The 63,859-nt window shown below is 35.8% G+C and overlaps 2 protein-coding genes and 2 long non-coding RNA genes across 4 annotated transcripts; 2 read left to right on the top strand and 2 right to left on the bottom strand.

The window, feature by feature from the left end:
- Window positions 1-3,628: 3,628 nt before the first annotated feature.
- Window positions 3,629-5,800, top strand: LOC121725826. The gene is made up of 3 exons (XR_006035444.1): window positions 3,629-3,728; window positions 5,255-5,436; window positions 5,681-5,800. It is a non-coding gene; the product is annotated as an uncharacterized LOC121725826 (long non-coding RNA).
- A 15-nt stretch (window positions 5,801-5,815) lies between these two features.
- Window positions 5,816-43,460, top strand: LOC121725810. Its single transcript, XM_042112917.1, has 7 exons — window positions 5,816-5,821; window positions 6,163-6,273; window positions 6,882-6,995; window positions 31,445-31,591; window positions 32,510-32,620; window positions 33,626-33,835; window positions 42,877-43,460. The coding sequence occupies exons 3-7, from the start codon at window positions 6,938-6,940 to the stop codon at window positions 43,191-43,193; spliced, it is 843 nt and encodes a 280-aa protein (XP_041968851.1). The 5' UTR covers window positions 5,816-5,821; window positions 6,163-6,273; window positions 6,882-6,937; the 3' UTR covers window positions 43,194-43,460.
- On the bottom strand, window positions 11,720-15,548 carry LOC121725833. The gene is made up of 3 exons (XR_006035447.1): window positions 15,243-15,548; window positions 13,831-14,005; window positions 11,720-13,521 (listed from the first exon to the last, which is right to left on the bottom strand). It is a non-coding gene; the product is annotated as an uncharacterized LOC121725833 (long non-coding RNA).
- LOC121725818 lies at window positions 26,475-28,561 on the bottom strand. Its single transcript, XM_042112929.1, has 3 exons — window positions 27,444-28,561; window positions 27,183-27,361; window positions 26,475-27,026 (listed from the first exon to the last, which is right to left on the bottom strand). Exons 1-3 carry the CDS (start codon window positions 27,975-27,977, stop codon window positions 26,939-26,941), a joined length of 801 nt encoding a protein of 266 aa, XP_041968863.1. The 5' UTR covers window positions 27,978-28,561; the 3' UTR covers window positions 26,475-26,938.
- Window positions 43,461-63,859: the final 20,399 nt, after the last annotated feature.

Below are 63,859 nucleotides of genomic sequence, written 5' to 3'. Positions count from 1 at the left end.
CGAAATGACTGGGAGAATTTATGCTATCATTATGAAAAAAAAACACTGAAAATAAATACAAGGAGTGGGAATTAACCCTTTATTAGGATATTGAAGAGTTGCTTATTGAAGATGAAAGTGCCTCTTCACTGCTGTAACTACATGGACCTAGAAAGTGGCGATGATTCTGTTTCCAGCTGCATTGTAGAATATTTGGATGATCATATTTTATTAAAATAACAAAACCGTGTTTTTAATTTATTTATTTTTTGTATTTTCTTAAATAAGTAGTTCCTTAATAAAAAAGGAGTGAGCTTTTCTCAGCGTTCACTGGCAGTCATCAAAGTAGCTCTGCAGCTCTCAGGGAGAGTGTACTTAAATAACAGGTGCTATAAATTCATATTATTATGTCTCACTAGTGACTGGATGTCCCGGTGAACTTCGTGTCACTTATAAACCTTCCTTGGACTTCCAGGAATATTTTAAGACTAAAATTAGCCACATCGGTTCGACCGTTTAATCGAGTTATTGCATTTTTATATAGTCCATCAAGAAAGTGAAGAATTTAAAAAGTGGAAACATCGTAATGTCATCCCTTTTTTCTTAGATTGATTTGAAAGGGATGACACTACGATGTTGCTACTTTTTAATTTCTTCACTTTCTTGACAGATACAGACTATGACATATACAAAGATTATAATACTTTACATAGATTAGATTGCTTCTTGTAATGTCGTAAATTAAACACACACTATAACTACTGTATCATAATTATTTCAAATTTTCTTAACTACTTATTACATATATCACCGTAAGATTGTAAAAACCGCGAGATTGTAATATGACGAAGTGATGGATTGTAAACAAACAGTTTTCCGGTGATTTTAAATTAATTATTTCGTATTTAAAATAATTTCAGTTGCCTGAATATTTGATGCATAACATTGAATTAAATTTAGATATATTTAAAGTGCAGTTTGAATTATAAATTAGGTTAATTTCAATAACCGAACATTCAAACAGCACTTAAAATATTGGCATTGAAATTATTTTAAATACGAAATAATTAATTTAAAATCACCGAAAAACTGTTTGTTTACAATCCATCACTTCGTCATATTACAATCTCGCGGTTTTTACAATCTTACGGTGACATATATAAATCATAATAATATTTACGTGTTTTTTACACTGTACTTAATATAAAGTATCAAAATCTTTTATAGTAACTGGAAACAAGTGGCGACTCTATTAATGTCGTGACTTTTTTGACGGGCTATACCAATGAATAAGGAAACAGATGGAAGCGACATAACTACAAAAAAGTGTGGCCGGCGCCATATTGCCAAGAACTAAACATGGCGGTCTATAGTGATGGGACACTCGGTTGATATTTGTCGAGGATATCGATAAGTAAGATGATATAAGTCAAATAAGTGAGCTATTCAGGTTAAATTTTTTTAAATAAATGATTAGATTCTTCACCTTCAATTTTTTAAATTCGATAAAAAAGTACATCACTAAAAGTCAAATCTACTAATTTCTATGTCGATTAAATATCGGAAATCAAGCCATGTTATTTATTGTCTAATTATTAACTAAATTAGCACATACGAAGCCAAGCCATCAGTAAAATATCAAAAATTTTAGTAAAAATATAAACGTACCGATCCAAGGACAAACTTTTTTAAATTTCTTCACTTTTTTGACGGACTATAAATTAATTTAAAAAAAGCAAATTGGTCGCAAAATTTGACCGATATATCGATATTTTTTTCGCGATATATCGAGACCGATATTGATATTTTTTCAAATATCGATGTATCGATATATCGATATTTTCTTTCAATTTCGACATCCCTATAATACGACACTTTGACAGTTTATGTACCTCGGAGAACCGGAAAATAAAATGGCGGACCGGCCACATTATTTTGATTTGGTAGAGACCATTATGCCGCGTCCACTTAACACGTTGCTGGACAGTACGGTCATAGCCATGCATAATGTACTTCGTTTTGTGACATACCGGCTATAGCCGTACAAATTAAACAAGTTATATTTTGACCTACGGCCTTAGCAGTCGGTTACGTACTGAATGACCATAGAATATATTTATACTGTCATATGACAATTACTTTTCTAGGTCCTACTGTCATTCTACATCACTGTTTTTGACGAATTAAGTTTTATGTGTGTGTTGCCATAGTTAGGTACAAACACATCGACACAACGGCTATAACCGTTGACGCTTCATACAAAATCCGTTGGGATTTGGACTAGTGACGCGCTGACCGCGCAGGTGATATTGCGTGTGTGAAGTTGTCTTGTCACTTTGTAATTGGGGTTATATTTTTGTTGTAAGTACCTACATTATACATTTACTTATTTTGAATATGATAACAAGTCTATATAATTACAATATATAGTAAACATGTTTTATTATTATCTTCATAAAGGTATATTTGTAACTTTTATATTTACGAGTTATTTTATTTATTTAGATGAGCAATCCGAGAAACATTCGTGAAATTGAGCGCCTTTTTAAGATGTTTCTACCCCGGAATCATCTCAAAATGAAGACGATCCCTACCAAGACGACGGAGAATATGATTCTGATGAAAACTATCAGCCAGACTTCGAAAATCAGTCCAGTTCGAGCGATGAAGATTTTGTTAACATGAGCAGGCGACGAGTTGTTTGACCAACGGCTAGATTATCGTCTTCATCATCTTCTAACTCAAACGAGGTGAACGATATAATTTCTGGTAATAATATTGATTTACACGAAGTTCTTGAACCACATTTTTCTTCTGTCACACAACCGTCAGTAGCTATACAATCAATTCCCGATCCGATATCTGGTGAAACGTTTATTGAACCGACTGAAGTTGTACAGCAGACTGATGCGGAATGTTCCCATACATGGACAATAATATAATTTTATTTTTATCCTTATAAAGGCTGATTTCTTACTAAAGTTCCTATAATATAAAAATTGTAATTGTAAGATGTCTCTGTAGTTGATTTTATTCCACAAAGAGTATGTTTTGTTTATCTTTAGACATATAGAGGTTAATATGACGTCATGTTTGTTTATTTTTGAAATAAATATTTGTGTTATTTTGGTAAATCATTGTTTTATTTATCTTATTCAAAAACGGCCTTAACCGTACTGTCAAAATATGAAGTAATCAAACTATATTACACGACGCTACGATTATAACCGTAATACGGTTAGAGCCGTAATGACATAGTACATCGATTTTTAAATTCTTATCGTGACGCAACTGCTATAGCCGTAAGAAATAAATGTATGAAAAAAAGTACTGTCATCTAGACAAAAAAATTTAACAATGTACTGTCCAGCAACGTGTTAAAAAAGTCAATGGGCTATACTTAGCATTTTAGCTTGATTTTAGCAATCTAGTGATATAGTGTCTGTGGCAATTTGCATTTTGCTCTTTGTCTACATTCTAAAGACTTGGCTTAAAGGTCTCCTTACCAGGCCATTAAATCTTAATAAAAAAAAAAAACATAATCTGTCATCTGTCATCTGTGTGTTGTTTGCAAATGGCCGCTTAATCGCTTGAATTGTGTCCGTATTTTACGCGATTTAGTTTGTTTGTTGTGGCGTATAAATATAGTTTATATATAAATAAGTGCTGGTAGTTTATAGGTAAACTATGAAAGAGTGTGTGCTATGTAAAACTCGTTACCAAAAGGGAAGTGGGGTTACATTTCACAAGTAAGCTAATTTCTACAATAACTGATAATATAGGCACCTAAAATTGTGTCTCTAATCTTATTATCATCACGTTTGCCTTTGTTTTACCGATTTTTGATTTACAATTCAATATTGCTGGAAGTTTTCTGTCGAACCTAAAAGAGGGGAGGGTGCTTAGTGCTATTCGTGTTGTCACTCGAGCGTCATGGAGACCTAGTACCGTAGGTTTTTTATATTAGGCAAACCATATCTACATTCTGCGAAGCTTAGTTAGGAAAACAGCTTTATTTTTTACATTTTAAAATGTACTTACAGGCTTACCTTTACCTATGAATTGTTAGTGCTATAAATGGAAGCATCTTTGGGGTATACTTCGGACCATTGGGTTGGGGCATATCACAAGTACTACTGTGATTCGGCCTATTACACCAATATCACGGAGTTGTGATAATATTGATGCGTGTAAGGCTGCCTTCACAATAAGCAGCACGGCAGTCGCGCGGCTGCCGCACTACTCATGACTTTATGTGAAGGCAGCCTTATATGCTCCATATGTCCCGCTTTCAGGCAGTCTGTCCCGCTGTCCACCGCGAGGCCGAAACTGTTCCGCTTTTGCAAACAGACCAAATGACAACAATTTAAAAATATTATTAAGTTTGAAATGCCTGTGCAACGCCTGGAAGTAACTCACACGTACTACTTACGTGATTATTCTGCCATATTGTGGCAAATAACATCGAAATTTCTGTAGTAGTTCATGAGAAAAGCCCTTTCAAATAATTTTTACCTTTTTTTTACATTTTCCTTTGTTTCTTCGCTCCTATTTGTCTTGGCTTGATAAATATAGCCTAAAGCCTTTCTCAATAAATGAGCTATCTAGAACTGAAAGAATGTTCAAATCTCACCAGTAGTTCCTGAGATTAGTGCGTTCATAGAAACAAACAAACTCTTCCTCTTTATAATATTAATATATTATAATAATAACAGTAATTAATATATATATATATATATATATATATATATATATATATATATATATATATATATATATAATAATAATAACAGGTATAATAATAACAGTAATATAACTTATAAGATATTAATGTAAGATAGGCACTTAGGAAAAATTTTCGTCAAAATTTTAACCTCTTATAACCACCCTTTTTGAATATACCAATCGATAGAGGGCGCCAAGGGAAGCAAAAAAGCTCAGATAAACTATTCTCAAAAATCAACCCCCGGCTAGATAGAGGCCGATATATGAAGCTTGTTAGGGCTAAGGTTCACAAACCAAACCTACCCTGGTTTTGGTGATCACATGTGTTGAGGAAGGATGTTTTGAGTCAGAAAAACCTCCTCTGATTTCTATACCATAATAACTATACACATGTCGGAAGCCTATAAAGCTTAATCTGATACGCTCAAGCTCGTCCCAAAATCCCCTCTTCATCTCCCTAACTATTATCGATATCTATAAATAATTGTATTGAAATCTCTGATAACCGATTTTTATTATCAAATACATATACTCTTAAAATAATTTACAGGTTTCCGTCAGACACACAAAAACTGGAATTATGGTTGCAAAATATTAAAAAGCCTGGTTGGCATCCAAAAAAATATGATTACGTCTGTTCAAAACACTTTTCTGATGACTGTTTTATTAAACATACCTCATACACTACTTTGAAAAAGTGCAGTAAACCTACAATGTTCTGTAGCAGTGCCAGTAAGTATCAAGAATACCATAATATTATTTCTTAAGTTAAATAGATATTATTAATTATGCAATTTCTGTAGATTTTGATTTTGAATGTTGGGCTTATAAAATACCCTTCCAGTATTTGGTAATCTAACCCTCACACCATGTAATAAAATAGTTTATTAACGCTTCACACCATGTAATCAAATAGCTTATTAAGATTACGATATAAGCTGCTTTATTTCAAATTAAAATATTTATGATTTTACAGCAAACGTATCTTCAACACATGAAAGTATAGTTTTTCCAACACCTGAAACAGGGAAGGTTACCTCCACACTCCCTGTGCCTGAAACAATAGCTGTTTATGTTAAAAGAGAAATTATTACAGATGAGGATGACAGCTCAAGATGTGAGTACCTAATCAATAAAATTATGAGGACATGTCGCCTTTTTATGAAATAAGGGGGCAAATGGGTCACCTGTCTATTACCTGCTCCTTATACATGCTGTATAAGAAAAGTGATCAGAATCAGAAAATATTTATTTTAACCCGTCAATCCCCAAGCGGCACCCGGCTGCCGCATAACAATTGAAAATCTATTGTCTGTGATTCCCACGATCGAGGTATTAATATTCAAAACATAAGTTATACTATGAAATGAACACATAACACAAGTTATATTTAGGGCAGTTAAACATAAACATATCATTCTCCTCAATGGGTTCACATGAAATATCATTTACTTACAGGTTATATTCATAATTCTGGCAACAATGTCACCTCCGCACTGTCTGTGCCTGAAACAATAGCTGTTGATGTTAAAAGGGAAGTTACGGATGAGAATGAAAACAGCTCAAGATGTGAGTACCTAATCAATAAAATTATTAGGACAATATGTCGCCTTTTTTTATGAAATAAGGGGGCAAACGAGAAAACGGGTCACCTGATGGAAAGCAACTTCCGTCGCCCATGGACACTCGCATCATCAGAAGAGCTGCAGGTGCGTTGCTGGCCATATGGTAGGGGAGGGTAAGGGAGGTTGGGGAAGGGAATAAGGGAGGGTAGGGAAGGGAATGGGGTAGGGGATTGAATCCGACCAAATGTTGTTGGTCTATCAACTGCCTAGAAAATCTATTGTGTCTGCGATTCCCACGATCGAGGTATTAATATTCAAAACATAAGTTATACTATGAAATGAACACATTACACAAGCAGGGACACCGCTACCATATGTGCAATGTGTGCAATGCACACGGGCGCCATCCTCTAGGGGCGCCAAATCGCCATCTTTAGGGGCGCCAAAATCAAGGACCCGAAAAATTTGCCTAAAAGGGGCGCCAAAATCCTTTTTTTGCACACAGGCGCCAGCAGCCCTTACGGGGGCCCTGTACACAAGTTATAATTAAGGCAGTTAAACATATCTATCGTTCTCCTCAATGGGTTCACATGAAATATCATTTTCTTGCAGGTTATATTCATAATTCTGGCAACAACGTCACCTCCGCACTGTCTGTGCCTGAAACAATGGCTGTTGAATATGTTAAAAGAGAAATTACTGATCAGGATGAAAACAGCTCAAGATGTGAGTACCTAATCAATAAAATTATTAGGACACTAGATGTCCCGCGCAGCTTCACCCGTGTAAATTAGGAATTTTACAGAAACTGTACATTTTCCCATAAAAAATACTGACTACTAAAAACTACAATGGCGGTTATTCGAGAAGTAATATAATAATAAATGTGCTACCACAGTGAAACATCTATGCAGTTTTGATTATTTTTTACTTTTCGAAGTACCACCTCTGGCAAAACAGAATTTTTATAAAATGATGCCAATTTAGGTAACATGTCCAAAATAAAATTTTAGTCACGATCGATTTCTAGTACTGTAATATCATGAGCTGGAGAAATATATCCCACAAAATAACATTTCTTCATTTGAGAAACTCGCAGTTGTCCCTGAATCTGTAACAAGAAAAGGTAGGTGTAAAAATATGTTCAAACAGTAAAATAAAGCACAGCAGGTGATCACTATTTACTGCATGCAACAACAGCATGTAATTGGTACTAACCTGATAGTAATAGTTGTGTTTTTTATTTATTTGTAAACTCCCATTGTTGTCAATATACAATGGGAAGTTTTTTCTATCTTTAGCAGCAGCATTCATGTCTTGATTGTTGCGAGCCAATGGGAAACATTTAATTTCCAAAAAAGAATTTTCTTCTTCTATAACCTCTGAAATTCAGTGATTGCAGTAAATAATAATATATTCACAAATGGACAGAAAAACAATAATTTGAAATGAATTATGCCACATACCATCCGGACTAGCACCCAAAAAGCCAAATTCTTTGTCAATGAAGAGGCCTGCTGGTCGCACGTTTTTTGTTTCTTTTTTTCTGTAAATAATGTCCTTGCCACAGACTCATTGCGTTGACCATACGACATGTCATTGGTCAGAATATTATTTTTATATAAAATTGTTTTGACATGGTTGTGGCAGGGTGTCGTTGATTTTCGCTTACAGATCTGTAACAGAGGGCAAATTGAGCATAATGTGCTAATTTGTGGTATATTACAAAACTGGAGTATTGCTATTTATCATTCCAAACTGGCTGGCAGTGAGCCTGTTACATCATTCTATGTGTATTATACACATCATTTTCATGTTGCCCAATGGTCAGGTGTTCAATATCTTCAATTTCCTGATCTGTTTTTTGAAACTCTTTAATTTTTAGAAGACATGCTTCTTTCAGATCTGTCTCTGCAATTGGTTCATTTGCCTCTTGTGCCTTTGGACCATAATTCTGGTCAGGTTTACATTTGGGGACGAAAAGCCGCCTGCGGATGTAGTTTTTTCGTCTTTCTTGACATTTTCCTTTTTGAGCAATGTATTTTTTTACTGTTTTCCCCATAAATATAGAATGTACAAGATACACAAAGGCAAGTTGGAGGCATGACAAAAAAAAATATGTACTTACTTGTGTTAGTAAATGTCTATGTGTGAGTTCGAAATAGTGTTGTTCTCGATAAAACTTCTCATTATCGATAATTTATCAGTGGACGGGCTTTTTTGTAAGATCAATCGTGATGAAACTAGGGAATGTTATCGATTTTTTTTATATAACACTATACTTACTTTTTAACCGACTTCAAAAAAAGGAAGTTATCAATTTGACCCGTATGTATGTAATATTTTTAGAACTGCCCTGTTGTCGTATATGTTAGTCTATATCAGCGTCTGAATAAATGTGCCAAATTTCAAAAGTGTATACCTATTGTATGTACTTATGTATGTATGTGTCGTAGGATGATTTGATAAATCCGTGTTTTCGCGAAATCCCTAGAATTTTCGCGAAAATTCTAGGGATTTCGCGAAAACACGGATTTATCAAATCATCCTACGACATATGTATGTTTTTTATGTTAACTTCTAGTATTATAAATGTTAATATATAGTATTATAAATGAGAAAAATTGTGTGAAGGTGAAGCCTTTGGTGACTGGGACAATTATGAAATCTTGGTACGGCTGGGCTCGGGTATAGGAGATAGAGATGGTACAATACAATAGGACGTTCAATAGGAGATGGGCAATGGGTGATATGCGACAGGCGACGGGCAACAGGTATACAGGTAACAGGTGACGGCGACGGCCGACGAATGTCAAAGGGTGACTGACAATGACGACGACTATGGACGACGACGGGTGACGACTGACGACAGCATATTATATGGTCGCTGTTAAGCATTTGTGTAATAATCCACAATTTTTTTGTTTAACTCAATTGTGGGTCAGTACACGAATGCCTAACAGCGTCCATATATATTTTAAATTATACATATTACTTTTTGCTGTCGTGACAAACGTTGAATTAAAACACTGTTACTGTTAAATAAAACAAAATAAATAAAAATAAAATAAAAAATGTTTTATTTCTGAGTATTTTTGAATCAAATTTTTTCAGAATGTCTACCTGATGCCTACCACCGGTTCGGGAACTACCCCGGCGAGAAGAACCGGCGTAAGAAACTCGCACGGGTTCCACTTTTTACCAAAAAAGTGAGAGAAAAATTATTCTTTTAAAATAAAGTTTACAATTTTGTAACTTAATATTATATACAATGTGAACATACATAATTGTAAGTCATAATATAATAATGTAGAAGTAGCCTTGCAAGAAGCCATCCTACTCCCAAGATGTGCCATCTTCTATGAAATCATTGACCTTATAGCTTTGGCACACAAACGCTCTTTGACTACTTTTTTAAATTTATTAATGGAAAGATTTTGAACGTTTTCTGGGATTTTATTGTAAAGGCGTATACATTGACCTTTAAAAGATTTACTGACTTTACTAAGTCTGATCACTGGCATGTCCAGCTTGTGCTTATTTCTAGTATTTCTACAGTGAATGTCACTTTTAACTTTAAATTTATTTATATTTTTTCTAACATATATTACATTATCCAAAATGTATTGAGAAGCAACAGTTAGAATACTAATTTCTTTAAATTTATCTCTCAGAGATTCTAAAGCAGACATTTTATAAATAGAACGTATGGCTCGCTTCTGCAGCACAAATATTGTATTAATGTCGGCAGCGTTTCCCCATAAAAGGATTCCATATGACATCCTACTATAAAATAACTAAAATATACTAATCGTGCCGTGTCTTCGTCAGAAATTTCTCTAATTTTTCTGACTGCATATGCTGCAGAACTGAGCCTACCTGCTAGATTAGCAATGTGAGGACCCCACTGTAATTTACTATCAAGTGTAATACCTAGGAATACAGTGTTATCTACCAAATTCATCTTCTCATCATTTAATAGCACATTGGTTTGGACTTGCCTAACATTGGGCAAAGTAAACTTTATACATTTAGTTTTACTAGAATTTAAAAGTAAGTTATTAACATTAAACCAATGTACTATTTTTGAGAGAGCACTGTTTACCTCGTCGTAGTTCGACTGTTGTCGCTTCACTTTAAAAATAAGTGAAGTGTCATCAGCAAAAAGCACTATCTCATTATTATTATCCTTTACTAGATAAGGTAAGTCATTTATATAGATGAGAAAAAGAAATGGGCCTAAGATGGGCCCTGTGGGACACCTAATTCTATTTTGGTTCCTATTTATAGGAACTAAAATAGAATTAGCCTAGATATACACATAATATCAATGCTAAATTCCTTTAAAAATAACTCAATTTCAAGTTCTTTACCTACCATACCTTGTAAATTCTGATGCACCAGATTAATCAAATTACATTTATTTTTCCTCAGTTTAATTGAGTCTAAAGTTATTGGTAGGATTTTCAACATTTAGACTTGAGCTTAATTCATTTGTGCAAGAGATGTCCTCCATTGTCTTATTATCTAATTTAAATAAATATTTGGAACATATTCCAAATCGTTAACACTATGACTTTATAATACTTTTAATTTTTTGACACTTTATAATACTTTTAATTTTTTTATTTATTGTCCTCTAAATATAACAGTTTTGTTAAGATGTGTTCGTATTGTTTCTCTGCTTAATTTTAACAATTTGCTTTCATGTTTAAATCTAAGATTAAAATATATTTCAATAATGGATTTCATGAGAAAATATCTATGGTTCTCTAAAGGACCTTGATCAAAAATATGATTTTGCAAAGTATTAAAAAGTGATTGAACATTTCGCAGAACTTTCAAAACACATTTGGCAAAAGTTAGTTCTGTCATAGCTTTTCTTTTCATATTTTCTCTGAAAAATTTTTCAGCATAACCACATAACATAACGACGTCGTTAGATGGATATGTGAGATATAGGTTGTCTGTTTGTGAATCAATGATATTCTATGTTACTAACGTAACTAGATTGGAAGTTTACGGTAGCAACGCGTTGCCACTTCGAAGATGCCTGCAGGCATATCTCACATACATAATGACATAAAGAATATATGACTTGACATTGTCTTTTGAACAAAAAAGTGGTTACGCATTTCTGAGAATCTTTTGTAAGACATTGCTACTCTAGTATTTTAGAAACTCATTGTTGTGAATAGTCTTTTTTTACAATCAGTGAATTGAAAAATATTTCAGACGATGTTGACACTAAACTTTGTACACAAACGTCACATCTGATTTTCTTCGTTAATTTTTTTACTACAAATCCTGATACGTATGACACAATCATCATAGATATTTGAGACAATGATGCAGTATTGTCCATTAGCACTATTTGCTCATCGAAATCAGGTTCTTCATTTTGATCATTACGATCATTACGGTCTTGCAACAATTCTTTAAAAATTTTATTATAATTTGATGAACTATTAATTTTATCAATTGTGGAAATGGCGCTAGTAGACAATACTGTGATTTTTTCTAATTCTAAGCAGTTGCCACTCTCGCTTATTTTTATTTCTGTATGGCATAATAATTTTTTATACGCAGAAATGAAGTTTTTTACAGTGGGGTTATTATTGAATCCCCCTTTCGATCTGATGGCGCTGAAAAATGTTCCCAGGTGGTCTTGCGACAATTTATATACAGGAAGGAATTTTAAGTGGTCTTTTTTTTCAATATAACTTACATACATCCATTTCAGTGAAATAATGTTCAATATAAACGCTAAAAAACCGAGACGTCTCTACGTATCTATTACATATCTAACATCTTCATATTTAAGGGATTGAAAATACTCGTAAACTTCATCTATTTTGCTAAAGACATCCACTTTGTTACCCGGACAAAGAGGCTTTTTGAACCCGTAGTTGTTTAAATTTTTTGAATTGAATATATCAAAAATATCATTTACATGGAGAAGAAACTGCACTGTTGCCTCAGAATTCCTAAATTTATCAATACAAAGATCCTTGTTACAAACATCAATGGCGACACCCACTGATCTGCTTAGCAATTGGGAAGCTAGCCTTACCTTCATCTTCTGAGTTCGAAAATCAATGTATCGCGCTGAAAGTTTGTTCGCGAGATGTAAACCTTCACTTTTTTGTAAATAATGCAAATTTTCCACAAATGTAAAGTCAATTTTACGTCCCATACTATCGTAAAATATTTTATGGTCGGCGAAACAATTTCTTATAAGTTTGATTAAGTGACATGGATCAAACAAAATATTGTACTTTCTACCATTGTACATAAAGTATGGTTTATAAGGTGGTTTAAGTATAGACGCACCAAGTGTTTGAGCCATAGTAAGATTAGATGCGATGCCGTCAAATGTTATTCCAACCACGACACAATTTGTTTCTTTTAATAAATCAAGACATATTTTAATAGTCTTGATTTTTCAGTAGCTGCAAAGCTTTTAGCCGGAAAAAAACCGACAGGCAATTTCCAGTAGCCATTTACTGCGACTACCATAAAAACCAGTACTTCCTTGGCAATCTCTATCTCGTCGCCTCCCAAATCGTTTCCTACATTTACGTATCATAGTGTTTTTTACCTAAAAATTCTGTTTCTTCTCTTATTTTGATTTCGTCAAAAGTTAAGTTTACATAAATCGGTTTCTTTTTAGCAATTTCCGTAATCGTGTTGAACGATTCTTGAGTAAAACCTGGCTCGCAATTTAAACGAGAATACCACTTTTGCAAGGTATTAACATGTGGTAAACATAGATCGAATTTATCTCTAATATAAACGTAGCTCCTAGGACTGTAAAAATGTATAGTTAAAGCCAATTTCTTAAGTTCTTCGTCATACTCAGACGTGCGACTGATTTTTCCGGTGGCTCTTCCATTTACCCTATTTACCAATTTTTGCAATAAATTGTTGCGGCACGCGACTTCCACATCATTACGATGATTTTCAAGCCCTGGTCTGTTATTCAATTCTTTAACAACCTCTTGTAAAGTAAGAATTCTTTTTGTCATTCTTTTATTTTTTTCCTTTAAATTTCTTAATACCCTATTTTTTTCTAAAATTTTTCGTTTAGCCGTGTATTACGGTCCATCAATTTCTTTTTCCTTGGAGTGAGGACTAGGTTTGAGGGTCCAGGCGTTGATTCAGCAAGCTGGGATGAAGTGACTTGCTTCGGCGAAAGAGTAATGTCTCTGTTGACATACGAAGATACCGGTCTCCTTCGTGGCAGTTTAACCTATAAACAAATTATATAAATTGTATTCTATATCTAGTTACACGCTAGATTAGGTAGCCGACCCGCAAGATACAGGATACAAGTTATAATAATATAATCATAATACTAATTTATTTATTTTTAAATCATATACATATTCAAAAGCTTATAAATAAGGCATATTTAAGATAATTTCAATGCAAATTCAGTAGTTAGCGTTGGGAGCTGTACTAGTTAAAACTGTGACACAGCTCCCAAGTTACACACCCTTATAATATAGGTACTAATGTAGCTAACATTAGCGGTGCAGGTTGCAAGAATTATACTTACAGGAACAAATAATGTAGGTATCGAGTCTTTCATTAATACACGGCGATGTTTTCTTTGTATAAAACATTTGCTGTCGAAATGTTTGCTACAGATAGTGGAGTTCGTACTAGGAGTCCAATCTGGTCTATTTATAGTACGCATCCATTTTTCCATTAAAGCAGAATTGCGAGGAAACCTTAAAAAATATAAATTTTTTGTAAGATACGCTGGTATTATTCATTTACTAACTATTGAATACTTTTAGTATTTAAATGGTCGCTGTTAACGTGGCTTTCGGGTTTTGGCCCCAAGCGACCACGACCGACAAAAATTCAAACAAAATGCCACTTTATGACAGAGGCTATAGGTTTCATTTTACTCTACGCCACTAGCTTTTACGCCGCCGCCGGCAGCAGCATGGGTCGCCACACAAATGTCAAAGAAAATGATACCTATAGTGTATGTCATAAAGTAGCATTTTATTTTAATTAGGGTTCCGTACCCAAAGGGTGAAAACGGGACCCTATTCATGAGACTTCGATGTCTGTCTGTCCATCTGTCTGTCTCCAGGCTGTATCTCAAGAACCGCTAAAGCTAGAGTTCTGAAATTTTCACAGATTGTGTATATCTGTTGCCGCTATAACAACAAATACTAAAAACAAAATAATATTAATATTTAAGGGGGGCTCCCATACAACAAACGTGATTTTTTGGCCCTTTTTGCTAGTAATCAATAATGATAAGAGTTAGGCACTTGAAATTTTCACAAAGGCCTTAGATATATTTTTACTTTAATAATTAATAATAATATTAAAATAAAATAAATAATAAACGGGGGGTCCCATTCAAAAAACACAATTTTTGGCTTATCTTTTCTCTATAACGGTACGGAACCCTTCGTGCGCGAGTCCGACTCGCACTTGGCCGATTTTTATCGGACGCGGTCGCTCGCGGCAAAGATCCGAAATCCTTTAGGCATTTGTGTACTAGCCCACAATTTTTTTGTGAAATTTTGAACGCAGTTTTGTTCTAAAGGATCTAAAGAACATAACTGTATTCATAACTCAATACGTATATTTTGCGGATTAGTACACGAATGCTAAACAGCGTCCAAATAAAAAGTACCTAGTTAACAAAATGTTATCGATACAAAACTTGATGAAATAATTCGTATTGGTGTCTTAATGACACTAAAAAGAAATATAAATTTTTATCGATACTTCTGACGTCACCGTTTTGTCAGGCACTAGCGTAATCAAACAATTTACTTTCTTACACATTTTCTTCGCGAATTTAGCTTAAAATCACAAAATATACTGAAATACATACATGGGAAATAAAATTATACCGATACAATCTTTTTCTGATCCGATTAGTAGACGAAATTAAGCAGAATGTGGTTCGAAAAATTCCATTGACAAAATCGGATTTACCTGTGAAAAGTGTGTTGATTCGGATTATTTCGTCTTGTAACGTTACATCCAGGTACAGAGCACGATACCATAATTGTATAACGTAATATTAGCTTGTTTTAATTAAGAATCACCATAAAAATGCACAAATCTCACTACCGCGTGCAACTCACCGGGACGCTATGGCCTCTTACTCGCGAAAACAATGACGTATTGGTACTTCATTCGCTGTCTCTTTTTCTCTCGCACGGTTTGTACTTGATTATAGTTTCTCGCTCCCACGCTTCATGTATCTTGTGAGCGCAGAGCGCGAACCTTGCTAGATCTGTGGTTTTCCCAGGGCTACATGCTGTGTGGCTTTTCCAAGCGCTTGCATGCCAGTTTTTAGCAGTGTGTGAAAGGCCTGAAATAAAAAAGTGTAATATTGATAAGTGATAAGAATATGAAGTAAAACTAAGAACTAACTAAGCTTTTCGCGTCTGTTTGTCTCTATATAACATAAATGCTTAGATCTTTAAAACTACACAACAGATTTTGATGCAGTTTTTTTTTAATAGATAGTAGTGATTGAAGAGGAAGGTTTTTATGTATACTTTTACGCATGCGATGCCGCGGGCAAAAGCTAGTTATGTTTATGTTATACATCATTCAATTCTTACCTGCAACATACATATAATCTGCGTTGATATGAGCCACCTTTGTGCAAATTCAATATTTTTCCTCAAATGAATTTGCTCAAGACACTCATAAAGTTTTCCACCACATTTGTTGTGTCATTTGATAGTCGATGACATTTTGACATGACTGCCTCTTTTGCTGCACAAATGAGAGCCCAAACTGTGGGTGCCTTTGTGTTTTCAATTCTTGTGAAAGATCTGTGTCCTTTTCATCGCTGTTGATGAATCTGCAGTAATACTCTTTGCAATCTTTGTGGCATCCAAATACATGAGAAGGGCCATTGTTTAAATCTTCTCTGAAAGTGTTACGATCGCCATGTATTATTATTTTTCGTGCTACAGCAGTAAGCTTTTGCACTTTCGGCTTCAATATTCTTCTGCCAAGTAATGGCAATTTTGTATTTGCCAGAATCTGAAATTGAATACAAATTAATGAAAACATGGAACACAGACTAGAATACACTACATTACATAGTTATTTTATTATAATGTAAAAAAAATTACAAAAAATTATGTTATTTAGCCAAAAAATTTGGCCAGTAGTCTGAATAATTTGCAGGCAATGTCTGTAAAATAATGTTTTTACTTTGTACAATGCACCAGTGTAGTTTTTGATTAAGTACATGATTTTTACACTCAATCTTCTTTATTTGTTGCCCATATGAGATTTTCTCTAAGTTGTGCAAAAACTGAAGAGTCTCCATCACTAACAAATTGCAAATATTCTATCATCATCTATTTTGATAGAAATGCATGGAATTCCATGCATTTCTATCAAAATAGATGACTCCATTCCTGTCGATGGCCCTTCATAATTTTTGAAGCAGGTATGTTCAGGCACTGTCTCATTTTTTTTCTCATAAATCTGACAGTGGTAACAGTATTTATTTTTTATGCCTATGAAGAGACATTTTTTCGTTTCTTTACCAATAATGCAGGCCTGTAATATAACAAAAGTTATAAAAAACAATCACAAAAAAAAAAGAAATACAGGTTATCAACTAAACCAACCAACCATTCCTGATGCAGAACTAGAGTCATGGCCATATGATCGCTTAGGCCAGCCACCATCCACATACACAGTTACAAATGGCACACCATCTTCATTAATACGTTGTTTTTCCAAGGCAAGAGCTTTCTCTAATTCACCATTTCTTTGAATTTCTTTGGTTAGGTGGTCCTGCCAGACATCACCTAATATTTTCTCTATCGTCCGAAACTTGTTTGGTGACATGGTAGGGATGTCCATCAAGTTGGTTATGTGAGCAGATTGGGAGTAACTGCCAGCTGTTAATGTTCCCCAAACAAAAGCTTTGTTGTGTTTGGCTACTATTTCATTGCTGTTCCGGAATTCTTTTAAACAAATGCTTCACTTGAATATAAATATGCTGTTAAAGCCATCTCTCAATTCATTTATAAATAAAATACTGCTTCCTTTACATTGTGATCGGTGTCTCTCCAGTCTGAAAGCCCACTGAAGGATGTGCGCTAGGTCCACAATTCTGTTTCCAGAAAGACCAGCCAAATTATCTGGAGAAACATATTCGACAGTCAACTCGTGACTGTTAACAGTGGGATTAATAAATGGCCAATTTATGCCCAATGGCTTTGCTGCTGGTGTTTTCATTTTCAGTTTTCTCCAATTGTTCATATTGAGTATAATTTACTTCTACATTAAACTTCTTTGATTTGGTGATGTACATCAGCGTCAGTCAGCGTTCAAAAGTCCAGTAGCACCGTAACGACCATATTCGTTTGCCGGTATAGTGCGTATTTATGTGTGCGTCGTGTTACCGTGCACACACTTAAATGTCGTACAGTATCAATACAACAAAGTTTAAGCGTGTAGTGGATGAGAGACAAAGATAACATATATTTTTGTCTTCTTCATTCATTCTTCTTCATTTATGCACTGCACTGTGTTAATAAAGGGTTTTCCAATAAGAGGTGTTATTTTGATATTCAAAGAAAAATGCCATTTTTTATTATAAATCATCAGATGTTTATTTCATTACAAAGAGGAAGGTATGCCGTTAATAGTGGAAAATAACATCAGGCAAATGACCACCACGGCCACGCTTACAGGACAAAATCATTAACCTTATAATAAGCTTTGGCACACAAACGCTCTTTGACTACTTTTTTAAATTTATTAATGGAAAGATTTTGAACGTTTTCTGGGATTTTATTGTAAAGGCGTATACATTGACCTTTAAAAGATTTACTGACTTTACTAAGTCTGATCACTGGCATGTCCAGCTTGTGCTTATTTCTAGTATTTCTACAGTGAATGTCACTTTTAACTTTAAATTTATTTATATTTTTTCTAACATATATTACATTATCCAAAATGTATGTATTGTCTTTGGATATCGCAGGGGCTTTTGATAATGCCTGGTGGCCGATGATACTACTAAAGCTACGGAACAGAGGTTGCTACCGCAATATTTATTACTTACCACAATCGTATTTTCGTTACGGCATAATTAAACTACGATTTGGTCACTACAGCTATGTCAAAGATCTAACCCGCGGCTGCCCACAGGGGTCGGTGCTATCGTCATACCTGTGGAACATAAGTTTTGACGATTTGCTGTGTATTCCTTTACCGCCTCTCTGTTATCTGGTAGGCTATGCTGACGACGGGTTCCTCCTTGTAGGCAATACGCGAACTGAAATAGAGAATAAGGCTAACAAGTGCCTAAGCGTAATTGCGAGTTGGGGTCATAGAAATCGTCTGGAATTTGCGGCGCACAAAACTTATCAAATTCTTTTAAAAGGCTCTCTTATATCAACTCCTCGCATTAAACTTAACGAAACAAACATCAAACGTACACAATCACTCTGTTATCTTGGACTGATTTTAGAAAATAAATTCACATTCTTAGAACATATTATACAAACGGGTGATAAAGCAAAAAGAAATTTCTATAGTTTTACTAAAATGTCGACGTCTACATGGGGCCTCTCGTTCAAAACGTTAAAAATTATATATACAGCCACGTACTTGGGCAGAATATGCTATGGCTCACCGGTCTGGGCAGATAGGGCTACGATAGGCGCAGCCCGGCGTAAACTTTTACAAAGCCAACGTCTCGCATTGATATTCTTATGTAAGGCATATATAACAGTCAGTACTGAAGCACTCCCTGTCCTTTCGGGTGTTTTGCCTGTAGATTTAGAAATACAACGCCGAGCTGCGTTATATTACAAAAATAAAAAAATTACGACCACAGATTTCTTAAGCATAAGAGACAGAAATAAAGTGAATAGATTATTTGAACCACTAGACGTTACACTACAAAATCTTATATCCGAGTGGCAGGATCGGTGGGACACCTCGATCAAAGGTCGTCACCTGTACAATTTCTTCCCTTCGGTTCGTGAACGACTCGCTATGCATTGGATAGAAATAGATCATTGCGTTGCGCAATCCCTAACTGGTCACGGCAATTTTAAAGCTAAACTTCATGGATTCAAGCTAGTCCCATCTCCTCTTTGCGAGTGCTCGACCGAAGGCAGCCCACAAGAACAAACTGCTCATCACGTACTCTGGGAATGCGATCTCTGGCATGAGGAAGGAACCGATTTGCTAAACAGCATCCAATGTGTTCCTGGAGCCGTATATTACGATGATCTCGTAGGCAGCGCAAATAATGTCCGTGCTTTCAAACGTTTTTGTCATAAATACTATTGGAAACAATCGAACACAAGTTTGCCATTATAAATATATTATATCATTTTTATGAAGTAGGCATATTGTATTAAGTATATTTTTTTCCCGTGGTGCTTCCCCCTCTTATTCGGACATTAATTGTCATTACAATTTGGCTGTCTCCCGCTTTGCTTCGGGAGAGAAATTGGATATCTCCTACTCCTACCTTTCTTCTGATTAATTTCGTTGCGGGTCCCAAGACAGATTTAGCTTGTCCCTCGGGCATCCCTGAGATCATGTCAAAGGGTTTTCGTGGTTGGTTGCCACTGTTGATCCTGGCGACACAGGAGTTGCAGGGAATGTGTGGTGGGCCTTTTGCCCGTTAAAAAAAAATTATTTGTGTGACGTTTTTGTCGTTTTTTTCTGCACTATCTTATGGTTGGAATATCCATTAAATTGTAGAGAATATCTGAACAATAAGTATACCGTTACCGAAGAATTAGATGATAGTCCCTTGCTCTAATATTAATATTGTTGCGAAAACCCTTCAATTGACTTGTTTTATCGATAGTTTAAAATAAAATATGGCTTTTTATTTTGTGTTACGTATTATTTGTGTGACGAATTTTTACGCCAAAAGTACTATTTAACGAGTCATCGTGCAATTGCAGTGTTAATACGGCAGCACTGTCATCAACAAAAATAAGAAAAAAATGCTAGGTTTATTATTTCAGGAGTAAATGAGTCAAACTGGTCATAACGTTTTTGTTTATGTGGAAAAAAATAACTAAAAGTAAATGTGAATTCTAAGGTAATAAACAGATATTTTAATGTTATTGTATTATATTTGCTAGCGATGAGGTCAAAGGTATATTATAAATCGCCCATTAATGCCTAGTTGCAATAAATAACCGAAATATAATCTAAAATTGTTGTAAAATCTAAGTCTTTTTTGTTGCATTTGTGTTACGATTATATTACATTTGTGTTATCGTAACACAATCGATCTATAAAGCCGAATGCATAGTGGTATTTGGACGGCCATACAACGTGTAACTAAATTAACGCATAGCTTGAAAACTACTACTCGGGCTCATCATCACAAATGACTTTTGTATGGAAATAACACTGAAAATGTGAAAAAAATAGGTATTTTATTTCAACTGACTTCACTTGAAAAGTATGGAACACCTGATTTATGTTTTCGCTATTTCACTGTTACTTCCATACAAAAAGTTATTCGTAATGATGAGCCCTAGTAATGGTTTTTAAGTTGTGAGTTACTTACATGTTGTACACCTGTGTCAACCAACCAACCCAGACACACATTTTATCTTGTATTAAATCGTCTTACAGAAATAAAAAAATAAAAATTGTAGGTAATTTATTTCACCATTATGAAACCACCTTTATCTAAAAATGGTGTCACTTTTGTGTAACGGTAACACAAAATCTTTTGTGTTACTATTTGACAATTCTGGCGGCCATACCCAGGTATACTTTCAAAAACAAAACCTAAGACGATACTCTGATCGAACTTTCAATATAATTATAATGAGTAGGTACTTAATGAGTACTGTTAAATCAGTAGGATAATACTTTCTTACCTTTTCACTTCTCCGAGATGGCGTTTCATTTGTCCACGAACTCGTTTGTGACTTTTTCTTGCACCAGAATATTGGTGATTTTTATAGTCTTTTCGCGAAGTTCGTGGCTCCATTTTATGTCGGTGCACTAACACAAACAGATAACCACTCAACTCAGGAGGTTCAAAGAGTCCAATATCTCACAAATAATATAATAGGTAAGGTTAGTCACTATCTCGCAGTCACTATCTCACGATGACTGAACTTTGTAACACTTAGAACGGAGGAGCAGAGCTCGACTCAACGTTATAGCAGTTAATTACAAGGAAATCAATGATATATATAATTCTGATTAAAACAATGCGTGATGCAGAGCAAACCAGGAACGCCATATAAAGTTGACACCAGCCCGCGGCCGGCTGTCCAGTGTTTCCACTAAAATGATTTCGTTTCGCCTCAATTCAGATTTCCCCTTTTAGGACTTATTTCCTTTTTTTGTACAGTATTATTTCCCGCTATTTCCCCTTTTATAGTATTTCCCCTTTTTCTTTCCCTCTGGACCCTAATTTCCTCTCAACATAAATATATCCTCAAACGGTTTTTGTATTTCGGCATCATCCGCGATATTTTGCATGCCCAATAGAAACGTTTCTCCAAAAAAATAACTATAATAACGATATAAAGCTAGATATAATGGTAATTAGTTATAATTATCTATATATTAATACGTGAGCCAACAACTTTGTATCCCTTTTGACGAAAAACGGAGAAACGTAGGTGAATGAAATTTTGCATTTTGCACAGTTATAGTTTATATGGTGAAGGAGTGCATCGAGCTAATATTATTTTAAAATAATGTTTTTATCATACATATTTTTAACAAATAAAACATTACACACACACTAGGAAAAATGACAAATTTTTGAGTGACAAGCCTATACATACGAATTTTACTCTTTTGTTATGGTTGAAGTCTGTTGACAACAAGGTGACAAATTGAAAATGGATTATAGTTTTTTTTATTGAATCTTAGATACTATAAAACAATGCTTACACGGCCAGTCTGAGATCAGCTGAGTGAGCTGAGTCCCATAGAGACAAGAATTGAAAAAAATATGATAGTCAATATTTTTTTACAAAATATAGGTAGTAGTGCTAATGTCATTGAAACTTAGGTCGAATTTCGACCATTGGGCGATATCTAGTTATTTATAAATATAAATCAAATGGGGCTATGCTAACTTAAATGGCTCACAACCTACGAATAAAAAAAAACTAAGGAACTTCCATACTTCAATCGTTTTGAATTTGGTTCTCAAGGTTTCGTACACTAAAATAATATGGCAATATCTACGAAACACTACATTCAAATTGACAAAATAAAGCCGTTGACATTAATTGTCAATGGCAAAAAAATCTTGCATGTGTTTTTTTAGTGAGATAAAATCCCTCTTAATCTTTGGTTTTCTATCTGTCCCTATTATGAATTGAGGGAACGACCCCAATCATGGACAGCTTAAGAAAATTTTTGCCGATTTTTGTAAATTTCTCAAGAGTTTTTAAAAGTTTTGAGAATTTGTTAAGTTTAGTGTTAGTTTAATGTAACAGATGTTAGAAAAAAGGCCATAATGCATAAATCTTAAAATAATAAATAAATTAGAAAGAACGTTTTTTTGACCACTAATGGACAGAAAAAATCTATTGATGGACAACCAATGTTTGACAACATCCAGTTATAAACACCCATTTATAGACAGTTCCCAATGTTGAACATCTAGTTATGAACTTGTAGAAAACTCGAAGTTATATATAATATCCTGAAAATAATGGTCGCAAATAGAATAAAACTTCATGTATAATAATATGTATAACAGATCATTCATTAATTATTTGCACAAGCTAAATGTTTTAGGACTAAATCATATGTCAGAAACAGTCTAATAATTTGTATTCATCACAAAGCGTCTCGTTGACACTTATTATTAAAAAATCAACTAAATTACTCATCTAGTCCAATAAAAAGTTATCCTTAATAAAAAGTAGTATGAAAATACCAATTAATCAGTCTCATAGTAATTGCTGAATAATGACTAAGTTTAAACACTTTTAATTAATCAATTAAATTTAAAGTGACAAAGATATCAAAATATTCCTTACAAAATAATAAACACATTTTCTTTTCTTTCAAGAAAAAGATAAAAAAACAGAACAAGTTATTTAAATTAGGTAGTTATTTTCTACAGTCATAAACATTATGAATTAAGTATAACAGTAATTAAAAATTGGAGTGGGTTCTATTTTATCCTATATCAAACAGTATACATATGATACTTGCTCTTCTCTTTAACGGTGTAAAAACCTCTCTTATATGTTAAAACTGGGGATCTATAACTTCAATAATGTCATTCTTCTTGTACCAGATCTTATCTTTTTTCTCTGGCCACTTTTATGTTTTCCCAGCGGTAAATGTCATAGTGCTTATTTCGTATGTCAATTTATCAACTGTTTCAACAACAATAGGAAAATGTTCACCTTCATACCTAACTATGACGTAACTTCCTTTTTTTAAATGATATTAATGCCATATTTTCTGATTTAGAATCATCTTCTATATCATAATTACTATCGTCACTCTCACAATATTGCACTTCAGTATCCGTTTCATCTGTAGATGAGTCATCTGATTTCTTGGTATTTAACTTCTTGCTCCCTTTTCTTTCCTTTTCTTCCATAAAATTCTCTTTCATCATTTTTGTTTCTTTCCTTGCCTTTTATGTTTTTCTTCTTGTATGCGCTTTCTTTCAGCTTCTTTTTTTCATGATACTCTCTTCATTGATCACCAGTCACTGCAAATGGCATCTTTTCTCCGAACTTTCGTTTTTTTTCCTCTCAGATTATTGTCAACTTCCGGCATTCGTAAATTTCTTTTAAAAGGAGATGGCACAATAAATTGTCCAAGTTTAATAGGAGGTTTACATTTTTCTGATGTAAAAATATTGTCTTTTCGAGGTTGATTTAACATATTCGTATCATTACTCTTATCTTTTTCAGGAGTTTTGTGTAACATAATATGGTTCGGAATATTGTTATCTGCAGATTCTACGAATGAATTTTTACTACTTTGGTTTGAAAGTGTATAACTGGTTCCAGGCTCGTTTTGCAGCAGTTGAGGTAATGCGGATTGAATGTTGTTTATATTTTGATCTTCGCAACTAGGTGTCTCAGCCGCGTTGTGCTCTTTTTGCGCAGAATTTAAGGATCCTTGATCAGGTCGCAGTTTGTCGGTAGATTTCGTTTCGGAGTTTGGAATAGGGTCTGGAATAGCGTCTTGCCTGCCATGCCTGTGTCTAGAATTTCAGGAGTATTTCCGGAAGGTTCATCACCATCTCGTATTGGACCGCCAACAGAGTGCTTTACTCTTGCCCAAATTAAATAAAGTGAAATGTCTTCATGGGGCAATTGTTGATCTAATTCGTGTCTGGGTTTGTAGTAAAGTTCCTTAAAAAGTTTTAATTTATCGGCACTCAAACAAGATTTTATTTCTTTTTCCAGATTATCAAGGAACTGGTTCAGTAACGTAAGATCTTCGGCCTGTGGTATTTTCCGGGATTTGATTTTTGTCATATCTACGTAACTAGGGCCGAAAGGATGTCCACAGCACGGAAGCCATTTTTGACAGTGTCTTTAGAAATCGTTTCCAAAGCTGTCTTAATTAGTGGAGCAAAATCTTCTTTTTTTTAATTTTGGTTGAAATGTTCCAGCTTCCAGGTCGTTACGGCTTTTTTCCACGAAATTTTTAAAGGTCTAAAAACTGTTGAATTGAATCCATCGGTTGAAGTATGTGGGTACTATTTGGGTTCAAAGCTATTAGCTCAATTCCATTTTCGAGGCAAAAATTTGATAAGTGCATCGCTAAATGTGACTTATGGCCGTCTAGGAAAAATAAAATGGGTTTTTTTTTTAATATTTTGTTAAATAAGCCAGGGATGAAAAATATTGGTCATATACTCATAAAACGTGCTACCACACATCCATCCGCTTTGGGACCTACCGACACCAAAATTACCTGGGATTTTATGCGCGACTGCCACCGGAATACGTTCGTAACTGTAATAATAATAATAGCTCCCACACCGGTTTCGGTGACGGTGGCCGGTTTCACAGAAACCAGACCAGGTACTCAGGAGTACTTTTATAGTGCCCAAGTGTGTGCGCAGTACACAAGAGCACTCTCTATTCCTTTACTCTCATAACCCAGTGGGACGGAAGACCGACACGACCGGCGAGAGATCAGGCGCAGGACCGACTTTTTACATGCCCATCCGACGCATGGATCATCTTACTTGTCAGACAATCAGGTGATCAGCCTGCATTGTCCTAACCAAACTTGGAAATAACATGTTTCCAACGCGGGATTCGAACCCACGACCTCCGGAGTCGAGAGCGACGCTCTAACCACTAGACCACGGAGGCGTTCGTAACTGTATACGACCATTGTCCTTTTCGTCTCCTGAAGAGCAGTAAATATATATATATATCGCACCTTTGGTAGAACAAGGGCACAATTGCAGTTTTTGCAATTTTACAGGAGAGTCATTTTAAGATATTTTTTGTACTTAATGTGGTCTAGCTATGTTAATAATGTTCTAAGGTTGTTCTGCTTTGTATGACATAAACTATATACTATATTCTTTTAAGTGTATCGTTTACAAATATTAAAAACTGCTAGTTTTTTTTATAATTATTTTTCGAAAGTAGGTGTATATTTATGCCCTTGTTCCACCAACAAGAAAATTAATAAGTAAATATGACCATATCTTAAGCTTTAAGTTTGGATAATTTTGGAATTAAAATAACGTGTTTTTTGTATAAATGTTTTATTTTCTTAAACATTTCGAAATCCGCAGTACTTTATCACAAAAATAGAGATCAAAACTCACTTTTTTCCTAGCAAAAATCTTTGGAATCGCTTTAAAAATTGTAATAAGAATACAGTATCAAAATAAAAGTAATGTTAAAATTTCAATCAATCTTTCAGTAACAGAGGTTTTACTTAAATTGGCATTATTTCTTATTAACACTCTTTAGAATCACACTTAAAAATAGGCTAAAATAAGATATCAGTCTAAAACTTAAAGTAAAATAAACATAAAAAAAATCTCTCATAATTTACCAGTTTCTGTTTTGTTAAACGACTATTAGGACTATTAGAAACACACTTAAAAAATATAAATGAAAATAAAATATTTTTTAGAAAAATAAATTAACACTTCTAAATCAGTCAACACTCTCTCTTATTTTTTAAAAGAGGTTGTTATAATATTGTTCGTAAAACTTAGGAACTATATTTGAGGATATCAATTGAAGAATATCTTCTTTCTTTCGGTTAGGGATTGGCAACTTTTCGTTGTATAGCTGTTTTAATATGATATCTTTCACTCTTATATTTCTATTACCAATACGGCCTACTCGAATGTTTGCTACTGTCCACTTGTCTGACTTGTAGCTGTCCCTGTATTGGTATGTCTCTGAACCTTTAGTAAATTCGATCGCTTTGATTTCCAAAATCTTAATCGAATTTCTATCAACATCCTTGGTTACGTTCAAATTAACATCATCAGATAACATCTTCATATCAAAGAAAGAATCGAAATTCATTTCTTTAACAGTAAATGATTCCCCCTTTTTCTTGGCATTTTTTATAAGTCCTATGTATTCTGCCGGAGTGTATATTGGTCCAGCTTTTTTTGCACGTTTAACATTCTTTTCTATTATAGAATGGACAGCATCGGCTTTATTCTAGGTATGTCCCCTAATAAGAAATTTATGTGTGATCGACTTTATAGGCAATGTGTTCACAGCAAAATAATACATTATGAAAACGAATCTGAAACAAGAAAAATTATTATTGACGAATAAATATCTTACTAATATTAGTATGTAAACGCGAAAGTTTTTGAGGATGGATGTGTGAGGGTATGTGTGTAGTATGTTGGTGTATTTTAAATGGCAGTCCTATTGATTAAATTTCTATAAAACTAACTTGTTTTTTTGCTGTCCACAGCAATTATCGGAATAAAATATTATGTCCTTATTTGGTTGTTTACTAGACAGTTCCTCCAAAAACTTGTAAACGCATGTTCCAATTTCATTGGCGCCGCGTTTCCCAAGACCCTCGTGCCAGAAGAAGCAAACTGTAGTATCATCATTTATATTGGATACCTAAAGCAAAATATTAATTTTATAAGTACATAAACTGATTAATTTTATTTATATAATTAACAAAAAGAAAATAAGTTCTCACCGTGAAATTGTAACAATTCAACTTTGATTTATAAAAGAAAGCTGACGATTGGCCAATTGGACAAGGTAAAACTGCTTGGAGATCGAAAATGGCAACTATATTATTAGAACCATTACTTTTACATTGTTCTATGTCGTGTTTCAATTCTAATCTACTTAAACTCTTCTCTTCTAGGTGTTTATTGTATTTGTCTTTTAGTGGTCCTTTATCTGTAGAGTTTTTGTACCCCTCGCATTCATGGCACTGATCTTTGCGGGGATTAAACAAACCAAGATTAAAATCATTATTGAAAATTCGATAGTAGGTAACATAGTTTGCGAATTCTTTTCCAGCGGCTTCTTGAATTAGTTTGTAGTCACGATGAAGCTCCGCTATGGTTAAACTTCCATCTATAAATTCTCTTGTTGTGTTTGCCCGTAAGTAGTGGCTCTCTGTTCTAGGAATGGAATTTATATGATCTCGGACAGATTCAAAGACTGTATCACTTAATTTACTATGATTATTATGTTTCCCACGATTATCGACAGGACCCATTATATTCAATGTTTGATCGGATAATTTATCGATTACAAGCCGCAATGTTTTTTCACCGATACACAAAGTGTTCAACAAAAAAATCTTACAAACCCTGATTTCTTTACCATTTATTACAAAATGGTAGGTCGAGTTAGGTTTTCTATGTAATTTAAATGTGGTGCTATTTGCTGCGATCTTAATTCTTCGGGTTGTAGGATTTTGTATTTTAATACATGACGCAAGAAAGTCTTTCTGTCTTTGGTTTGATCCTAATTCCCAGTAGGTTTTAAAAATAACACTTCTCGTTTCAAAAGAAACTTCCGTAGAACACGATAGTCGGCACGAGCTTTTGCATGGAGGACGTACAGATTTTGCTAGTGCGATTTTTCCTCTTTTTGTTGTGTATTCTTGGCCACTATTTTTTAAACGTTTAGAAACAACTTGTTTCCATTGCTGCGGATTTTTTGTCGTTTTCTAGTCTGCTTTTTATTAATTACTTGTTCAGTAGTATTTTCACTCGTATCCAAAGAAGGTCCTGGTTCGTTGTTAGCCACATCAATGTTATCCTTAACAGATGAACTGGATGAACTAGACGAGCTACTGCTGGAATTAGAAGAGTTTGAAATCAAAAACATTTTATAAATCAATTTACGTTACTCTTAAAGTAAAGAAATTATTAATTGGATGCGGGCTCAAACTCAAATGCCATTTTTTTTGTATTAGGTCACTATAGTTGTAAACGTGCGAATAAAAAATTGAAAAGGTACATAATTGAATTTACCAATGATAATATTTCAGTTATTTGTATTAACAAACATTAAATCATAGTCTAATCCACATTAATAAGACTACACTTTGGAATGACAAAGAAGTAATTGTTATTAAGTCCATCCAGATTTGTTTGCAATTGGAATAACAAAAACACATTTACTTTTAAGACCATGGAATAAAACAAATCTTGGACAGACAAGGGCACAATTGTCTGAACGACTTTGTCCTCCCAATTTTAAAATCATAAACTAGGCATAAGTGTGACAAATATGGCTATGTCGTTCCAGAAATCAAAAACATTAAAGGGCATATTTACCTATACGGCGTTAGCGCTCCAAGTGACGGCTACCTCGGTCCCCGCCGATGGCACAACTGACCAATGAGACTTTGTCGCGCCAAGAGAGTAACAAAATGGCGCCAAAAAGACAACGCCACTATTTCCATCTGGCGGTTTTTTTGAAGAAATTAAACGAATGTCTTTGTCCCTCCAGTTCAAAGGGCTTTTTTAAAGCATTTTTGCATATTTAAGTCATTTTGGCAATTTATGACAATTGTGCCCTTGTTCTACCAAAGGTGCGATATATATATATATCACGCAAGCGAAAAACTTTGTATCCCTTTTGACGAAAAATCCGGAAACGCAAACGCAATATGAAATTTTGCACCGTAATTGTTTACTTATATGGTGAAGGAGTGCATCGAGGTAATATTATTTCGAAATTATGCTTTTATCACATATTTTTTAAGAAATAAAACATGACACACACTACAATACGCACACTCAAGAAGATGACAGATTTTAGAACCTATACATACGAATAGGCTACTTGACCTATATTCAATTTCATTGAACAAATACATATTTCTAGTAGAACTTGGCACAGGAAACCGTATTTCACCCTTATCATCAAATAAAAGCTTATGATTGATAAATAAAGTCGATTTGAAAATATTATTTTATGACAATAGGATTTGCACTGACGAAAACGCTTTTGCGGTACTTCCGAATTGGATGTGACGTCATCTCACTCGTAATTTAATATCTTTTATTTATCGCGCTCGTTATATGTAAGTTTATTTGTACATAAATAATAAGAATAAGCCTAGAAAGATTTGTAAAATATATTTTATTGAATAATTTATGAAAATGACATTTTCTAAAAATGATTCCTAGCGATTTATCGCCCCCGAAACCCCCTATATACTAAATTTCATGAAAATCGCTGGAGCCGAATCCGAGATTTCAATTATAATAATATATATAATAAAATTATATATACAGTGTGTAACAAAAATAAGTGATAATACTTTAAGGTGTGTACGTGTTCCTTGTAGAGAGTTCACTGTGAAAGTAGCAGTGCTGAAAGACCAAAATTTTTTTTCACTTTTGTATGGGGAAACTCGTGACGCTTGGGCCCTTGCCCATACAAAAGTGAAAAAAAAATTTCGTCTTTCAGCGCTGCCACTTTCACAGTGAACTCTCTACAAGGAACACGTACACACCTTAAAGTATTATCACTTATTTTTGTTACACCCTGTATATATATATATATATATATATATATATATATATATATATATATATATATATATATATATATATATATATATATATATATATATATATATATATATATATATATATATATATATATATATATATATATATATATATATATATAATCTTTAAACGAGCAAAAGATATAAGATAAAACAGCAGTTTTAGAAATTATCTCCATTTATTGTGGACGGGAAATGAAATGGCCAAAAGTTTTCAACATTACAAATGATTTCTAATTTCTTATTTAATTCTTTTATAATTTTTGGGCACTTTTAGACGCGTACATTTAGCATATAAAAAATTTTCAATAACGAGAGCTTAAAATACAAAACTTATGACGTCACACTATGGCGGACAGTGTTTTCGGCGCCATTCATAAGGCATATTTTTCAATCAACATTTTTATGGGTTTCTACTGTGTAAAATATTAAAATATTAGTTTTTTTGTAATAATGAATGATTATGAAGCGATTAGCATGAAGAAAAAAATTAGGTCAAGTAGCCTATTATACTCTTTTATTTATGGTTGAAGTCTGTTGACAACAAGTTGACAAATTGAAAATTATTTTTAGTTTTTTTTGTTGAATCTTAAATACTATTAGACAACGCTTTACACGGCCTGTCTGAGATCAGCTGAGTCCAAGAGACGAGAGTTGAAAAAATATATGATGAAGTCATTTTTTTATTATTAATTAAACGTAGTAGTCCTAATGTCGTTGAAACTAAGGTCGAATTTCGACCATTGGGCGATCTCTAGTTGTGATTATATAATATACTTGGTCCTAGTTTATTAGAGAATCCAGACTAAGTACAAACTCATTTTTGTGAGATCCCTGATCTTTTCCTGAGTAGCCAGTCTTCATTAACTCAATTACATTCTTCTTCATTAATTGACCCTCTAATTTTACTAGTTGAGTTGAGACAGATCCACATGAGAAATTGCAGTTTTCATTGATGGTTGGTGACTCAGTATGTACTATACTTCTGTAGATTTTGAATGTTGGGCTTATAAAATACCCTTCCAGTATTTACCAATCTAACTCTAATGTACTTAATAAAAAATAATTAATATAGTTTTTTTCTCCATTCTGATAGGATAAGATTACAATATAGGCTGCTTTATTTCAAATTAAAATATTTTATGATTTTACAGCAAACATATCTTCAACACGTGAAAGTTTAGCTGTTTTACCAACACCTGGAACAAGGAAGTTTACCTCTGCACTCTCTATGCCTGAAACAATAGCTGTTAATGTTAAAAGAGAAATTATTACGGATGAGGATGATAACAGCTCAAGATGTGAGTACGTAATCAATAAAATTATGAGGACATGTCGCCTTTTTTTATGAAATAAGGGGGCAGACAAGCAAACGGGTCACCTGATAGAAAGCAACTTCTGTCGCCCATGGACACTCGCAACATCAGAAGAGCTGCAGGTGCGTTGCTTGTCCCGAGCGGTTCGCGATGCGCTATGTGTGCATCGCGACGTAAACGCAGAGGAATGGCCTAGACAAGCCCATTTGGTTCGGGTTTTAGTATGTTATTATGTAATTAAACTACGAATTAACCAGATTTACATAATAATATTCAATATTCATATAAATTAACAACATTTTTGGAGATAGCTGATTGTGGAACTCAAGTGGAGTTAGCGTGATTAGGAATGTACCGGGGTCCAGGAATGGAGATGGCGGATTTTGGTGATTACCGGCTCTTTATGTAACATGCTGTATAAGAAAATTGATCACAATCAGAAAATATTTATTTTAACCCATCATGCCCCAAGCGGCACCCGGCTGCCGTATAGCAATTGAAAATCTATTGTGTCTGCGATTCCCACGATCGAGGTATTAATATTCAAAACCATGGGCGTAGCCAGCCTTGGGCTCAGGGTGGGGTAGCTGAGCAGTCAACCTATCCCCCGCGCTTTTTGTTTTCATCGCACTTTCTTTCATGTCGACTATTTTTTTTGTGTAACTTTCTCACGGATATTATGATTGTTGTTAGTATAAGAAAAAAAATGTTTAATTTATAGGCACCTTATAGGTCAGAGCCAGGGTGGGGCAAGCGCCCCAGCTTGCCCCAGTGTGGCTACGCCCATGTTCAAAACATAAGTTATACTATGAAATGAACACATTACACAAGTTATAATTAAGGCAGTTAAACATATCTATCATTCTCCTCAATGGGTTCACATGAAATATCATTTTCTTGCAGGTTATTTTCATAATTCTGGCAACAACGTTACCTCCACACTCTCTGTGCCTGAAACAATAGCTGTTGATGTTAAAAGAGAAGTTACGGATGAGAATGAAAACAGCTCAAGATGTGAGTACCTAATCAATACAATTATTAGGACAATATGTCGCCTTTTTTTGATAAAATAAGGGGGCAAACGAGAAAAAGTGTGTCTGCGATCTCCCTTAAGAGGAGTCCACACCGCCGTTTTTCCATACAAACGCTGTCCCCCGTTTTCTCCCTGGATAATGTCTTTGGCCACTATTAGCATGTCCCTATGTTTTCTTTTTTTTTTCATAATTTTATTATTAAAAAAGATAAGAAGGTCCAAAAACCCAAAAAAATGGCAAGATTTTTCTTTGTGTTCAAACACTCAGAAAACAAAACTGGCTAAAATATTCAAAAAAATTAAACATAGGAACACAGCTCAAGCCTTGCTTTAATTCTTTATGAAAAAAGTACTTAAATCGGTTAAGTTTTGGAGAAGGAATCAGCGGACAACGAATCGAAGATTTTCTGTTATTTTATTAGAACTTTTGTCGTGTTGTCTCTATCGCGCTCTGCGGTGAGACTTGAGATTGGTGAGACAGCAATACATTTTCAAATACCTATTTTCAATTTCTCTCGCCCCTGGTGTATCCTCTTAAAAGGCCGGCAACGCACCTGCAGCTCTTCTAATGCTGCGCGTGTCCATGGGCGACGGCAGTTGCTCTCCATTACCCGACACCCGATAGTCGCAACATGAGAAGTGCTGCAGATGCGTTTCTGGCCTTTAAAGAGGTAATATGGTAGGGAAGCGTAAGGGAGGTTAAGGAAGTGAATAGGGGAGGGTAGGGAAGGGAATAAGGTAGGGGATTGGGCCTCCGGTAAACTCAGTCACTCGCAAGCGCGCCGTTGTTCTGTGCGCCCGTGGTATTTCTCTGGGCGATACGGCCCATTCGTGCCGAAGCATGGCTCTCCCACGTAAGACGCCACGCCTTTTATGTTTTTTTTTTTTCAGAGTAAGTATACATGTATATGTGTAAATGTGTTACATGTTACATATTTTTTTGTTTACTTTTGATTTTTAATTTAACTTCAAATATTTTGTTTTAGGTCGAACGTTTAAAACCACAAGCCATGACCCGCAACTGAGTATTGCCTCTAAGAAGGCTAGGTCTTACTTAGGAAGTCCTTCTTCACAAGAAAAAATGGTTTCTCCTACACCTTTAGTTTCTGAAACAAGGATGGTCACGCCTACTCTCTCCGTATCTAGGAAAATAGAAAAAAAGAGGCTAATGGAACGAAATGATACCAAATTGAGTTGTAAGTACTTCTACATTTGTTACAAGTACATTGCTAAGCTAATACTTACTTAATATGCGGAAAAATATAATAGGTCTATATATAGTACCGGTATTGGGTATTTAATGTACTTATTTAATGTAAAAATCTATATTATACGACTGTATAGTTTAAAATCCCGCCAACTCCGTACCAAGATGTTTTCAGCAGGTCAAGTAATTTGTACACTGTAGGGTGGTCTAGGGATTGCAAAAAACGAATTAAAAATATCCGGATTTTTCATTTTTTTAATCTCAAATCCGGATTATCCGTATAATTCGTATTTTTGGCAACTTTTTTAATTTTTTGTTTTTTATGAAATATGCCCATGGACACTCGCAGCATCAGAAGAGCTGCAGGTGCGTTGCCGGCCTTTTAAGAGGGAATAGGGTAATAGGGGAGGGTAGGGATGGGAAGGGAATAGGGGAGGGTAGGGATGGGAACGGAATAGGGGAGGGTAGGGAAGGAAATAGGGTAGGGGATTGTGCCTCCGGTAAACTCACTCACTCGGCGAAACACAGCGCAAGCGCTGTTTCACGCCAGTTTTCTTTGAGGACGTGGTATTTCTCCGGTCGAGCCGGCCCATTCGTGCCGAAGCATGGCTCTCCCACGTCTTAAAGTCTTAAAATCTTATTGCGATGCGTACACGCTTGGTCTTTGGTTGTGTGCAAGGTTATCGTTTTGGATTAAGATAAGACCTCGCCTTAACTCATATAACTTATACAAAACAAAAAGCAAAAAACTTTACTTTGGTTTGATAGAATTAAATAAAAAAAGCAGTAATTAATCAATCATAACAATCAAAATCAAAATTGTTTTATTTCTGAATAAATTTAAAATAAATGTTTTCTGAATGGTGCCTACCACCGATTTGGGAACTAACCCGGCGAGAAGAACCGGCGTAAGAAACTCTTCTTCTTTTTTTATGAAATAGCGTTACAGATGTAGTTGACCGTCTTCTCAGGAATACTCAGCTCTAGCAATGTCTGCCTGAGTACTGGAAGAAGTACGTTGTCATATGCGAACTCCACATCCAGAAACACCCCCACCAGAGTCTTCTGCTTGGAGAGGGCAACTCGAATGTCAGTAACTAATGTACAAATACAATCTGTGGTACTAAAACCCTTGCGAAATCCGAATTGACAACTCGTTTCAAAAAACCACTCAAACCTATTTTTAATAAGATGCTCCAATATCTTTGATAGGGTGCAAGAGAGGGCGATGTGAGACGATAGATGGAAGGGATACTCTCAGGTTTACCTGCCTTTATAATGGGGATAATTATCTGACACTTCCACTCATCAGGAGGATGTCCAGAATCATAAATGCAGTTTAAAAAATGTAGTATAATTATTTGGGTCTTGGTATTGCACTTAATAAATGAGTTTGGGATATTGTCGGTCTAGGAGTTGAGTCAGTCAGAGAGTCAAGGCCGAGTTTCAACTCCTCCAAAGTAAAAGGAGCATCTAATTCATTATTGGAGGAAGAAGGGGGCAGCGACAGATTTGGCAATTCTTCAAGGCAGGGCACCCAAGGGGGAGCAATCTTTTGGGAAAAGTCATGAATGGAGATGGGTCATTTGAAAGTATCCACTTTCAAATGACCCATCTCCTTAATTAGGGGAAAAAGAGCCACGGAATCTTTTAAGATTATTCCATACCATAGATGGTAGAGAAAGAGGGGACAAACTCTCACAGAATCTATGCCATCCCAGACGCTTTTTGTGAGAAAGCATTCTTTTGCTTTCAGCTGCTATTCTTTTACAGTTGTTATAATTCTCAAGAAACATATCAGCAGAAAAAATCCTCTCTGCCTCCTTACGTTTTTTGCATGCCAAAGTGCATTCTGATGAATCTGATCTGATGAATCTGATGCAGATCGCGTCTCCTCTCCCCCTTGGTGGGACCAAGGGGGAGAGGAGACGCGATCTGCTTGATTTGAAGCTCGACAAGGGATGGTGGCATATCCACTGTCAAGAAGTGCTTGAATTCAAAGAGGGTAAATAGCAAAAATATTTTGATCATTGACAGGTTGAAGAGATAATTTTTTTTCCTCAGCCAGTAAACTGAGGCCAAACAGCTTCTGAGGTTTTAAATTTAAATCTGGGTGGATTCCTTATTATAGTTGGAATTGTGAGAACTGTAAATTGAGAAGGATGAAGAAATGGTCAATGCCGTATGAGTTAGAAATAATGGACCAGGTTTTTTGGGAAGAAAGGGAGGGAGAGCAGATGGATAGATCTACTGCGGATCTTGGATCTTGGGGTGGAATAACTCTTCGGGTTGGGGACTAATCATTTAATATAGTTTTTAAATCGTCTACAGCGTCCAGGAGTGGAAAGTGGATCTGAATGATAAGAGCCCCTAGAGGTATTTTGTAAATTAAAATCCCCTAAAAGGATCATCGGAGGAGGGATTAGGTTAAGGATGAAAAAAAGATCCATCCTTAACCTAAGAAGAAGATTATAGATTTTATTTCCTATCCTATTTTTAGCCTCTCGCTTATGGGCTCGAGGTGGGCTTTTAAATCGATGGCACTAGGGGCGGTCGGTGATGGTTGCCGTAGTGACGTTGTTACTTCCTCCAGCTTGGAGGCTATGGAGCTCATCTGCTGCTGTATCCTATCGCTGCTGTCTTGCGGTGTGGTTGTTTTGATAGTTAGCTCTTGTAGTTGTTGTCTGAGCTCAAGTTTATTCTCTTTGTGTAGCGCTACGTTTTGATCTTCTATTTTTCTAATTGTTTTCCTAAGATCTTCAATGGTATTTTTCATCTCGGCTGGTTCCGGTTTTATGTACTGTTGGGGAAGAGTTGGTCTGATGTTCTCTTTAGTTTTGGTCAATTCTTCTGTTATTTTTTATGACAGTGCCTGCATGTTGTTATTTATAATTGGGGCCACCTTGTGAGTTCCCTTGATTTGACGGTGTGGCTCTGCTGTCTCGAACTCCAGCCACTTCCGGACATCTTGGGTCTCTTTTAGGGTGGCCGCCATGTTCTCTTTTAGGGAGTTAATCTCGGCTGTGAGTTGGGCTATTTGTTTGTTGTGTGCCCTTTCGATGTTTACTAACTCAATAGCGTGGCGGCTGCGCTCTTTCTCCATGTTGTATTTATGCCGCGACCTGGAGTCGGAGAGGAAAAGGACGATTTCATAGAGGCTTTGCAGAAACTCAATCGCGTCTAACTTGCATTCGCGTTTCATGTTCCCTGCCTTCTCTAGTGCCTCCTTCTTTTTTTGTAGCGTGGTGTTGGCTATCTTTGTAGCCACGTCCATCTCTACTGCAATTCCCCTTGAGCTGGTGAAAAGAATGCTCTTCCTGGAGGTGCGACTTTTTTGTGTTGGGGGTTGAGGGTTGGGGTAGCTTTTGCAGTAGCATCTTGGTCTTTTCCCGTAGTGATCGGCTGTACGTCTTCCCGGTCTTGGCGTCTGAGCCACTCGCAGCTGACATGAAAATGCTTTAACATGAAAACTACTGATCCGATTTGAATATGGTTTTCGCAGATATATTTGTCTTCTTCCAACTTCATATCTGGTCTATAAAATTTCCCCCCCCCACCCCTCAAACGGACCAAAGAGGGGGCAGATTTTGTATGAAACTTTTTTCGTTAATAAACTTACATTATTATAAACTGTATTTTCCAATTTAATATCTGGTGTATAAAATTTCTCCCCTCACCCCTCTAAGGGGACAAAAGTGGGGCAAGATTTTGTATAAAACGGTTTTTGCAGATATATATGCCTTATTCAAACTTAGCATCTGCGCCGCCCCAATCCCCCCCCCCCCCCCCCCCCCCTCCTGATAATGTTGCTAAGCAAAATGGTGTTGCGTCGTTAGTGTTGAGTTTTCTCCTTCTTTAGAATCAAAGTAAGTTATTTATTAAAAGTGAAATTAATCTAACCCAAACTAAACATGCAGATTTTGCGTGTCGTTTGATTAATATGCTTTGCCCCTACTTATATATATAAATATATATATATATATATATATATATATATATATATATATATATATATATATATATATATATATATATATATATATATATATATATATATATATATATATATTACTTTACTTATATAGAACTAGAAACTAAAATAATTGCTGCACCAGCTTTACCGTCACTTCTGTCATCCCGGAGACAAGAGTAACCAGGAACTCTAAATTGAAAACCCGGCCTCAACCACGACTCCTAAATGGCAAAAATGATAGGGTTAAATGTATTTACTAAGTATAAAATATCATTGAATTTATTTCTTCTACTACGATAGTTCTATTGTACTAGTGTCCTCTGGATTATTATGTATGTTATTTATCTTTGTAATGTTTATAAGCTTAGTCAAGTTATCGCGGAGAGTATCAGACCAGCCCATTCCAGTATCACTGAAGAGGGATAATAAATTTAATAAAAGTGAAGAAAGGAGTTCAGGGAAATCGTCATTCTTGGATAGGGAATTATTTGGGAAAACAGATCCATTGGGAGACTCAGAAATAGGATTTAGAATAATAGCTTGATGAGCAAGACCGTCTTACCCTGGTTAAGGAGTAGGAATAGTACGGCGGGGAGTGTAAAGATACAGTAGGAAAAGGAGAAGGAGAGGGAGTGGAATGGCGGACTTGTGAGGGATTAAATAAACGAGAGGACACCACATCTGTATAAGCTCTGCGCACACTAGGAAACCTAGCTGAGGCCTTTATATAAGAGATATTGTGTTCCGACATCGCAGTTTTTATTTCTTTCTGTCGTATGTACTCCGGACAGTAAATATTGTTAGCAGAATGAGAACCAGAGCAGAACAGACATGACACCACCTGGGTTTTACAGGACTCACCCTCATGTGGTTGAGCACACTTGTAACATCTAGGATCAGACCTACAAAAAGATTTTACATGGCCAAATCTACAGCAACGATTGTACTGAATGACTGGCAGCTTATATAATTATATAAAATATAAATAAGTATGAGGAGGAAGTTTCTGCCCACTAAAAGTTACCACAACCGTTTGTGTTGGAATCCATGATATACTTCTGTTGGAATCTGTGGATTTGCGACACATACGACGAGCCTTGATAACGTCGCCATCCTGTAGGTACAGAACAGTTTAGTGCAAATTCCTCCATTGAGATATCAACAGCAACACCTCTAACTGGAGATGGGTAGTTACGCGCAAATTTTCAGTACAGGTCCGTAAGTACAGTACACTTGGATTAAGTGAGTGGGTAGATGGAAAACCCTCATTTATGTCAGGAATCAACATATTGAGTCTTTTCAGACTGTCATCTAACCTCATACCCTTGTAGAACCTTATTTTTGAGTATTCGAATAATTTTTTGGAATACCAGGTTTCTTGTAGCTTTAGTTTCAACCCGCAACTATCAAAAAGGCTATCAAGAGTATTTAATAACAATTTTATGTATTTTAGTGGATGTCTGTTGTTCCTTATTAAATTTCAAATGGATTGCCTAATTGTCACCCTGTCCCATAGCATTTCCGAGTATCAGGCATTCTTCTAATGCTAATTTTATAATCATTATTGTTGTTATGGTCCAGGCTTTTTGCCTTATTCCTTCAAAACCGCCATACTGGTCATAGTGACAAAAGTCTCCTTCCAGAGGGTTTGAGTCGGGTCCTATTCGAGGAGGTGTTAAACGAGATCCAAGGAGGGACAACACACCTGTTCAACCAGTAATACAACCAGAGTCTGAATATAAATTCTTCCGGCCATGTAACGCGTCTAGCTCAGCAAACACATGTTTATTGAGACCGTGTCTTTGTAATTGATTCCACTTGGTAATATCTAAATTTATATTGTACTGGCCATCTTTTGCTATAATAGTGGAGGCAACCTTGTCCATTATTTTTGCCACTTCTAGTTCAGTGTTGGTCATGGTTTACTAATCGCAAAAAGTAACGTATAAAGTATACGTATAATGTAAAACTGTGTTGTTCCATGTTTCCTATAAACGTTTTACGATCACTATATACGTTACTTTTTATGGAGCTCAAACAGTCCTCATAACGTAAAAGTATAACGTAATTTGTTTATGTCAAAGTTAATGTCAACGACAACGTCAATGTCGTTTTTTTGACGTGACTTTTAACGCCACAAGACTCCGACAAGAAGAAGATTCGGATAAGACTGTCTGAATCTGACTACGCTTGTTCGCTTTTTTTACCTCCACATTAACGTTTACTTGTTCACCATTGGGCAATGTAAATTTAATACATTTGGTTTTTTTCTCGTTCAAAAGAATGTTATATTTTACAGTAAACCATTCAACTACCTTTGAGATCGCATTATTTACGTTATCATAGTTAAGAGTCATATCGTTTCACTTTAAATAAAAGTGAAATATTTTCTTTATATTGCTCATAACATTCGTCTTCTGAGCTTTGATCTGAACAAGCGTCAGATTCACAGACAGTCTCATCCGAATCTTCTTGTCGGAGTATTTTTCTTTTATCAGAAGAATATTCCATAACAGCAGATTTCCGTTTTTTGGGCTGTAAACCTTTCAGGTTATGGCTTTTCACGGTAAAGCAATCACAATAGCCTCTACTTTCAGAGTTCGGACAAAAACAACTAACTTCTCTGTACGCTACAGTGTTTTTTATTGGAGTGTTTCGAAGTTGGTGTATATTAATGGTTCCAGGGATTGCAGAAAGTTCGGTAGACACCTGCTGCTCAATCATGTCACCAGGAACAAAAAACCACATAATTTTTTAATCTGTTTGAGAAAGTGCAGAGAAAGCCGTTTCAGCGTCAGTGATACTTTCTCCAAAAGCAACTTTAGTGTCTAAAGTTCTTTTTAGTGCACCGCCAACCCCATCAGCGGCACCTTTCCCGTAGGAAGGTTCGAAAAAATTCCAGGTAGACGAATAGAATCCGAGTGTCTTCGTGACTTGCTCTAAAAAATAGAAATTTTTCTTCTGCTTACATTGTGTTGCAGGTCCGTCTGAATATAAGTGAATTGTTTTTACTTTAGGGAATTTTTCTTTGATGAAATTTAAAATGGGACGTAAATGCGCCCAAATAGCTTCTGGGCCGTGATAATTATTTGGGGATATTTTTGCGAATGACAAAGGATCGTTATCTTTAGAATACATAACACCCGTGTGCAATGTGATTTGAACTTTATTGAAATGCACAGACTGAACCTCAGTCGCCGACTTGCACGTATAGTTTTCTGAGAAGTCTACGTGTACAGCAACAGATTCCTCATCCAAAGTCTTGATACAGTTTTAATACATTTTGTATTTATGGGCAATGTTGAAACAGTGTTTTTTAAATTTGGTCATATCTTCGTTAAATTTCTGTATTAAAGTGCCTCAATGTGCTAGTTATATTCTGTTTTATAATTCTCTTACCGGTCTTCATCTTGCCTTTTTTGTCTTTACATTCCGCACTTTCTATCGACCATTCCTGCCAAGTAATAATATCATTCATTCTTGTCTCGTCAAGTTGTAAGTCAGCAGTTTTGTTTTTACATGTGTCACATACATTGTAAGCACAGTCTTTTTTTTTTGTCCACAAGTAATGTTCTGTAGTATCTCTTCAACAGAACTAGCGGTAGTCAGTTTTAACGCTTTCAGTTTCATAAATTTGTATCACCATGTTTTCATGCTTATTACAAGCGCATGTATTACGGTCGTTTAGCCTTGGAGATAATACAAAAAATGGTCTGTATTTTTTAAATATAGAATATGACAGGCGACCATTCTCAGATCGATATTTTTTTTATAGTTCTTTCAATGGATGCAGTAAATAACGCCTCTGTTTTTTTTTTCCTTTTTATATGTCTTCACCTCCTTTTTGCCGGCGGTTGCGCGGCTTACATCATCTCTCACGTAAAATTTATACAAAGAGTGAAGCATGAACTGTGTCTGATAACTGATTCGATCTTTTAGACCTAATAAGGCAGAACACTTGGATTTTAGTTTGTTTTTTCGCAACTTTACTTTGAAAGATGTTTATAATAATTTGTTTTTCGCTAGCTGGAATTGCATCGTATTTTTCCTTGATATAATGGATCAGGACGTTAGATTTGAAAATTTCCTTTTTGATTTTGTTTTTTTTTCATTATCACATTAGGCAAATTTTAAGATTATTTTCAATAAATGATTTAGTTTTTGATTGTGGTGTCATTTCGTTTTTATTTAGTGCGTTTGGTAAGATAGCAAAAGTTTCAGTATTCAAACCATTTTCATTATCCAGTGGAATTTGTTGAGCGCATTCAGTGGTAGGAGGAAATACTGAAATAATATTAATAAGTTGAGCTTAGATTTAGTATAATAATTGACTAATTGTCTGAAATAATTTCTACCATTTTCAACCAACTACCATGTTTCTATCGCATGGCAAGAGTTAGAAAGGGACAAAATATGGCCTCCGATGTAGATCTCTCACTCGGCTCGTTTTGCCTCTATCAATACTGGTATCTAAAATTGAGTCTTAATGCAATACGTTAAGGTGTGTTTTTGTAATTTGAATTTTTGATAGAACTCAGTCCTGTTAGTAATAATAAGCCCGCGATCAAGCCATCGAAATGAAATGGTATTTGTCATTGTGTCAACACATTTTAATCTTTTTCTTAAGTGGCCAGTACTTCAAAGAGGTTTTTCCCCTTAGCAGCTCGAACAAGTACATTTTGCTGCGAGAAATTTAAGAATAGAAACTTTTTGGCTTGTTCATCTGATTGCCTATCAGCCCATTGAAAAATCGGCCATAAATAAAATTTTAGACGGTACAGTTTTATTAAAATCTTTCATTTCTTCTTGTGTACATGACTGTCCATGTCGTTTTGATATTAGGACGTTTTGCTACGAGGTCATGTTGCTAGTAGGACGTTATGCTAATATGCCGTTTTGCTTTTAGGATGATCTGCTAATAGGACGTTCTGCTAAAATGTTCTTTCGATACGAAAGTGTATATTCTTTATCCATCCTTGTTATAATACTACGTTAACGCGGACGAAATCGCGGTCAACAACTAGCGTATTTATTTATAAAATAAATTTTGTTTTCAGGTCGAAGGCGTCGAAGTACAAGCTGCGAAATGCAACATAGTATTCCCTCTAAGAATGTCAGGTCTCTCGTAGAAGTATGTGATATTATCAAGCACGATCATCTTTATGTAAACACTTCTAAGTCACCTGAAAAAGAATTGCAGAGAGTTAAACAATCTTTGAGAAAATCAAGAGGTCGCGTAAAAGTCTTGTCACAACACGTGAAACGTTTAAAAGTCAATGTGTCTTATTTACGCAAAATAATAACTGAACTAAAAAAAATAGTCAGTCGATCGCATTTTCGAATTTTAGAATGTAAGACATCAATGGGGCCGTGAATATAAAAGTTTACTCAGGAATAGCAATGAAAACAAATGGAGGGCTTAAATAATGGAAGAAATCAATTATCTCAGACAATTGAAGCTTACTAATGATACATTGTTGGTAAAATCACGTCGCAAAGCTGATTTTTTTGGGGTTTTATAATGCAGTTATTTCTGTACTTCATATATTTTACGACACGTATGTTAGAGCAGAAAACCCCGAACTTGAAATTGGGCATTTTCAAAAAAATGTGTACCCCTGGTTTTTATCTTGTACCTTGACTTCGCTACAGATTATTTGTAAAAAATTACATACTAACATTTTGTGATTTCAATGTAGGAGCACAAAACATTTTTTTTTATTAAAATAAATCCACGTTTATATAAAATTTTATTTAGTATGAGATTTATAAGAAATTCTCATACGTATGTACATAACTCTTACATGGAAGGATAGTCCACTCAATGAAGGAAAAATAGGGGAAATAATTCGTGTAAAGCCAATTTTTGGCATAGTTGTTTGGAATGGTGTCTGAAGCAATATACTCAAAGTACTGATGGGTGGGGGTGAAGCTAACGGGTAGGGGGGGGTGTAAAGGTCCCTTTTTCAGGTTTTTTTTCAATAACTCGAAAACGGTAGCTCACAACAAAAAATGATCTATTATTCAAATAATCTACATAAAATTCTCTCCAAAAAAGGTTATAAGCATTTTTTTGCTGGGATCAATATTTGATGAGATATGAAGGAAAGAAAATGGTCAATGCTAAAATGAACGTATATTTCTTTAAAAAAAATCTAATTATCTTCTAAATCTAAAATATCATCATCGTCGACGATGTTTTCGATGGGAGTTCCATTAGTGCACGAGCCGGAGCATACACCGCAGACACTGGAGCAGGCAATTCCCGCTTTCCGGCAGCCGCATCGCACCCCACACCCAGTCGTGCATCGGCAAAATATGGTGTTGAGAATGGAGTCAGGTGCCACAGGATCGTTAGTTGTCACTGGTTTTAGGATGCCATCGTCTCCTCTGGCCCAGCCCCATTGAATGGGTGGTAGGGGGTTGCCGAGCCATTGTTGCATCTGTAAAAGTTAGTAATAAGACCAACGTAAGTATTTAGCTCAAATATATATTTATATTACAGTACTAGCGGCCGCCTCTGAATTTGTACGCGTAGACTTCACGGTGATAGATATTATGTTAATCCAGGACATGATTTATCTGTGTGCTAAATTTCATTGAAATCAGTTCAGCGGTTGAAGCGTGAGAGTAACAAACATCCATCCATACATACAAACTACTTAACACTTAACTTTAACAACTTATGTAATTAATATAACCTGTAGGTAGACTCTCATCGAGTGCTGCTTCGAAGCTCCTCTGGTGGGAGGAAGAGTGGCCAGATCTGATTTCGGCTTAATCGATGCTCTCAAAAAAGCTGAGTACCGGTATTTATTGAGATTTTGTTACTCGGCAGGCGCTTGGTAAATAGCCAGAAACAGTTTCTCACCGTCCTGTTCAATACTCTCAGGTGATGTTGACAGCTCACTGAAAATGTCTGAGATTTTTTGGGTCAGGTCTGGTTTAGCCGTGAACAGTTTAGTAATTCCGACTTTGCCCTTGCCATGGATTGCTGAGGTTGTGTCGCATCCGGAAAAGCTGTGGAGAAGGAGAATTGTTTTGGCAAATGGAAGCTGTTGAAGTTGTTGCACTGAAAACAATTTGGTGTCCACCTTTCCACGCCCTGGTTTCATAAAGAATACGTTGATATTTGGTGGAGCTAATCCCATGAGAAGGACTATCAAATCGACATCCTCTCCAACTATTACGACAGTTGGATGAACGGCAGCCTTATCCAACCCGCACCTGACAATAGTACCATCAGCATCTCCCGTTGCAACAGTTGTTTCAATCCCTGCTGCTATCATTTTTTCAGTGAGGAACTGAATCAGCTTCGTTTTATTCTTTTCATTGGCGAGGAAATGCTCCTGTTGAACAGTGATGATTGTATTTTCGTTACAGTTAATGTCAACCGACGTTTTAGTCAGACCTCGACGCTTCTGCTCTGCTCGTTTTGTGCTGTTGACATCTCCGTAACCATCAAAAACCACCATACAATTTGGACCGTAATGTTTCTGTACGTAGGTAATGTACTGATCGCAAATCGAAGAAACGTTGGAGGACGCTTTCCATTTCATACGATGTAGTAGGAAACCACCATCTACCACATTGTTGGTTTGAGATCGAGAGCTGCGTTGTTCTCTACTGGCAAAACATCGTAGAGGGATGACTTCTTCCCTTTTCGCATTACACCCTCGTGGAACAGAGCCATTGGGAATGGCGTTAGTTCATAAGACAAAAGGTCTGCAACATCTTCTTCGTTCTTTTTGGCTATGACAGTTCTTTGAAAAATTGTCATAGGGTTAACAGTAACTGTCTCATCATTGATTTTAATGCTACTGCTCATACTGGCTAGTGACAAAACCACATTCTTCTTAGATTGCTTCATGTCACTGAATTTGCAGCCAATGAAACTTTGCATCGTTTTAGTGCCAATATCTAGGGCTTGGTGGCAGTTTACTTTGGAATTGCCCAGGATGCCCGTTGACAGGGACATTAGCGAATTCAATTTTGGAAATGGAGGATGTTCACTGAACCATTCTCGAATCTTAGCTCTATCTTGTGAATCTCTCTGTTGCCGTGATAGCCGGAAATCAACGTGCTGTTCTCCACTAGCAAAAACCACTTCGGCGAACTCTTCCAATGAAGTGCAGATGGCGGTGCATCCTGGTGATCCACAAATCCATTTGGCCAATACAGAATTAGTAATTCCTCTTCCTCGCGTCAGGCCGCCTGAACTTTTCATGGAACGCATGAGAGTTTGCTCTATGACCATATCCGACCAAACTCCTGCCCAAGGTGTGCCTGTGCGATTGATGGTGAAGAAGCCTTTTTCTGCAAACTCCTTGTACGTTTCAGGGTGACTGTTTTTCATATTTATCATGTCTTGCACGTAGAGATGGGCACATTTCGCGTATTGGAAGTGTCCACTTGCATGGAAGAATGGAATCATCTGTTGTACACATGCCAAGTGGCCGTCCCAATCACCACAACGCTCAGAATCAATGTACTTTTTCATGAGGGTAACCATATTGAAATACTGCACCCACAATGCAGCGGTTGGCCCATTCTCTTTAAGGATTTCCAGATGGTTCTGAAATTTCTTCAAAGTTGACATCAAGGAAGCATTCTCTTCAACTTTGTCTGGAGTAAATTCTTTCATGTTGCTCAACAAAGTCGAGATGTCCCTCTTCTCTTCTTCTGAGACGTTAGCTCTATCTAGAATAATATGAGCTAAAACAAGCTGAACGAGCAAATGCCCTCGAACTGCTCGGCTGTAAGCATGTCCTGTTAACATCTTGTCAACTGAATTAGCAGCAAAAATTGTACATAGTTCATCTTTCAGTCCAGATCCAGCCATTGTGTGACCAATGCAGCCCAAAAAGGACATTAGAAGGTGAAACCCACCAAGTCTCACCATAATGGTCCCAAAAGTGATTTCCCTGGCCTTTAAATACAAAGGCTGGTCGAATGTTACGAAAACAATGGTGGCTCCTACCTCCTGACTTTTCTTTGAGGCATACTGTAATGCTGTTCGTATAGTGCTGTACTCACTTGGTGGCGAATTGATAAATGGGAGAAAAGTTACCGAAGTTTTTTCCATGTTTGTTAATTTACTTGTCAATTGCATAAAACCTTTCCATTCTGGAATGTTAGCCACTTCCAAAGTAGGTTCCACCTCCTGGAGCCATTTACCACTCATCCACAATAGATCTTGAATAGTAGGTGTGAATATGTCACAGGGGATGGGCTTCAGTAAGCTCAAGTCTTCTATGATAATTTGCTCCAATGCGTTGGTTCCCCTTCCCTCAAATGTTTGCACCTCCAGAACTCCCAGCTGGCCCACTTCTTCCTGGGGTGGAGCAGAATTCAACTTTTTGACATTTGTGGATGCATGGAGATTGTGGGCGGGTGTAACACATTTGATACCTCCCATACTGTGGAACGTATTCCGGCCATCAAGAGTGGATACATTAAAGTCGGCATTATCAAAGACAAATTGAAGAAACGATCCAACTGTAATAGGCTCTTCCGTATGGTGGATGGTGGAGAGCTCTAGCTGTTGAGCCTCGTAATAAGAGGCACTCAATCCCAACTTCGACAGAAGGTCCACTAAGTTCTTGGATCCATATTTTCGGTATATGAGCAAAGCGATGCTGGACAAAATGGGGGATGTGAAACATCGAAGGCGAACAGCAGCAATAAGTGTATGAGCTATAGTTGTCATTTTTTTTTTCGCAGCCTCTCTTGACCGTTTTTTCTTTACAAGGCAGTCCATGAAAACTGCAAGAGATTGAGGTATCAATTCTTCAGCCTCCTTGCAGAAACTAGTTAAAGGAGGATAGGTACTGTTGTCGTAAGCCATAGATTCAATATCTTTCAAGATAATCTCTGCAGCTTTTTGTACAATTCTCTCATTTTCTGTTTGTTCATCAGTACTCCTTGACGTGTACCACGCGTCGTTTAAAATTTTTTCGCCAGTTGCACGAAAGCAGACGACTGTTTGTTTGGTGCGAGTTGTACTGAAAACAATTTGGTCCCCATATTTTTCCTTTATTCTAGCTTTGATGGTTTTCAGAGTTGGTGGTTCTCCCGTAATCTGTCCTAGCAACTCATCCATAGAAAATTGGCAGTTATCGTTTTTTTTCAATGTAATCGCAGATTTCGTTCATTGCTTCTGAAATCCCTTCATCAATGGGGCGTCCAGCCTTTCTTTTTGAAGGTAGAGAGGCAATAGTGAATTGTTTGTAACAATCTGCGTGATATATTGCGTCTACTGCGTGTAGATCACCAACAGTGCAGATACGTCTTACTACGTCGTTACCCCACTCATCATTTCTTTCCTTCCCACGAAAAAGCACGGAATTGTGAAACGTAGTCGTACATACTTTGATTATGGTTCGGCGTTTAGAATAAGGTTTTTTTCTTTCCGCCTCCTCGTCATATTCTTCTGTGCAAAAAAAACACTTTGTTTTAAAATCAAATTGACTTTGTCCTGAACGCAAACAAGAGACACCACGTGATTTTGATGGTTGCTCTGAAAGAGCTAGTTCTTTTAAGAACCGCTTTATTGAGTCACTTCTAACGTATTCTCTTCTGCAAGCATTGTGAACAACACCAGTCGTCTTATTCTTTAAACGTGTATCTTTCCCATCTTTCCTTAACGCACTCGCATTTATTATCCCAATTATCCCTTTACTTCCGACTCTACACAAGTCCGTTTCGACTACATCATCACAAATTAAACACTTTTCCGACATGTTGTAATGTCGATCGAAAAAAAAACACAACTCGCGACGTTCTGATCAATTTTGGCAACAAGCTCGGCGCACGCACACAATCGCTTCCACTAGATCGCGTGCTGTACTGAGCCACCTGCCCTTTCCCGCGTAAACATACTCTGGGCGCTATACGCGAATCACAGTGCGAGGAGCCGCTCACGCCACTCCACCGGTGCGTCGTGATTGGTTGGCGGTGACCTTGCCGCCCGACGACGCCACAGGAGCGCGGCATGCGTGCTACCAGTTTGATTTGAGCCAAGACGTTAAATGAAACGTGAGAATTGATCATAATTAACATTTCTCCTTTAATAAACTCGTTAATTATTGATCCTAGCGAAAAAATGCTTATAACCTTTTTTGGAGAGAATTTTATGTAGATTATTTGAATAATAGATCATTTTTTGTTGTGAGCTACCGTTTTCGAGTTATTGAAAAAAAACCTGAAAAAGGGACCTTTACATCAGTGCTCGAAGAAGTGGTAAGAGATCCATCAGTTAGTGTAATAACAATAGAACGTCGAATCGGAATTCCAAAATCACAAGCACATCGAATACTTCGTCAAGATTATTTATTTATTTATATATTCTTTTGTGTTTTACTATATGTTTAGTGTTTAAATAATATTTACTTAGTAGTTAATTTACTACAAAATATTTTAATACTAAAATATATTGTTTAGTGTTTAAATATTTTGTGCAGGAACCTAGGTAATTACTATTTAAAGCTGAACAATAACTCAAACATGTTAAATATTTTCGTATGAGAAAATAATTTTATTTATTTAGGTATTACCTTATAGCCTGTCAAGAATGTGAAGAAATTACAAAGTGGCAACATCGTAGTGTCATCCCTTTCAAGTCAATCTAAGAAAAAAAGGCTCTACGATGTTGCCACTTTTTAATTTCTTTACTTTTTTGACGTCGTACGGTGCCGTACGGCGCCGTGTCGGACGCGCGTCATAAAAAACCACGGCACGGCGCCGTACGGCGTCGTACGACGTCGTGCCGAAGAAACTCATCTTGAATTTCTACGTGAGTTTCTACGGCTCGACGTCGTACGACGCCGTACGGCGCCGTGCCGTGGTTTTTTACGACGCGCGTCCGACACGGCGCCGTACGGCACCGTACGACGTCGTGCCGTGTTTTTGTGTCCCGGCTCTTATCCATTTCGCCAATGAGAGTGAGAGAGATAGCAATAAATACGGTCTCTTTCATATCCTCTCACTCATACAATTTTTAGCAGGTAAGTACTGCGTTACATCCAACACTGCAACCGATGTGATCCGCGAGAAAAATATTTAAATATGGGTTTCATGTAAATTTTTGCTAAATTGTAACTAATCTGAACCTTAGAAATTATAAAAAGACGATATTTTTTTATCATCTGATAGCAATTTGGTATATTATTTTATGAAATTTTCACCTCCCTGTCTTTGATGACTGATTAAAGCCAAAGTAGGGCTACTTTATTAAGTACTTCTTTTTTTAAATGATTATGAAAGCAGAAAGTCTAGAGAAGTTTTTACACATACTTACTTAGAAACCATGAATTCGCCTGTTTAGATTTTTAATTTAAAGTTGCATTTTTAAGTAATTATTCACTAAAATTAAAATTTTGACTTTACTGTTTTCTAAATTTTCACTAAAGTTACGAAGCTGATTTTTTTAGACATTAAAGTACAATTTAAGATAATTCAGTAGCAAAACGAAAAACATTAAAATGTGTTCTTATCGAAATTTTTCAAAAAGTCAGAAATAAATTATAACTCGAAAACTCGAATAATCGCGGAACATACATGGGGATGATTCGGATACTCTAAGAGGTGCTCTAACTCTGAACTTACGCTTGACACTATTTCTTGTATTAGAGGCATCACATTGATAGTATCTTCAGAGCTTTCGAGATCTGCATGAATAAAAACCTCTTTGAAAGGTACTGGGTATCCGTGGTCAGCTGTGTCTCTTTGACATGCCGTGGTACAGGCATCTGCTCCGAATAACCGTGACTTCTCAGAGTTTCCACGGCATCTCTAAAGCTGCGATCTAAGATAAATTAGGTAGGGTAGCCTAAGCTCGGACGCTTTTTTGTCGAGTTCGGACCGTGTTAAAAAACATTGCTTTTATCATTTCCTATAGCTATTTTACAATTAATGGACTACTAGAGGAAGTTATTCGCAATAAAATAAATAATCTGGTCCATTTTCGTTTAATTCGATACACGCTGTAGATTATGTGAGACACGCCTTCAAAATGACACAATAGTTTCTTGACTACTTTTCAAAAAAACCTGGCAAAGCCAAAGTTCGGACTACTGCTTAATTTCGCCCTTGAAGCTGTGGCATTAGAGTGCACAAAAGGAAAATATCCGGTCTTAAATTGAATAAACATACCACAAAATCGTCCTGTAATTTTGCGTGGTGTGGCAAAGACAGGTAATTATTATTTTTTTTTGGCATTTTTAGTCCGATCTTCCCTCCCAAGGCTAATGTGAGCAAAGTTGAGTTTCTCAAACTTCATTCATTCAGCCTCGGGTAGCAATGTAGCATTCGGAAGATAGAGATAAGAAGTATAGTTACTTATGTGCTAAAATAGGGCTGAACTGAACTAAACACATAGATTAATTACACTACCTATTATGCCTAATTTAGAACCCATGCATATAAATGATGGAAGTAAAAATGGCTGCCTGACAGGTATGGTGTTCCAGTGCAATTCTTTACCTGCGTGGGTTATTGCTAGGTACATAATTAAAATTTATTTATTTATTTATTTATTTATTTAGGACCAAAAACAGTTTTGCATAAATTACAACATTAGGTTTAGACATTAGAAATACACGCTACATACAATAACTAATTACAATTGGTCACAGCATGCAATTACATTAAAAAGTAAACGGTAAACACAAATAGAAATAAAAATAAGATACATAAAAACATCTATAAATATGCTTTTACAATAAAATACAGATTTAAAATTAAGAAAAAATAAAATAATGATACAATTCGTTAACTTACAATAATTCATTGAATAAAGTTAAAATTACAATGAAAAGGGTTTAATTCAATTGTAAAATAAATTATAAAACGTTTTTTAAATATAAGTTATGTAAAAATTTAAGTTAAAAATGGTTATTAAAATACAGATTTGAAATAAAATAATAAAAAATACAATTCATTGACATACAATTCATTAAATTAAGTTAAAATAAAATAAAATTTAATTAAATAAAATAAAATAAAATTTGTCACAAACCATACTATAAAAAAATGAAATAAAAAGTTTAGGTTTTATTTAATGAACTTTTATTATTATTCTTTTGGTAATGACATAGACTGGCTTATTAAATAAAATATTAAAGTAATATAAAAAATTAAGTTAAAGAATAACAAAAACGGTACTTACTTCTCGTTGTGGACATCATGTTCGGTATAGGCGGTGTGCTCCTCTGATATTTTGCAGGCTTTTCAGAATAGGTTAATTTTTGCTTACAGATTAAAATATAATCTGTAAGCAAAAATTAACCTATTAATCTCACTTCAATCTTATAAATGATAGCGAATAAAGTAACCAGGATAAGTTTATCTTTTATTATGGTAAGATATTAAAATTGGCCTCAAGTAATTTAGTAACAAAAACTTACAATAGCTGAATAAAAAAATTAAATTGTCCTTTTAAGAAGTTTTATTCTTACTTAATAGGTGTAAGGTAAGAAAAGAAGATACTATACGTTGGTAAATAAGTTTTTGCTGTACCAAAAACGACAATTTAAGACCAATTTGTTATAATGAATCGACTTAATTAAAAAAAAATTGGATAATAGTTTAAATTAATTGTATATTTGAAATTTCTGAGAACCACTGCATTTTTTTTAGTGCTTTAAGATCGGACTGTCTAGTCCGTACTTTGGCAATGGGAGGAAAGACTGGATCTTTGTTTACAGACGTACTACGCGTAAACCAAGTATACAATCCTTGCTAATTCTACTTAAAAAGCAATGAAATGATAAATACTCACCATAATTTTGCAGCGAACTTTTGGATTGAAGACCGGATCGCCAAAAATTTACGAAAAATGGCACAATTTTTGTAAGCTCCGTTGCACGCGTCCTGTCTGTAACAACACCGTTCACGGTATGAAGGGAGGGGCAGAACAAAATGGCGAACAAAACAATGTTGCCAGCCGTGAAAAATGTCGCTTATTTCGTGCAAAATTTTATGTATCCGGTCTCCGGCACATCCGCTCTTAGGCGACCCTACCTTACGTCACCTTCACGAAAAAAACAATTAAAAACACCGTCGCCGTGGTCCTTTTCATTGTTTAGTATACCATTCATTATTTGGGCATCTGTAGTGCTAGCACGGCGACCAGCGGAAATGCGAAAGTATGGACAAACTGTGGAAATAAACCTAAGGTGCCGTTCCGATCTGTTTTCGTTCCGAAAAATTTAATTAAAATGCCACTTTATGACAGACTATAGTCACAAACTGTGGAGATAAACTTAAGGTGCCGTTCCGATCTTTTTTAGTTCCGAATAATTCAATTAAAAAGCCACTTTATGTCAGACTATAGTTCTAAAAATTCAAATAATATCCTACATTATGACATATACTATAGTGTGTCATAAAGTGGCATTTTAATTGAATTTTTCGGAACGAAAAAAGATCGGAATGGCACCTTAGGTTTATTTCCACAGTTTGTCCATACTTTCGCATTTCCGCTGGTCGCCGTGCTACCGCTACAGATGTACGAACTGCGTGTGGCCCAGATACATCAATAATATGACCATCACAGCAAACAATAAAAAATGGTTTGACTAGGTTTCTGTATTTATGATTGCTATAGGACTGTCTCTGAAAAAGTAGTTTGAGTTTTTTTGTATCCCATCCGCATCCCATGTATCCGTAGCCCAAGTGTAATGGGACAAAATATTGTAACAAGCAATCAAGGCCTTTTTTCACCATTCGTAAGAACGTGGATTCACTTGTTTTAAATATTGTTGCAAGCCTAAGATTTGAATCGCCTGTTCGCAATTTCGCCAAAAAAGCGGCCAAAATAGTTATCTTTTTATTGTCGTTGAGACTCGGGGTGTGCTGCAATAAGTAAACTAACTTATCGTGACTAAGACCAGTCCACGTGTGGAATTCCCTTGGATTTATATTTTGGTATTGTTCGAAGTGTAATAGGTCTGCACTGATGTGGTTCTTCATAATAGCAAAAGCATGAACAACGTGTTCAGGAGTTAACTCTTGCAAAAGGTTATCTTGTACTGCAAGCTCGTGCCATTCGTTTTCTTGTAAGTGCTCGTGACAGACACTTAATGGATTGTATCGGAGAAACCAATGCTTTACTCTTTCCTAGTTTTGGACAATAGACGGGATTCCCTTCCTTATCTACTGTTATGCTCCAATATTTTGATGTATTAGTGGTGCAAGGGATTAATTCTAACTCCTTCGGAGGATTCTCCTCCGAAAGAGGATAGGATTAATCCAGACGACTAGTTCTCGATGATACTGATGGAGTTGCATGTACCTGGACCCTGGGAGCCGCGGATGGAATTGATAGTGTTTTTTTGTCGACTTCCTCCATCATCCCAGCCACTCCAATGGACACAGTGTTCAACTGGGAGGAGAATTCTCGGAGTGCGGTCTTAAAGCATTCTATTTGTCTTTTTAGCATCTTCTCTTGCAACTTAAAGGCTGATAGAACATCTGTAGGATCAGTCAGATCCTACAGATGTTCTTTGCATTCAGGGATGTCTCGATCTGATATGAAGTAAGGAGAGATCTCAATAATAACCTTAATGTGAGACCACCTAAATCCCAGGCCTCTATGACAAGGGGTACCAGAGAGTGCATATCATCCTGAACTTTTCCGACTAGCAGCCTATATGGTTTTGATATCTGCTCCAGGATTTAATTTATTTCGGCCTCTAGATGTGCCAGTTCTGAGTTCTGTAGCTTTAAGAGCTCCAAGTCTAAAAAGTTGTCATGGTGTTCTAGGGCCTCCTTGATCCTACCAGCCAGGAGTTCCTCTCCAGATAGTACTGGGCTGTTTGCTCCCTCTCTTCTGGACGAGGGGTCAACTTTTTAAAGATTGTTTTACATTTTTTACTGTTTTTAGTAAAATATATTTGAAAAGTTAATACGGTACTTTAAATTACGCATTGTATTAACAAGAAAAGTCTTAACTGTATTTGTATAAGTTAACCATGTACATAAAAACGGCCTGTTTTGAGATAACCAATGAATTAAATATTTACGTACTTACCTTCTATTTACCTTTAAATAATAGAAAATATCTTCAAAGTCGCCTAACTCACACACCACTTAAAACTTTTTTGTTTTAGCGTACCACAACAACACGTCATTGGGTTTCAGCATTGCATTTTCAACAATTTCACAATTTAATTTATTCTTATTGTTAACAATTTAGCGCTGAATAGATTTAATTTATTAAATAATTTTTAAGTGAGAGATTTGCCTTAGTACTGCAGGTATTACTTCTTGGATATCCAAATCCCATGTTTACCCTATATCCAAATTAAAATGATTAACAAATATAATAAATAATAGATCGATAATCGATATGTTTCGTAGGTTAGGTAGTTGATTTTTGTCTTCGAACATATCATACTTTTTCTTTCATTCAACTCCTCCTTTAATGACTTTTTCTTCCACGAAATGGCCTTAAATGTGATCTGCTGGGTTACGTCTAGAACTCTCACTCTGAAATTTGCTGTAGGTAAATTAACTTCAGGTTCTTCTTTTCTAGGTCGCCTTCTTTGAATTTCCAAAACACTTATTAGACCACTTAAACAAAGGTTTTGTTCATCCCTAGATGGCAACAGATTAAAACCCTTTAAAAATTCTAGCTCTCTGTTCCTCATTCACAGCTTCAAAACACAATATATCTCTTGCGATTACAACTTGGACCAGTTTTATGACTTTGAAGTCTAATCAAAGATTCAAAGATTTTATTTGCTAAGTACATAATTAATATATGTACAAACATTGTAAGTAAAGACTTAGTAATAATAATATAATATTAAACAGGCGATACAACACAACAAGACGTTATTGATGCAGCCTTGAATCTCCTCCTTCAATGCACGCGTGGTTGTGGTCTTGTTGACGTCGACCTGTGATTTTAAATAATATAAATTGTAAAGGATAAACATATTCAAAAAAAGCAAATTTCTTACTATTGGTTGTTCTAAAAGAACACCGGATGTCCCAGGTACTGGATCTTCGTAAAGCCTTCTTGCTAAAAAAGATGGACTCTCTTGATTTTCTGATTCCTGGAATTAAAAATAATAATAAATACTGCAAGTCGCACCCTGAGTAGGTACTTTAATAATTCAATCTTATCATTGCTTACAAAGGTTCTATTCTTAAATGTGTATCGCCGACTGCAAACCCTTCACCAACCATCAATGTTAAAATCCTTTCCTCGACTTCGGTCAATTCGGGGTACTTTAATGATTCAATCTTATCATTGCTTACAAAAGGTTTTGACAACAGAGAGACAGACACACTTTCACATTTATAACATTAGTATGGATAACAAAAATGGGGTACCAACCTCGTCTTCCAGGTACTCCACCTCTTCTCCATCCGATGAATCGGCATCGAAAGCACTGCACCGTCAGTATCCTCATTACCATACAGGAGTTCAAGGTATTCCTGCGGTGGTTCCTCGCTAGTTCCTAGGCGCTAGATTGACATGCTGTAATATAAAACAAATAAAAAAAACAATAAATGTAAAAATAAATATCAACATAATAACGTAGGAATAAAAGAAAATTCATTACGTGAGCCGCCATCATTATCGACATTACAAAAATTTTATCGATAATCAATCGACACTACGCTATCCCTATTGAAAACGTACGAAGAAATTGTTCACAAGCAAACTTCGTTAGTGCAGTACAAATAGAGTTCAAAATGGCCGTGGCCGGCGGGCGGCCGTTTTTAACCGTTGGCGACTGTTACTAAACTTACTAAATTTAGGCATAATACTACGATAAACCATTTTTGTAGACGAGTTATATTTACTTCTTTAGGCTTATTACTTCATTTATTTACAAAAATAGAAAAACACGTCTGAATCAGTCCCATAGAAACCAATTTTTTTCAAGTGAAAAATATAAGTTATTACGATGTATTTCTTTCAAATTATTATCTAAAAATACTTATAATAAGTAAAATAAACTATTCACTACTATAAAACAGTACTTACATTCGTGAAAATCCAAAATACACTCAAAATCTAGAACGGTATGACGTCACACACCACACGCGCTCGAAGATTTTCAAATGACTAATTCAAAATGGTCGCCCATGAAATAACACGAGCGCCCACTTGGAGGTTGATGGAATGGCGCCGTACATATTATGGCGTGGCCCAAGTGGGCCTTATGGTAATTCAGGGGAATGTGTATCACCAACTGCAAAACCTTCACCACACATCAATGTTGAAACCCTTTCCTCGACTTTGGTCAATTCGGGGACATGCCTCATCCCAATCTCTCCGCCGAGGAGTTGATACATTAAGATCCGGCTTGACAGAAGGTGGTAGAGACCTATAATATGTCATCTGATTCTGATCACTGCTAAGCTCAATTTGATTGTATAAAGGCTTTCCTATAAAAACATCTGCCTGTTCAATCATCTGGCATAAAGATTCTCCCTGTGATAGGGTTGATCCCACTACCATTAACTCCGGGAAGCCACGAGGCAACCATAGAGTAATGGGTCCAAGTGGGATGCTTGTAGAGTTTCCCCGTCACAGGTTCTGCCCACAAAGATACTACTGAGGGACAAATGTTCAAAATGTGTTATTTATAACGTACCATTATGCGCCCTGATGCACTTTGCGTGCTGCACATCGTCGGTCACCACCAGGGTTCCCTCCGGCGTACGGACCACATCCTTCCCAATAACAAAACTCGTGATCGTTTGTAATATTTTTTAAGTTTTGAACAATAAACGAAATAATAATAATACCATACGTGATACGAGTAAATATTTGCTGGTTGAAAAAATAAAATAAATAAATAAAACTTTATTTTCTCTATTTAAATACAAATTTAGATAGGAACACAAATATTATAATAGCACCAAGGTTTACAAATTAAAGTGCGCAACCCCTACACTAAGAACACTTGTGTTGTAGGGGTTGACTAAAATTCTTAAGGGTACATACAAAATAATATTATCATAGAGAAAAGACAAATATAATTCAATAATCATACGTTTATAAATTGTAAACTAAGACGTGTCTTTGTGTGTGTGTGGTGTGTGTGTGTGTTTACGTGCATGGTTTATTTAATTATTTCTAGCATTTTTTTAGTTTCCTGATAACTTAGACTACTAAGCCAGCAGGTGATTGCTAACTTGGTGTCTCTCTTATTTAAGGTGGTACGATTAACAATTTTCTTATAAGCGCGGTTGCACAATAGTGGGCCAAGAAATGGTTGATGGCGTTGTGCAGTTGTGGTTTGGATTTTAGGTATTGTAAATATTTTACATTTTTTTCTTCTACTGCTGTTATTTGTAGAATCTAAGGCGATGTTGTGCTAATATGAGGTTTTTAATATAGAGTTGCCGAACTGATAATACGTTGGCGTCTTTATAAAGTGCATCGGTTGGAAAGCGATAGGGTTTGGATGTGGCTACTTTGATAACTGCTCTTTGTGCTCTTTCAATCAACTTGATGTGAGTTTTGCAGGCTCCTCCCCATACAGTATTGCAGTAGGTAAGGATAGACTCACATAGAGCTCGGTAGACCTTTATTATAAGCTGTTTATCGGCAATATTACGTAATTGTCTGAAAATAAATATGAGTTTACGTACTCTACTGCTAATCGCCATAATGCGCTCTTTCCCGGAAAGATGACGATCAATAATAACGCCAAGATACTTGATGTTTGAAACTTCCTGTATTTTAGGGCAGTTAGTGTAGTTACTGTGGTTGCAGTTGCTGTGTATAAAAATATTTAATGGTGGTATACGTCTCCGAGTCAAAGTGAATTTTACATATTTAGTTTTCTTCACATTCAGTGTCAACAGATTGTTAACCAACCAATTAGCAACGATGTTTAAACCCACTTGTGCGTGCGCCCGAGCCTCTTCCCAATCTTTACCAGTAAAAACTAAGGCAGTATCGTCTGCATAAGAAAAGACTCTTCCATTGAACAGATGTGTATTACAAAGGTCATTAACGTAAACTAGGAAAAGACTCGGGACCAAAACACTTCCTTGGGGAACGCCATAAGTAATGGTTTCTTCATCACCTATTGCAGCGCCTACTTTAGTTTTCTGAGTTCTATCACTTAGATAACTTTCAAATAATCGCAGTGCAGAACCACGAATACCCAGATTTCCGAGTTTTTTAATAAGTGCAGGAACAGGGACCGTGTCGAATGCTTTTGCAAGATCTAGGAAAATGCCAAGTACTTTATTTTTTCTGTCGAGTTCTTTGACTACTAAATTGGTGAGTTCAGAAACATCATCAAGCATCCTCGGTAGAGCGACCAGTTCGGAATCCGTATTGCGATGGTGAGAGTAAATTGTATTTTTCCAAATATAATTTTAACCGAATATTAATGATTTTTTCCAGAACTTTGGAAATTGAGGGTAAGACTGGTATAGGTATATAGTTTTCGACACGGTCTCTGCTGCCACCCTTATGTATAGGGCTGATTATAGATGTTTTCAAAGCTTTAGGGAAAATGCCTGTGGTAAGACATAAATTGCAGATATGAGTTAGAATGGGTGTCAATGTAGGTGCTGATTGTTTAAGAATTTCTGATGAAATGCCATCAATTTCTGTACCTTTTGTATGATATTTTTAATACTTCGTTTTTCGGGGATTGTTTTAGGCACATATGCATTTTATCTCGTGCAAGCATCTTAAGATTCCGTCAGTGATCCATGGCTTAATAGTGCATTTATTACGGGACTTTGTTTACGTATGTGAATTTGATTTTATTATTTCAGTTAGTTTTTGTATAAATAAATCAGTTGCAGAGTTAGGATGAAACTTTGAATTTTTTATTTAGTCCGACATCTAATAAAACCAGTGCTTCACCACATTCAGGTGAACAGTCAGCTTGTATATTACCCCCAAAATCCACGTACCCGAAAGTACGTTGCGTAGATGGAACATATTCCATTTTTGACTTAATTTTCATTTCGTCAAACACAAGGGTACCAATCAACTCTTGATCTTTGTCTAACTGAGCAGCCTTGTTTCTAAGAGCACTAAAGGCTTCTTTTGTGAAACCTGGTTTGCCATCTTCAGTTTGATACCATTTGCTCAACGTTTTCATAGATGGTAAACTGTGTGTCTGAAATATTTTCCTAACGTAAGCGTAGGCTTTCGCAGAATAAAAGTTAAGAGTTAAAGCGAAAGTCCTTAATTCTGGCCAATACTTTTTTTTAATAGTAATGCCTTTTTTAGACTTTAATATTTGTCGCTTTATTAACTCCCTGCTGGTAGCCCCGATTTTACTTAGCAAATCTGCGTCATTTGAGGTAATAAGATTTTGATTCTGCAGTTCCTTCAAAACAGTTTTTAAAGATGCTATCCTTTTCCGGAGATACCGTGTTTTTTCTCTCAAATTTTTTAGCTGTCTGTTTTTATAAACTACTTTATCAGTCATTTCAATCACCCTTCGACATAATCGTTTTGTACTAGGTAAATTGTATTGTGACGGAGTTCCAGGAAAATTTCTCTTTCTTGTCGTCCTTGGCGTAGTAGGTAAAGCAGAGGGTCCAGCTCCATTGTCTTCAACCGCCGAGCTCTAAAATTAATTTATGAAATTAAGTAAGTACAGTCAACATCAAAAGTAAAATATGATGATAAAACAGATTTCAAAAGTCATGACATAATTACTTAGTTTGCAAATAAAATCTTTGAATCTAAATGAAAATGTCTTGCTAAACTTTAAAGGATACAGTTATCAATATATAGGCAGTCGCATACATATTTTAGTTCAATTCAACCTACCAAAAATAAACTAGTTGAAATCTGCCCATACAGGATTGCCTACAAAATATTACACGTGTATAAAAAAAACTAGCTAATAGTACTATCCATATCCATACTAATAATATTAAATTGTAAAAAAACTCGCAAACAAAAAAGGTTCCCTGTAGACTATTGTTATTGTCAATTAACACGTGTTTACCAAATGGCTTCAAATGTACCTGAGCAATACACTAAGGTCTCAGTAGAGTAACTTTCACATTTAATTATTAGATTTTAGCTAACTAAGAAATAAAATACAGCTCACCAAAAGTGGCAAAAATAGTGTTGGTATTGCTGATTTTATCAAACGCCGTCGATTTTTCATTATTATGAAACAGTCTTCTGTTAAATGACTTGAACAAATCACACTGTACTTTGATGGCATCCAACCGTCTCGTTTGGTTGCATTAATCCACTTCTCCTTTATGTTTCCATCTTGAGGATAGCTTAAATCAATAATACCATATTATGTACATATAATATTTTTGTTATTTAAAAAAATGTATTAAAAATAAAATGCGAAAATAACTTCATCGATAACGAAAATGCACAACACTAGTTACATGCGCCCGAGACGCTAGAAACAACCATAACCAGTGAACCGTGAACTCTGCGCTTGCGAAAAAAATTTTTCGTTTTCTCGTTACTCGAAAACAAATAAAAGAAAAAGTTACTTACAGGTGAAATGTTATCCCATCTTTCTTCATATTTGACGTGGTGCTTTTTTACCGCACCATTTAATGCTACATTGATGCATTTTGATATTTTTTGCACAAAAAACCAAGCGTGTGCACAGGTCACAGTACTGGTCAAATCTGATTGAGTATTTCCGCGCCGATCTTTACATCAGAACTATAAGTAGTGATAGGACTCGAATCACATTTGATTCGAATAAATAAATAAATAATCGTTTAATTCAGGCAATAGACCCAGAAAATAGCATAATTTAAGTTAAAAATAAATAAAATAAATGTTAAAAAGTGATAAAATACATCTAAAATGTTAAAATCTAAAATTATCACTTTTGTACAGTAGGCAGGGATCGAGTTTACCGGGCACCCGGCACACACAGAAAGGATCTCATTGTTCGAAGAACGGATGCGAGACCAAAATGCTGCAACGCGCGCCCTTATAATTGCGAAATAGTCCGGGATTCCGGCGTCGGCGAACATGCCCGAAGCACTACAGTACTTTGATTGACATCGATTGATACAATGATTCGAATCATGACATTTATATCTCGATTCGAGACAGTTTTTAAATTGATTCGAATTGTCGAGTTGATTCGAATCCACGAGCTGATTCGATTCCACGAGCTGATTCGCATCACGTCAATGCAACAGATTAGTACCATATAAGGTAATGTTCAGTGCGATTATAGAGACGCGAGCTCTCATTGGGCCGGTGTGGGCGCGAAGGCCTGTGATTGGACGACGCCTAAGGCCAAGGACGAGACTTCATTTCGTTGTAGTTATGTCTTTCTGTATGATTATTGATTTAAAGCGTGATTCGAATCAAGTATTTGATTTGAATCAACAATCTATTCGATTTAAAGATTTGATTCGAATCAACAGTCTAATCGAATCAAAGATTGATTCGAATCACGATTCGATTATTTTCGTGGTGATTCGAATCGATTCGAATACTCAATTTTGATTCGAGTCCCATCACTAACTATAAGACTGATGTGTTGACAGAAGTCATTCGCCTGTTATAAAGCAGCCTCTACACGTCGGCCGTGTTTGCCGAACAGAAGAGGACGGCGCTATACTAAAAAAAGAGATTGAATTATTTGCGTCTTTCTTTCTGGTATAGCGCCATCCCCTTCTGTTCGGCAAACACAGCCAACGTGTAGAGGCTGCTTAAGGCGTCTAGTGGTTGTGTGGTCGGTGCATATCACAGATTATAATTCAAATGGTGTATCTATCAAAGACGCACTATTTAAATTTAAAAAGTAAACTAAAGTCTTGGGACATACTGAGAATACCAATCTACACTTTTTTTGAAAATGACCCAATAATATTTCGCTAAGATTTCTAATCAGTACACTTATTGAAATGTATTAATTTTTTAAATTCGTCTAAATCAGTAAAGTTTCGCCTGTTTGCAAAACGTGCTGCTTTGCCTTTCAATTGGGAAATGGCTTCAGGTAATAAAAGCATTTTTTTGTTAGTTTCAAGTAATGTTATACTTGCCCAAGTTTGAGCTTGGCGACAATTTCTAATAAAAATATTTAAATTATTTGTTCTCTTACTAAATTCGGGAATGACGCTAGATAATTGGTTCGTCCAATGGGTCCAGTTTTATGTCCAGGCCCTTAATGCTGTATCCATACATGCCGCCGGCTCATACCGGCGGCGCGGCCGCCGGCTAAGCACACATGCCGCTGGCTCCGGTGGCAAGGTAGTCTGAAAGGCGGTATAAGACGGCGGCATGTGTGGATGCGCCATAAGGTGTTGGGCAGCGTCGTGGGCGCCTGGTTTGGGATCAGTGGTCATTTTGGTAACTACGGTTTTCGATCGTAATTTATTATATATATATATATATATATATATATATATATATATATATATATATATATATATATATATATATATATATATATATATTATAAGGATAAGTGGTTTAAGAGCGAAGGGAGATTCACACCCTAAAATCACGAGAAATGTGAAAAGACGTACAGTGTCAATATCGACGTCTTCATCTGCACCTCATTGTATGCTGCAACGTGCGGATGGCTTTTCGGCTGGGCAGCGGCTCCCGTAGCGTTGACCTCTGAGATTCTGATCGGAGATTTTTCAAGGAATCTTATGAAATTCAAAAATACCGTCTTCTCCAAGATTTTATACGTGGATTCTTTAAAAGGGTGTATTATGAAAGGGTTGTGTAACTATGGTAGAATAATTATTATATGTGTGCGTCTAAAAAATATATAAAAAATAGTCTTTATTTAAAACGTCTTCATTGTTTTACTTTCTCAATGTATGAGGTAAAACAATGAAGAAGAACCCTTTGTTCTATTTCTAGAAAAATAGTTAGTGATGACAGAATTTATTTTATGGTGCAATAAAAAGGTAGAGGGAAGTTTAGATACTTTAACACCGGGTGCCGCTTGGGGATTGATGGGTTAAACTTATGGTTAAACTAAATCATAAATTAGTAAATAAATAGGTAATTGTGGCTTGGATCGTTTTTGCCTAAATTGGTACAATTGCAGTATGTAAGTTGACCTTCATGTATCT

Source organism: Aricia agestis, chromosome 1 (genome assembly GCF_905147365.1).
Source record: "Aricia agestis chromosome 1, ilAriAges1.1, whole genome shotgun sequence".
Taxonomy (NCBI): Eukaryota; Metazoa; Arthropoda; class Insecta; order Lepidoptera; family Lycaenidae; genus Aricia; species Aricia agestis.
The sequence above is the reverse complement of the archived record's forward strand: the minus strand, read 5'-3'. Positions and strand labels throughout refer to the sequence as shown.

Bases quoted from the DNA above. Each gene is read 5' to 3' on its own strand.
- LOC121725818 (XM_042112929.1), bottom strand. From the start codon at position 27,977: ATGGGTCCTGTCGATAATCGTGGGAAACATAATAATCATAGTAAATTA. The intron at 27,362-27,443 runs GTGAGAACTTAT...ATTTTGCTTTAG, and splicing joins TGAATTGTTACAATTTCACG to GTATCCAATATAAATGATGA. The intron at 27,027-27,182 runs GTTAGTTTTATA...TTCTTGTTTCAG, and splicing joins TGTGGACAGCAAAAAAACAA to ATTCGTTTTCATAATGTATT.
- LOC121725810 (XM_042112917.1), top strand. From the start codon at position 6,938: ATGGCTGTTGAATATGTTAAAAGAGAAATTACTGATCAGGATGAAAAC. The intron at 6,996-31,444 runs GTGAGTACCTAA...ATGATTTTACAG, and splicing joins GGATGAAAACAGCTCAAGAT to CAAACATATCTTCAACACGT. The intron at 31,592-32,509 runs GTGAGTACGTAA...ATTTTCTTGCAG, and splicing joins GGATGATAACAGCTCAAGAT to GTTATTTTCATAATTCTGGC.